The sequence below is a fragment of the Natrix helvetica genome, assembly GCF_964273705.1.
Source record: "Natrix helvetica genome assembly, chromosome: Z".
NCBI lineage: Eukaryota > Metazoa > Chordata > Lepidosauria > Squamata > Natricidae > Natrix > Natrix helvetica.
In genome coordinates this window covers 38034671-38106355 of record NC_138554.1, presented here as the reverse complement: position 1 = coordinate 38106355, position 71685 = coordinate 38034671, and the positions used below count along the sequence as shown (strand labels likewise).

General features: G+C 40.9%; 4 protein-coding genes across 7 annotated transcripts in view; 2 read left to right on the top strand and 2 right to left on the bottom strand.

Moving 5' to 3' along the window:
• PRRG2 (proline rich and Gla domain 2) overlaps positions 1–4929 on the bottom strand; it is a 32734-nt gene extending 27805 nt beyond the window's left edge. The window contains exon 1 of the mRNA XM_081933263.1: positions 4699–4929. The gene's annotated coding sequence lies outside the window, so the exon portion shown is untranslated. The remainder of the gene's footprint in view (positions 1–4698) is intronic.
• A 17720-nt stretch (positions 4930–22649) lies between these two features.
• Positions 22650–37288, top strand: NOSIP (nitric oxide synthase interacting protein). 2 transcript variants are annotated; one of them, XM_081932860.1, is made up of 9 exons: positions 22650–23029; positions 23752–23857; positions 26769–26874; positions 28939–29020; positions 31577–31718; positions 33574–33680; positions 35271–35458; positions 35586–35694; positions 36998–37288. In XM_081932860.1, exons 2-9 carry the CDS (start codon positions 23788–23790, stop codon positions 37067–37069), a joined length of 876 nt encoding a protein of 291 aa, XP_081788986.1. In that variant the 5' UTR covers positions 22650–23029; positions 23752–23787; the 3' UTR covers positions 37070–37288. The 2 variants fall into 2 exon arrangements, with proteins under 2 accessions (XP_081788986.1, XP_081788985.1); XM_081932859.1 differs by having other exon boundaries at positions 23747–23857.
• On the bottom strand, positions 30032–48612 carry LOC309381648 (reticulocalbin-1-like). Of its 3 annotated transcripts, none has more exons than XM_081932858.1 (7): positions 48459–48612; positions 45221–45462; positions 43625–43818; positions 42921–43093; positions 40408–40468; positions 39963–40162; positions 30032–30183 (listed from the first exon to the last, which is right to left on the bottom strand). In XM_081932858.1, the coding sequence occupies exons 1-7, from the start codon at positions 48558–48560 to the stop codon at positions 30088–30090; spliced, it is 1068 nt and encodes a 355-aa protein (XP_081788984.1). In that variant the 5' UTR covers positions 48561–48612; the 3' UTR covers positions 30032–30087. The 3 variants fall into 3 exon arrangements, with proteins under 3 accessions (XP_081788984.1, XP_081788983.1, XP_081788982.1); XM_081932857.1 differs by lacking the exon at positions 30032–30183 and adding an exon at positions 37448–38343; XM_081932856.1 differs by lacking the exon at positions 30032–30183 and adding an exon at positions 37448–37613.
• A 21309-nt stretch (positions 48613–69921) lies between these two features.
• LOC309381905 (paired box protein Pax-6-like) overlaps positions 69922–71685 on the top strand; it is a gene marked incomplete at both ends in the record, with an annotated part of 12433 nt that continues 10669 nt past the window's right edge. The window contains one exon of the mRNA XM_081933227.1: positions 69922–70036. Within this exon, the coding sequence (XP_081789353.1) occupies positions 69922–70036 (115 nt within the window). The remainder of the gene's footprint in view (positions 70037–71685) is intronic.

Below are 71685 nucleotides of genomic sequence, written 5' to 3'. Positions count from 1 at the left end.
CATTTTTCTAGTAGAGTGGTGGGTGCTAACTTCCTTCACCATTACTAGATTTTTGCTAACTAGGATTGAACAATGAGGAGATTTGTTACAGATAAGAGTTGGGATATGGGAAGAAGGGATCATTTGTTCTATTTTAAGAAAAAGTGATAAGTTACTAACATTGCTTCAGGGTGGGTTCTGGCAGTCACTGCTTCTGGTTCGCTTATGGATGTGTCCCATGCACGCTTTGCACATGCATGCTCAGAGCAATAAAAATTGTTCTGTGAATGCGCAGAAGCAAAAAACAAGATGGTGATGTCTGAAGAACTGGTTCAGGGACATGGCAAGCCAGTGTTGCTGCTGATTGCAGCGACCCAGGCCGCCAAACCACTACTTGTAGTGATGAAGGGCTAAGCCCTTCTTTTCCAGTATTTCTTTTCCTTTTAAAACTATGTTCTTATTGTTTCTTTTCTATTCTATTTTTTCTTTTCTACACTTTTTTTTAGTTTGTATTCAGTATCTTTTTAATTGTATTTTTAAATAAACTTACTATAATCTCCTGCTCAGTCTTAAGGAGAAAGTGTGTTTTTTGCACAACCAAAGAGGCTTCGGTATTATATCCCCTAGACTTAGATTTAATTAATCCTAAATTCCTCATGTTCTATTCTTGGAGATTCCTTGTATAAGTTCCTGAAGTTTTCTTGGGAGGTTCTCAGATGGGACTGCCACTGACTCCTTTCTAAGGCCAAAGAAATGTGACTGGCCCAAGATCACTCAGCTAGCTTTGTGCTTAAAACAGAATTAGAACTCATAGTCTCCCAGTTTCTAGCCTTTATGCCTTAATCACTACAATAAGTGGCTCTCTCATGAATTCTTAAATAAGGATAATTAGCAGAACAAATTGCCTTGTTTTGGAGTATATGAAAAAAAGTCCTGTTAATTGAAATTGAACCAGGATGTTCTTTAGCCTCTTGGAATTTACCTCGTTTATTTATAAAGGAAGTTAATAATTTGCCATTTTATCCATGCATGGTTAGATAAATGACCGTTCCAATGAAATTGGAGCCTCTCCTACACTGTCTTCTGATTATCGAGCTCTGCATGATCTGAGTCAACAGAATTATTTGCAATACCATGATGATAATGCAGTAATTTTCAAGCTGCATTTCCTTATGACAGCCATTGGAACTGTAGTGCTGCCCCGATATAATTCTGACCAAATGTGTATAGGATTGCAATCTAAAAAATAATCACAGTGGGATTAAACCTGAAGAACACCTGATATTTTTGCTGCTTACATGATTCCCAAAGAGTTAGCCTCCTCCCATATAAAAAACTAAATATGAGGATACACAGCCTTCCAGATGTTGTTGCATTATAATCTCCAGAATTCCTCATGATGCATTACACTCTCCTAGAGATTTCTTTCTTTTCTTTTTCTTTTTTTTGCTAAAAGAGCTTCAAGTAAAGGTTCCCTGCACATGCGTGCTAATCGTTTCCGGCTCTAGGGAGCAGTGCTCATCTCCGTTTCAAAGCCGAAGAGCCAGCGCTGTCCGAAGACGTTTCCGTCGTCATGTGACCGGCATGACTAAATGCCAAAGGTGCACAGAACACTGTTATCTTCCCACCAAAGGTAGTCCCTATTTTTCTACTTTCATTTTTACATGCTTTCGAACTGCTAGGTTGGCAGAAGTTGGGACAAGTAACGGGAACTCGCTCTGTTATGTGGTGCTAGGGATTCAAACTGTCTGTGCTTCAGATATTGTCATATTGTTTTAGATCTGGAATGTGCTGAGGATTCAACCATTTTTCAGAGCGCAACACATAAAAACTCCTCCAAAAGCATGCCACCGAATGGTAAATTACATATGACAAATGTGAAACCATTAAATGTTATTTATTTAGAAATTTTGTACTTATGTGATCATAATTTCCTTTATTAAGCAAGTCCATTGTTAAGCGAGTTGTATCCAATTTTACAAACTTTTTTGTCCCTGTGGTTAAATGAATTGCTGCATTTGTTTAGTGAATCATGTGGTCATTAAGGAAACCCAATTTCCCCAATTGGCTTTGCTTGCTGAAAGCCAGGTGGGAATGTTGCAAATGGCATTTACATGATCCCATGGGTGCTGCTGTAAATATATGCCAGTTTATTTATGCCCTGCCTTTATCATTTTTATGAATAACTCAAGGTGGCCAACATATCTAATATTCTTTTCTCCTCCCATTTTCCCCAGAACAACAACAACCCTGTGAGGTGAGTTGGGCTGGGAGAGAGTGACTGGGCCAAGGTCACCTAGTTGGCTTTCAGGGCCAATGCCAAGCATCCAAATTTTGATTATGTGATGGTGTTTTTTCACTTTTTTTAATCGTTAACTTTGAATGGTCAATGAATGAATGGTTGTTAAGTTGAGCACTACCTGTAGGCTACCCTGTGCCATAATGGGCTTGTGTGTCCTTCAAGATGTAGCAAAAGAATCACTAACTTCAATTTGAAATACACCATTATTGTTGGTGGCATCATTATTATTCCTGGAAAAGCATAACAGGGACAAACTCAAACCTCAATTATAGAAAGATGTATCACTTAGAACGGCACACATATTGTGATATCATTAATTATCCAAGATCCTTGAGGAAAATTCAATAGTCTAATAGTCAAAACTAGCAAAACCAGTAATAACTATCTGGTGAATTGTATACAAAGAACAATAATAGTAAATTAAATCATTTTTATGTTTTGCCTTGGCCTTCCACCTTTCTGAAATCTGGCAAAGTTGCAAACTGTTGCTCTAAATCTTACAAAACTCCTATCACTTTTGTTTTCACTGTGATAACCAGTGCTATCACTAGATCCAGCAACGCTTCCCTGGTACCTATCAAATTCCATGACCTTTTTCATTTTATTTAACATTCTTCGGTATATTAAATAGGAAATTATAATACTGCAAAGCATTTGTTTTAAGCATCATTTTATCCATATATATATATATATATATGGGTCTTACATAGACTATAGAAAAAGAATTGGAAAATTGAAATGTTAGCTTTGGTTAGAACAGCATCCATCTGCCAGAAAGGAAAGGCAACAATAGGCTTAAGGAGTAAGACAGCATTCTCAGAAGTTAGTGGGGGTGATGTTTCAACATTGGCAACAACTTTTAAATCTGTTTAAAATACAATTGGCTGGGGAATTCTGGGAATTGAAGTCCACATAATATATCTTAAAATTGCCAAGTTTGAAAACAGTGATGTGCAGCAATCTCACTATGCCCACAGTGGCAACAATTGAGTGGGAGTGATTATATCATGTTCTCAAAATTCCCATTCAATGTGGTCACCCAGAGCCCAAAAAGATTGAGGACTCTTCCCATAGGATACGAAAACTATCACTTTCAGATAACTTTGGAACCTTGCAATTAATGCTTTAAAAACTAAGGTATATTGATAGAATTTGGAAAGAAAGTGTGATGTATTTGAAGAAGGAACAGTAGGTAGACTTAAGATAGAGACCATTGGCTCAACAGATACAGTGAAATGGATCTGTTTGCCTACGTGATAAATAAAGTACACATTCAAATAAAGCTGGGCATTTACTGCAATAAAAATAACTCCAACACAACAATGAAATGAAACTGATACAGATTTCCTGCTTCTTGATCATTAATCAGCTTGGATAAAAAACAGAGGGGGAGGGACTGTGACTCTAGAGAAAGACATGGCTACTTTACAATTTCGCACCAGAGATTATTTGGGTTCTCATGTATGTTCTAAATCATATGTTGCCCTTCAAATTCAGTTTTCCACACAGGTCCAACTGCTTTCCATTTTCATGAACTATAAAATAGTTAATGGACTTGAAAACTGTTGCTAATGAATTAGTTACAGTCCAGTGAGTTATTCATTCCTTTGATAAGGTGAAATCTCTCTCTCTCTCTCTCTCTCTCTCTCTCTCTCTCTCTCTCTCTCTCTCTCTCTCTCTCTCTCTCTCTCTCTCTCTCTCTCTCTCTCTCTCTCTCACACACACACACACACACACACACACACACACACACACACACCTCTCTCTCTCTCTCTCTCTCTCTCTCTCTCTCTCTCACACACACACACACACACACACACTTAAACGGCTGCCTAAAAAGCAACAGGACTTACCTATGAAGTCTGGAAGGAGTTCAAAATAAGAATAGATGTGATTACTGTTACTAAAACATTTTAAAATATTAAATTGACTGAATCTTGATACAAATGTTGTTTTGTTGCATAAAACTTCACCAAGTGTTTAGCTGTCTGGTTGGAATTAAATCAGTTGCAGCTAAAAAAGAAAGTATAAAAGAATAAAAATTCTCTCCCTGCTATAAATTCTAGAGCAGAAACTGTTTGATCTAATGAGCCCTTTTTCCTGGTCTAAATGACACTACCCCCTAAAAGAGAAAAAAAGACTGTTATTTTAGACAGGAATCTCAGCAGTGGCAGTCGCAAATAGGATCCTCAACGCACAATTACAAATCGCTCCATTACACCCAGGATATGCCAAAATTACCCTCCTAATAATTGCCCCCAGTTTAAAAACCACTTTTCTGGAGAAAGCCAGATCCAAACAAAGAAGGAAGAAAAAGGAAAGTATACATAGCTTTGGAAAACAAACTGTTAAAAGGAAAAGCTAGAATATTTTTCCCCCCATAGCTGTCCACGTGTTCAAGTGGCTGCCCAACTCACCTGTATGGAACGAATGGAAAACAGTATCTTGGCAGAAGCACTCGGCTCTTCTTGGATTCCACTTGCTTGTCCACGTTAGAAAGTTAGATCTGAACTGTTTGAAGGCAAGCTTTGCTTAAGTGGGTGATAGGGGGATAAATGCATCCTCATCTATGGCAGCAGGCCAGAGAGGAAACGTTGAAATAAGAGCAAGCGTCTTCTGAGTGGAGTCAGACGCTACCAAAAGTTCAGATCTGAAGGTGGGTGTGACTAAAAACATCACATGGAGGAGGAGAGCTAGGTAATGGAGGAAGGGGAACTCTCATTGCAGCCAGCAGCATTCCTGGGTGTGCCTCTTCTATGTAAATGTCCAGCAGTCAATTTCACTGAACATATTGCTTCACTCAGTCCACAGAGAAATCCTGGGTGCTCCGATGCATTTCTTCTTTCTGGTATTACACAAGACTCCTAGGATTTTTGAAACAAGATTTTAGAAATCAAGTGATCTGTCTCAGTGATTCTAATCCATTGATTTTCTGGTGGCCTCAGCTTGATGTCTGCTTTTTCAAGTATAGTTAAATAGGAATCATACATAAGTGATGAATATACATAAATTACTCAGCCTAAGAGGTAGGGCAAGAATACCATGGATCTGGAATTGAGAATTTATAACTTCCAATGTCAGTGTAGAAACGTTTAATAGGGGAGATATTAAGAGATATTGGAAACAACATTGGAACCTGAGAAAACAGATATTTAAAATTCCTTTGTTGGAGTTTGTGGGTGAATCCCCCCCCCCCAAGGATTATGATCTAATATAACTGTAGTTGCTTTGATGGACTGTTCCCTTAATACTCTAGTCTATTTAGACAGTCACAGGGATGCAAAAATAAATTTGATAAATTCTGATTATTGGTATACAGTTCATTTTAAGCCGTTATATGTGTTTTATTCAGTTTTGGCTCAGTGTGTTGTGAGAACTCAGGGACTGCAGTTTATAAATAATGTTTAAGCTTACAGTTAATGGTCATTCTGCTTGGAAAAACCTTCCACATCTGGAGTTGCCAAGTTGGAAAAGATGTATGTATCTTGTTAGATTGGGTAATGAAAGGCACAACAGGCTAAGATAACAACAGCTCTTTATTTGGTCAAGTACAGGCATCCACTGAGTGAGAGGTCTGGCAGCTCTCCTTTTAAAGGGGAGCTGGCCAGCGCTTCAGCCAATCAGGTCTCTCTCTGTTCCCGCCTGAAAAGAGAGGACCTGACTAGAAACTACTATTGTCCTTGCAACAACTAGAGGGAGGAGTATCTAACACCCCTCCCCTCTAGGATGGAACATCCTAATGACAGACGTAGTCACGCAGGTAGGTGGGCCTCTGGATCGACTGCTGGACCTGCGCAGTTCAGACAGTGGGGTTTCTCCGCGCTGGGCGGTCGGACCTGTTGCTTCTCTGGACTCGTGGGGTGGAAACTCCTGGGATCTTTCGGAGGCCTCGGCTGGCACCGTCGGCGGATGATTCGCCCGTGTCCCGTCGGAGTCAGATAAGTCCCTGGGTTCCTCCGTAATGGTCTGTGAGTGGTGCGGCTTGGCCTGTGAAGGTGTTGGTGGCGCTTGCTGGAATGGGGAGTTCTCCACTCGTCCCCGGAGTTGGTCGATGTGCCTCCTCCAATGTCGTCCGTTCTCGAGCCTGATGGAGTAGGATTGCGGGCCCGAAACTCCGACAATGGTTGCGGGTAACCACAGGGTCCCCCCTGTGTAATTGTGGGCATAGATCGGGTCGCCCATGGTAAATGTCCGGATCTTTCCCGTGGAGTCGGGAGGCGTGTCAGAAGAGTAGTTGGGGTGCAGCCGGTCTAAGTGGGACCTAAGTCGGCATCCCATGAGTAGCTCCGCTGGGCTCCTGCCGGTGGTGGCGCTCGGCGTGATGTGTTGGACCAGGAGGTAGTGGTCTATTCACGTTTTCCAGTTGCCCTGGCCCATTCTGCTTAAGGCCTCCTTGGTAGACCTTACCATCTGTTCCGCCATTGGACACTGGGTGGAATGGGGCGACGAGGGCGTGCCAGAGTCCCTGTGCCACTAGGAACTCTTCAAATGATTTAGCCATGAAATGTGGGCCATTATCAGACACGGGGAACCCGTGCGTCGCGAACAGCCTCCGTAGTGCCCTGATGACAGTGTCTGTGGTGGTGGATGTCATCTGGACTACCTCCAACCACTTCGAGAACGCATCCACAACTATGAAGAAGGTTGCCCATGCACTGGCCCTGCGAAGTCTATGTGGACTCTGGACCACGGTGCTTGGGGTCACTCCCATTCTTTCGCGGGTGCCTCTGGGGGAGCCAGCCTGGACTCTTGGCATGGTGTGCATGTGGCCACCCACTCCTGAATGTCTCTGTCCATATTGGGCCACCACACATAGCTCCGTGCCAACGCCTTCATTCTTACTATCCCAGGTTGACCCTTGTGGAGAGCTCCAGCATGGCTACTTGCAGCTGTTTCGGGATGACCACCCTGTCCCTCCACAAGAGACAACCCCGGATGGCGGACAATTGGTCATGTTTCGTGACGAAAGGGTTGAGTTCTGTTTCCACCGGTCGCTTGGGCCACCCCTTCCACACCCAGTTCAAAATCTGCTTGAGGATGGGGCCTTTTTCGGAATGGTGTGCGATGTCTCTGGAGGAGATGGGTCCCGAGTCTAGGCAGTCGATCAGGAGTACCACGGCCTCGGGTGTTGGGTCGGCGAGCAGCTCCGGTAGGGGGCATCGACTCAGTGCGTCTGCGTGCCCCAACGTGGTGCCCAGACAGTGGATGAGCTGGTATGAGTATGCTGCCAGGAAGATTGTCCAACGGGTCATGTGGGGGGAGAGTGACACCGGGGTCGGGCGGTCTCCAGCCAGTAGTCCCAGTAGTGGCTTGTGGTCCGTCACCAGGTCAAAGTCCCTGCCGTACAGGTATTCGTGGAACCGCTTGACCCCCGCCACTGCGGCCAGCGCTTTCTGGTCTAGCTGGCTGTAGTTCCATTCGGCGGCGGACAGCGTCCTTGAATAGAACACGATGGGGGCTTCCGTGCCATTCAGCATCCAGTGGCTTAGGACAGTGCCAACTCTGAAGGGGGATGCATCGCAGGTCAGCACCAGTGGCAGGGTTTGACTGTATTGGACCAGGAAGGAGTCTGTTGATAAAAGTCCCTTCACCACGGCAAACGCCTTGGCTTCGGCTTTCCCCCACATCCACTCTGTGTTCTTTGCTAGCAGGCTGTGTAGTGGTTCAGCAACCGTCGCTTTCTGCTTGAGGAACACGCTATAAAAGTTAAGGAGTCCGAGCAACGCCTGGAGCTCACTCTGATTTTTTGGAGTGGGGGCTTCCCTAATGGCCCTGATTTTCTGGTTCGTCAGGTGAATCCCGGAGCCATCGATCATGTAGGCTAAGAATACCACCCTGGGTACGTTTATTTTGCACTTTTCCTTTTTTAAACAGAGGTCCTTTGATCGGATTCTGTCCAATACAGCACGAACTCTTTTTAAAAGTTGTGCTTCGTTTGCGGCGGATACCAATATGTCGTCAAAATAGGGGATGACTCCTGGTATCCCCTGCAACAGTCATTCCATGATACTTTGGAACAGCCCTGGGGCGATACTAACTCCGAATTGTAGGCGGTTGCACTTGAATGCCCCCCTGTGCGTTACAATGGTCTGGATCTCCGCGGTAGCGCCATCTACTGAGATTTAAGAATTGGTAAAGAAAAGCCAGGAAATAAAAGGGAACATACAGAACAAGGAATAGGAGAAGAGGGAAGCACAAATGAGTTACAGGAAGATAAATTGGAAAAAGAAGAATTGAAAACAAAATGCAGATAGAAGATTTCATTGGGATTTACAGTCACAAAGAAAAAGCAGAGAAAGGAGTTCTTCCAAAAAAGAAACAACAAAATAGTAAGGAAAGGAAGAGAACAGGGAAAACCCTGGGGAAAGTTACTAGAATAATAAAAGTAAAAACTTTGAAGAAAAGATACAATAATCACAAAAAGAAGAAAAAGGAGTTAGGGGAAAGGGGAAGAAGAAGGGAAAGAATTAAAACTGAAATTTTTGAGAGCCCAAGAGAAAACAGTTAAAAGAGGAAGAAAGGGAAAAAGATTAGTAGACTAAAAAGAATAGTAGTAAGATTTTTATTGTGATGTAACTAATTAAGAAATAAAGAAATGACGGTATATTGTTAATTGTAGAAAAATTTTGGAAGAAATGCTCTCTATGAAATTGAATTAGAGAATGTATACTGCTTATAGCAAAATATATCAATGGAGAAAACAAGAAAGGTAAATTTGGTGTGACTTTGAAGATATTGTTTACATATTAAAAAATAATCATAAATATGAAAAATAATGGAAGACAATAATTTGGCAGAAAGTGAAAATGAAACTATGATGTAAAAAGGACTATGTAAATGAGAGGATGTAAAAGAAAAAACCCGCACAACTCTTTGTTCCTATAATATGTATAATTTGTATTAAAAAATAAAAAATATTGAATGAGAAAAAAAGAATTGCTTTCATTGTTGTTATTGTATGTGACATTAAGAACAATATATAAAATAATTTATTTGTCAAATTAATATATGTTACATTAGAAATATTCAAGCAGTATAAAAGAGAAATTGTGGCCAAATGACTGGGGAAAATCACTTTCTTGCCATAACTACCGGTATATATATTTTCTTGCCCTTTGCTCACCAAACTTTCCCAGCCAGCTACATGTCAAGAATCACATTCTTACTAAAAATATCAGATGTATTTCCTCATTTCTGAGTCACTAAAACCACATATTACTCTTTAGTTCCCTGCTAAATAAGGGAAAAGCATTTCTTGCCCTTTGAAACTTTTGTTTTGGTTTGGGTGATGTCCTTCCTACTCCCAATTTACTTCAGTGTCATAACATCACATGACTATAGAGATTTGAAAGTTGACCTATTTAAACTCTTTGCCCTGTTCTACGCTCCACAACTACTTACAATCCAGGGGCGGGTTCCTGCCAGTTCTAACCTCTTCTATAGAAGAGGTTCCACAAATCTATAGTGCCGTTTAGAATAAGGTGACCAGATTTTAACATTGGTAAAGCGGGACACCATTGACCGGGGGGGGGGTTTCTTGATAAAAAATTTAGTCTATATCCTTGCACCCCTAAACCTTTAGGGAAAAAAACCCCAGGGGTCTTCAAACCTGACACCTTTAAGACTTGTGGACTTTAACTCCCAGAATTCCTCCTGCAGTCATGTTGCGGCGACATCATTTGTGTGGATCTGCTCCATCTTCGTTTTTTTTCACCGGGGGCAGGGCTGCTGCTGAAGATGCTGACGAGCCCCAGCCGCCACCAGAATAATTGCTGCCGCCTCCTCCTCCCGCTGGCGCCTCTGTCTATGGCAGCGGCGGTAGCGCCACCCCCTCCGCTCGGAGCACCTTAGCTGGGCCCCATGTTACCCCTGCCGCCTCCTCCTCTGCCGTGCTTTTGAGAAGCCATGAGGCCGTTTTTTCCTGCTCCCCCCCCCGGCCGCCTTCCTACTGGCTCCTGTAGCTTCATGGCCCCTCAAAAGCATGGTAGAGGAGGACGGGGCAGGGGTAATGCGGGGCCCAGCTCAGGTGCTCTGAGTGGAGGGGGAGGCGCCGCTGCCACGGGCAGGGGCACCAGAGGGAGCTTTGGCGGCTTCACCTCAGCCGCAGCGTCGGGCAGCAAATGTGGTGGTGCTGTTGGAGGAGGAGGAGGAGGCGGCAGCAGTTATTCTAGTGGCGGTGGGGGCTTTGGGGGTTCACTTCAGCCGCTTGCGCCTGGCGCTGCGGACTGGCTGCCTACAAAGGACCTCCCCAGGCTTTGCTGAACACGGGGCGACTGACAATAGTTTGAGCGGGTGCGGACAGTGCAAACTACCATCAGTCACCTCACGGTCATCAAAACAAGTCTGGGCAGGTCCTTTGCAGGCGGCCAGTTCTAGCGCCTGCAAAGGACCTCCCCTGCTTCCGGAGCCTATGACAGTAGAAATCACTGCGCTGCAGTTGCAAACTGCTGCGCGGTGTTTTCTTGCCACGTGCGCAGCCACGCACCTTACCAAAAACCGGGACTTTTTAAAAACGCCACGGGACGCGGGACAAATTATTAAAAATTGGAACTGCCTTGCCAAAAGCGGGACGACTGGTCACCTTAGTTTAGAATCGGTTCCAACTCCCCCCCCCCCGCCCATCCGCACATCATCAAGATGAAGAGCGAGAGGAGGAATTCTGGGAGTTGAAGTCCACAAGTCTTAAAGCCGTCAAGTTTGAACATGTGGTGGTTGCCGGGCCCCGTTGCACTGTACCGGTTGCACCGGGATCTGGAACCCACCACTGGTGTGTGTGTGTGTGTGTGTGTGTGTGTGTGTATGTATGTATGTATGTGAAACCTCCCCCTCCTAGAAGAATGAAATATTAATAGGAATATTAAGAAAGACAGAATATTATATTTCCCTAAATGAGAAATGGAGAAACATGATTTTTAGAGGCAGGAAGCAGCCCCCAAATCATTCTTAATAGCCCACAGCAGATGCCTACACTTAAGAGATAAAGAGCTTATTGAAAAAGGAAGACAATAGCTCTGTTCATAAGCAAAGCAAATACTGCAGGAAGAAATCCATTCAAGACAGGATATTTTGAACTCTCTGCAGCAAAGTTGGAACATAGGCAGAATGGTAGGATTAAAAGCAACCCCACATCCAAGATCCAGAGGTTGAAGGCCATTAAGCCACAATAGGAATCGCCCAACACCCTTTCAGAACACAAGCCTCTTCATTGCACCATCGCAGAGCAGTCCAATAAGCCAAAGGTTGACAAAATTAGCTCAAACAACATCTAGGATTTGCATTTCCTCTTTCGCCTATAGAGCCAGCTATGACCCTACATAACCCCTACATGACCCATAGGAATTTGACAACAGCCAATATAATTAAAGGACATGTTCTTGCACAGGAACAGGAAGCTCAAATACAAAGCCCAAAGAGGGTATAAAAACTCCCCACTTTCAACTCCATTTGGTCAGCTACACAAGAATCATAAACACCATTGGTTCTGTTCATCATTAAACTATCTTTCCAATCAGCCTCCATGTTTCCCATGTCTTTCTCCCAGCTTGGAACTGAACCAGATGGATATTTCTTCCAACGTATGTATGTATGTATGTATGTATGTATGTATGTATGTATGTATGTATGTATGCATGCGATGTATGTATGCATGTGATGTATGTAATGTATGTATGCATGTGATGTATGTAATGTATGTATGTATTTCCAGCCTTTATTAATTTTATAAATAATTCAAGGCAGTGAATAAACCTTCCTCTATTTTTCCCCAACAACAACCCTCTGAGGTGGAATGGGTTGAGGGAAAGTGACTGGCCCAAGGTCATCCATCCGGGTTTCATAAACACCATTCAGATATTCCTGCAAAGGGCCAGAGAAATGCAATGTCGAGAAAATGTGAGAAAGATGTTTTATTTTGTTGCAGTAGCATAGCTTGGAGGATTTTTTTTCTTTTCTAGGTGCTGTGGTCTCAGCAGATTTAGCATCAACTGAACAGGGGTTGTTTTTTTTTACACTCCATTGTTCTGTAGCTATTCACAGTGTTTCAGGATTGGCAGCAATGAAGATATCAGAGTTGGCTTCAAACTGTTTTTAAAGCAGAGGGGTAAAAATAGCTGTGGAAATCTTTAGAGTTGGCTAATTTGTGGCTTTTGTATTGGACAAATCCAACAATATGTTTCAATCTGTTTTGCAAATCTAGGCAATTGAGCTAATTCAGTAAACCACTATGTCAACACAGCCCTGGTGTTTCCTGTCTTATTTGGTCCTTTATCACAAGATCAGTACCGTAATGGCATACAGTTCACTTTCCTGAAAGACAGGTTCCTCCATACTTGTAATCTTAATATGCAACCACAGGGAAGTATTGGGTTATTTATTATACAAAATACTAACGGGCAAAAGTGAACTCAAAAGATCTGATATAATCAGTTGCCCTGTATGTGGCAGAACATGCTCTGGAAAATACTATGGTCTGCCAGTCCTCTCCAGTCTGGGAATGTCACGAGCAATAAGAACTACAAGCAACTTAGCACTGAGGAGAAACTTCCTGACAGTTAGAACAATTAATCAGTGGAAGAGCTTGCCTCCAGAAGTTGTGAATGCCCCAACAATGGAAGTCTTTAAGAAGATGTTGGATAGCCATCTGTCTGAAAGGGTATAGGGTTTCCTGCCTAGGCAGGGGTTGGACTAGAAGATCTCCAAGGTCCCTTCCAACTCTGCTATTGTATTGTATTGTACTGTATTGTATTACAACTCCCAGAATTCCAAGCCAGCATAGTGAGAAGCAGTTCCTAGCCTACGCCTACACCACTGTAGTTTGAACTAAGCTACTCATGCATAGGAAATTTACAATTGACACTGGGTTGATTGATTCATTTTGGAAAGCAATTCATGAATATAGAAAGTTTATTTATTTATGGGAAATAAATACGAATATTTTTCACAAATAATTCAAGGCAATGAATATATGCAATACACACACACACCTTACCCAGAACAACAATCCTGTGAGATGATTTGGGCTATGAGAGTTACTGGCCCAGCTGTTTTCATGTCTAAAGTGGGACTTGAATTCATGGTCTGTTGCTTTCTAGCCTGTTGCCTTAACCACTAGACTAAACTGGTTCAAGTTGTAAACAACGCCATCAGATGCTATTGAAGTGATCAGGCTGTGATTTTTTTCCTCTGCAGTCATTTCCTGATTTTCCCTTAACCACAGCTGAACATCTGTTTTCTGCCCTGTCTCCATAATGTCATCTTATAATCATGTTCCCAGCCCCTGAATGAGGCAGGTTGAAAGTTGTATTTCTCTTCTTATTTCAACCATCCAGGGAGAGCAAAAACTGTTAGGGTTTGTATCCAATCACCTTGGTAGGAAAGGAGAAACTACACAGCAGTTAAAGGAGGCAAGAAACAGTTCAGAATTAAACGTAAAATTAAAATTAAAAATTAATTCTTTCTCAAGTGAAGGATAATGTCACATAAGCAATTGGGAGAGAATTTACATGATTATTTTCAGTGTGTCATTCCCCACTTTTCCAAGGCTACAACTTGTTTTTTGAGTCAAGGACTGCCTTGAGTGGATAGGAAATAGATCTCTAAGATAACATCAAAGCCACTTTAGCAATGCCAGCATTATTCTTGTATATGTGTGTCAGTGACGTGCGGTGAGGTTTATGGCTGGTGAGGCTGGTGATCCCATTCCCCGCCTTCCTGAGCGTGCTCCGCTGGCTCGCGCTCTGCAGTCCTCGAAAGCGACTGGGGAACGACGAGAACCTTCCTGCCTCTGCTGGACTTTGCACGCTCCTCGCGACTGCATATTGCAGTCGCGAGGAGCGCGCGAAATCCAGCAGAGGCAGGAAGGTTCTCGTTGTTCCCCAGTCGCTTTTGTGCCTTCGTCATCCGGGAGCGCTGACAACATTTCTGCCTCCGCCCTCCGCAGCTCCCGGGCATGCCCGGACGGAAGTAGCCAGAATGGCGCCGAGGCAGTCCGGCGGGCGAGCGACCGAGGATCAGGCTGCCTTGCTTGCTCTTTTGTCTGCCCGGACCACCTCGGCGTCGCTGTGGCTACATCCGTCCGACCGCGCCCGGACTGCCTCGGCGCCATTGTGGCTACCGGACAGATGTGTATAATATTATAATATTATATATATATATATAGTATATAATATTATATACTATTATTTCATGAAGAGAGGTGAGGCTCTGCCTCCCCTGACCGCACGTCCCTGATGTGTGTGTATCGCAGGTTGACAGTTTTAACCATTTGAAAAATAAAATAAAAATATATAGTGGCTAGAGACCCCATGGATTGGAAGAAGTATTTTGTGAAAGTAAAGGAGAAACAGAAACAGCTGGCTAGATGAACCTCGTTTAACAGGTGCTCTAAATATCCATTACTGTGTCAAAGAGTAAAAGGAGAGTAAACTTAAAGTAGCATTCTTCTCTTTGGACGAAATAGGATAACCAACATAGATATAGTACAAGTAGTCCTCCGCTTACAACAGTTTATTTACTGACTATTCAAACTTACAATGGCACTGAAAAAAAAAAGACTTATGACCATTTTTCATGCTTACTGTATGTCTGTTGTAGCATCCCTATGATCTTGTGATCAGAATTGAGAAACATGGCAACTGACTCATATTTATGATGGTTTCAGTGTCCCAGGGTCATGTGATCATCTTTTGCAACCTTCTGACAAGCAAAGTCAACGGGGAATCCAAATCCACGTAACCTTGTTACTAACTTAACTGTGGCAAGGAAAGTCATAAAATGAGGCAAACTCACTGAACAAATGTTTCACTTAGCAACATAAGTTTTGGGCTCAGTTGTGATCATAACTCAAGGACTACCTGTATTGAACAATAAACTTGGATCATCCAAGTGGTATGTAACAGTCTCACATAACTGAAAAATGTCTGGTTTGGAGATATGAATGATTTGCTAAACTCACCGTTGATTAAATGAAAAATATTGTGCAAATTTGATCTTAAAATTAAAATGATAAGGGGCTAGAGCTCAGGATTTTCTTGGAATTGTGCTCACCCGGTTCAAAAAGAAAAAGCTAAGCTGAACTGGTAGAAACCATCCAGAAATCTAAAAAGGTGAAAGGGGAAATCTTTTTCCAGTTTACATTGAGGTAAGTGCACTTGTCCTATGAGCACCTAAGAGACCTGTGGAGACCAGAAGCATTCTTGTAAATAAAGAGAATCCTAAAAATGGCACTAACATCTGCATCATGCAAGTTTCCTTTTTAATTTTTTATTAAAAGAATAATTATAGTAAGTTCACGTGAGGTCAGAAACCTGATGATTAACCAATGGAAATATCTGCCAGCACATTGATGCCAGGTATCATATCCCATGTGGGTCACCCAACAGAATTTAGAGAGTTAACAAGGTGTATCTTGATTAGATAAGAAAGAGTGGTGATCATTAATAATCCTTTCTCTAGAAAGGAAAATGCATATAAAAACAAAACCAGGATATGCATTTATTTAACTAATATGTATGTAATTAAATACGAATAAAGCAAAATCACATCATCATGCACAAATTCCTCCTTTTAAAGATTCATAGCACCTGCATTTTGTTTGCAAATATTATAAGAACCAGTTCTGGTCAGCTGAGGACTAAGATTCATTATGACAACATGTAAGGTAACTAGATTCTTTTTTTCAGGATACCTTTTTTCAAGACTATTTAGTTGCTATCTGTATCCTCTTATTAACCAAATTTATTCTATGAAGCAAGGGGTTTGAGTTTGATATACTTTTATACTGCAGCAAATAAGTTCTGAAGATATGCACTATTAACACATTTTAGTAACCCAAGAAGATGAAGATAAAACTATGGACTGCAAAATGTTTCCTTTTTATTCCTGATAGACAGAATTTATCAAGGGCAAAATTCCACACTGCATAAATCACAGGTTATAAATACGACAGACAAATAATAGAGAAGATGTATGAGCCTAAATAGAGCCTATGTATGAAAAATAGCCATTGTACCAGAAATTGTAGATCAAATGTTTACTTGTAGCCCTTTATCCTAAAGAGTAGATTCTATCAAGTGGCAGGAATTTGATGGCAGAATGGTGTTCACTGTAACAGATACGCTGACTGTAATGCAACACTTTTTTAATAGTGAGATATCATCTGGCAGGGATCCAGCCACAGCTTTACTATATTAGCAATGCATATAGCTTTGCTGTCACAGTTGTTTGCTTAGAAGCATTAACACTTTTCGGTTTTCATTGCTCAATAGTTTAACAGGTTTTCTAGCCTAAGGGAAGAGAGGGATACAAAAACGAATTCTGCTTATTTGTATTTCAAAACTTAGAAACTTCATAAGATTTAGAGTGTCAAGAGAATTCAAAGATAGGTGGACTTTTCCCCCTTGTTTATTTATTTAGAGCCACATGCCTGCCAAGATTGAGATGATGCACTTAGGACCAATTCATTTATTCATATTTGCCACTTGATCAAGGCCACAACAAGAAGACATTTAATGATGACTTGCAGGAGATGTGTAAACTTCTACTGAACAGACAACTCATTCAGATGTTTAGCTTATCTCTTGGTTCCTCTTCCAGTTCTACTCTATCACAAGAGGCATATGCCTCCAAATATCAATTTAAAAATTGACAAGTTATACATGTTACCTTCAGCGTAGCACTAAAAGGCAAGTCTTGCAGGGACATATAATTTTCATCTTTAATAGAATAAACAAATGGCAAGCTTGATTATTGGTAGTATTCTCACAGTAGCATTCAAGCAACTATTCATTATGCGTTATTAACTGAAGTTAGACTTCAGCCTAATTGGCTGAATTCGTACAGCAAGATCTTGTGCCCATCCACTAATATTAGTGCAGCAAATAAGGCTAATGTAATTCTTGATGCTGTGCTCCTCAGCATCAATACCTGGAAGCAGGTATTTTTCACCACCTACTACCTCCTCCAGTTCAGCACTGACCCTTCCTTTGTTGTGTGCTTGATGATGGGCTCATTGTTTTGGCTGTGTGAAGAATGCAGATAGTAGCAGACACAATCACCAAAAGCTTACAAAGCAGTCTCTATAGAGTGGAAATGCAACTCAGCAGAATCTTGGGATGCTATGTTTTGCATATCTGCATTCTTCTAGCGCCTGAGGAGACGTGCCTGGCTATAGGCAATGGCAATGCACTGTTGGAATTACATTGTAGGGAAATGCAGTATAGTATAGTACTGTACATGTAGGCAGGAAGCAGACATATTAGCAGGAGGTGGAGTTCAGCAATATAGCGTGTATTGTAGCAGGATGCTTCTAAAAGAAATGTTGGCCTAGCAATTAGATGGGATGCAAGTCAATTCAATGTAGGTGAGGTCAATGTATGATGAATTCCATGGGGAGAAAAATATGACATACTAGGTCAGAGGAGAGCACAAGAGAATTGTGAGCAACTCCCACAAGGAAGAAAGGTTTACATGGGACTCTGGGATAGCCAGAAGTTGCCTCTCCTCTATTATATCCACTTGGCCCACCAGGACAGGAAGGCAGGTTATATTCTAGGTTCCATCTATCATGGATGTACATTTGGTGATGGCCATTTCTCTACAGAACATCATTCCACCCACCTCCTTTGGTACAGTTGTTTCTGTTGGAAGGAAAATACACCTGGTTCAGATCCAAGCCAGGAATAAAATGGAGGCTGATTTGAAAGAAAGTTTAATGATGAACAGAACCACAGACAAAGACAACATGCAGTTCTGGGTCAGCTGAACAAGTAGCTAGATGAGTGCCAGGATTTTTATACAGGTCCTGAAATGCTGCAGAGGTGTGAGTGTGTGTGTGTGTGTGTGTGTAGTGTGTTCTTAAAGGGCGTTGGGCAATTCCTAATGGCTTTTGTCCTGTGCTGGATCTTAGGTAAGGGGCGCTGTACTAATCCTGATTTGTCCCATAGGCCTTTTTTGTTAGCTGTCAAATTTTGCTGACAGGATATTTTGAAATATCCTGTCTTGAATGGATTTCTGCCTGCGGTGTTTGCTTTGCCTATGTATAGAGCCATCTACAAAGTTGGGTTCCGCTTTCAATAAGCTCTTTATCTTGTATGGCGCCTGTGCAATGCTCTGCTGAGCAGCTGGAGTGTCGCGGACAGTGGGTACGCATGTGCGTGCTGCGCGTGTGCTGCGCATATGCATATGGTGGGCGCCTGGCACCGTTGCACGGTACCGGATGCAACAGGATCTGGAACCCACCACTGGAAGCAACCTAAAACTAAGGCAGTTGAGGCAGAGAGCTGGGCTGTGGCTACCGCGTGGTAGCCCATGACGGAAGGCAGGCAAACTGGCTGGGCCATGTGGGAGGCAGCTTAGCCGGAACTCGGGCCTTGCTCGCGGGCTCACCCAGGCAGATCAGGGCCACTCAGTGGGGAAAGTGCCGTGTGGGATGCGGCTGTGTGGGAAGGCAGGCAAGCTGGCTGGCCCGCAGAGACTGTGTGGTTGAGGCAAGCCAGGGAGCCAGACAGAGAGCAACAGCGATGCCGAGCGAGATGAGATGGTGCAGGCGGGGTGGAGCTATCCAGTGGTGGGATTTGCGGGTTCTCTGAACTGCGCAAAATCTGAATAACTGGTTCGCCTGAACTGGCTGAATCCCTTCCTGAAGATACTAGACAATCAGTAGTCATTCAACATGCACCAAACATGGAAGAGGCACCCATTTTCTCCTTATGAAATTCTTATCCAGAACGATGCTCAAATACAGTTCTGTTAGGGTCCACCAGCTAGTTTTTTTTCTTTGTCCAATAAAGCCACATATTGGGAGTCCATTGGATATATGAACAAGGAATGTTCAGCAATCCTTGGGAAAGCGCTGGATACAGCAAGAAAATGAAATTGCAGAGAGCCAGATTGTTCTAGTGATTAAGGCACCAAGCTAGAAAGCAGGAATATGGGAGTTCAAATCACAACTTAGTTATACAAGCCACCTGGGTGACTTTAGGCCAGTTACTCTCTCTCAGCCATCTCATCTTACAGGGATATTATTGTAGGGAAAATGGGAGGAGGAAGGTGTGTTGGGTGTAGCTCCTGCCTTGAGTTATTTGTAAAAGTAATAAAGGCAGGATAGAAATAAATTAATAACATTCTAAAGCGTAAAGTACAAGGTGGGTTCATTCAAAAGATCTATAAATAGAAACTATGTCCACAAATGGAAAGGAAAGAAATTGATGCTTGCTGTGTCTAAACAGATTGGAAGGGAAGATACAGGGAAATGTATCAGTTGGGAGACACAATAATCGCTATGCACTCAGATCATCTGGCCAATATTATTGCCAAAACAGAAGAAAGTGATGTAATTCAAACAGCAGTTTGTTATATAAGCTTTATTTCCAGCTGTTTGTGGCATGTGAGATAAGCATCTTAAGACTCCCAGGCAGAAAAGTCTTTCGTTCTCATATATGCACATTTCATGGGAAGTAACATTAAGTTTTTCAAAATTACTTCCATCTTATAATTAAAATTTTCATTTTGGTGGGAAGGCCAACTCCTGGTGTTGACAAAGGTACACAGTGCCCCCTAAAGGATCTGATAAAGTAACCCATGCTGTGAGGTGTGACTAGATGACAATTAGCTTTTGAAAATGGCTTTAGTCTTTAGATTACTTTTGATTTGCTGTTTGCACCTAGAGCATTATTTGGGGGGGGGGGATATATTTCACTCCATGAAGATGCAGTTCCACTGAGCATCTCAACAATATTGTGCATAAGTTATGCGCGCCGCAGTTAGTACATGTATAATTAGTAAAGTGTATCTTTCTTAAACCCCTCTGGTATTATACTGTTGGAAGATCAAAGGTTTCCTGGTTCGTTCCCAGCCGGGAGTCACCGCTGATGCTTAGAAGAAAGTTTCGTGAAGACAGCCACCTGAAAGTTATGAGCTTTATTGAAGGAAAAAAAGGAACGGGAAGGATGAGACGCAGTTCTGTCGTTCCCGGGTCTGCAGCACCATATACAATTTGGTTTCTCCTTATATACAGTTTTTCTTGCCCCTGGCTACGGTGTAAATTTTAATGAGAATAAAAGTTCCTTTATTCTGGATAATCGTTCTGATATTGATTCTCTTGTCTTTTGGGTTTTGTTTGTCTGTGTTGGAAGAAATGTCCTTCTGGGTTCGGCTCCAAGTGGGGAAAAAGACACTGGAGACATGGAGGCTGCTTGGAAAGATGGTTTTAATGGTGGACAGGACCGCATGGCTTGAGTCCTGAACAGAAAAGGTGATCACATGCTTCAATGTTGGTGGAGAAGAAGAGAAGGGAAGAGAAGGGCTGAAGAAGGGCTTGCAGGGATTTTTATAATCTGTTCGGCCCCACCTATCTGTTTCCTGTTCCTGTGTAAGAAATGTATTCTGATTGGTTGCCAGACTCCCAAGGGCCCGTGCAAGGGCAACCCTCTAGGCTGTTTTGAATTCAGGTTTGATTGAGTTCAGATGCCATGTGGTCAGTTGAATGAAGGCTTATATTATCCTGCCTTATCCCATCACTCTGGAGTTGAAGAGGAGAACTCTTTATTATGTAAAGTGGACTAGCTTGGTCTTCTTAATGGCCCATTGACAAAGTGGGGATGGGCTGGAAGCTGTAGGAATTTACTTTGTGTTTAAAATGTGTTTCTCCCTTTTTTCACATCCAGGAAAATATAATATTCTGCCTTTTCAATATTTCCTAGGATATTTCATTTTTCTGGGAGAGGGCTAGGTGATAACTTCCTACATCTGGTATCTTGCCCTTATGTTAATCTTATCATAAAATCTGAAGAGGATGTTTTCCTGTTATTCGGGGCGCTTATCAAAGAGATCTGTTTTATGCAGATGGTCATGGTGTTCGTGTTATCTTGTAATCATTGCTAGATTCGGGGTTTTCCCAACTCCATTATCCTTTTCCTAATCCTATTATCTTATCTCCTTTGTGACCAAGTGTAACCTCTTCCTGTTTACGTGTGCGTGTTTTCCTCTAGCTTTGGTCCCTGATTATGTATTCATTAATTCGTTCCTGTTTGTGCTCTCTGGGTTATTTTTCGTTACCTTACTACAATACCTTGGAGAAAATTTTTAAACAAGATTTGGTCTCCCATCATTTGTTCTAACCATGATTGAATCATTTTCCAATATTTTTAGCCTCATTGCACATCCACCACATATGATCAAAAGTGCCTGATGTTTTTTTACACTTCCAGAAATTTGGGGCCAGATTTTTAAACATTTTGGAGAGCTGTGCTGGGGGCAGATGCCAGGGTATACGATAGCTATGCTCCCCTGCTAGAACCTCCAAACAAGACCCAGAGCATTTTCCTGATTGGGCAAAGCAATAGATATTCTAGAGATTGGCTTTTGTCCCCATTCCCCACCTTTTTGTAAAATCAGTGCTCAGGAGAATCTCCTGTGTAAACAAAAAGGGCCAAGAACATGTTCCTACACAATCAATAGCCCCATTTCCCCCCACCATCCTTTCTACAATAAACATATAAAAGTTGGAACCCAGGAACTTCAATAATAATTAAATACTGTAGTTTATTTTTTGCCGACTGCATTGCTTTTATAATATTCTGTTTAGGTAATCGTTTTCCCTCTTTTCTCTCCCCACACACCGCTAAAATCCTTTTTTATATCCAAATCTCTGCCTTCATGCATTTTATAAGGGAATATTGTACTAAAATATTTCCCATGCTATCCCGTTTCAGAATAGCTACAAGGTTTGCTCAGTTCTGTATTTTAAAGCACTTACAAGACTGAAAATGCAAGAATAGCCTTCCCCACCTGATTTCCTCCAAGTGCAAACTGCAAAACCCAAAGCTTTTAATTAGATTGGGGAAAGTTACTTGGAAATAGCAAGTTTGGGTAAATCACTCTTTTAAGAGATGGAAAGACTTAGAACCTAGTACATTCTGAATAGTTTAGAAAATATTTTTCATCAGTCCCAGCCTCCAAATATTTGTATTACAGAAGTAGCCTATCTGCTTCAAGCATCTTTTGAAATAGAAGTATGAAATATACTATTAAAGCTAAGTAACTCCAACCATCAGAAAATAACAGCTGATCCAAAAAAACAGCAACTGCAAAAATAATCTATAAACTCATAATTTTGGATACATTTTAAGAGAAAAAAGCCCCTTGTCCTCTCGTCGTCCTCCCCTAACAATCTCTCTCCCTACACCTGCAAAGTAATTTTGGGAGGAAAAAGACTTTGAGGGCGTTAAACAACAAAAGGCTACAACGTAGGCACAAAAGGCACAGGTCTGAACGCTTCTTTAACGCCCGGAACCTCGGTTTAGAGGTCCTCAGTTCCTTTTTCGCGGGACGCTTTAATCCGATACACATCCGTTCTTTGGAGCCCTTCCGGACTCATAGATTTCCTGCTTCCGGTGTTGGGGGAGAAATTGTTCAGAAGGGGCAAACCGTCGTCTTCTTGAGCATCTATTAAGCGGAAAGAAGAGCGGCAGAAAAAAAAGTTACGGTATTAAAAGTGCCTGGAGGCCAGGAATGGTTGTTAAGGTGCCAACCTTTCAGCTGGCTCCTTCTGAAGCATTTTGATCTTCAACCCCTGCCAGGTATCTGTCGAAAGTTTCACTTGCTGTTCGCCATTCGGCATAGCAGGTCGCTTTTGACTGCGGAATAGAGCGGATTGCTGTAGCTGTTCCTATCGGTACTTAAAGCCAGAAGGTCCTCACGAAAAACTGTCAGAAAGAAACTACTGGCTTCGGTGGTCAAAGTGTGTGGCTTGTGAGTAGTTTGGCATCATCTGCCTTACTAATTTGTATCTCAGTGTCTTTTATATCTTTAAAGCTTTAAAGATTGGCATTAAAATGGAACATTAAAATATTGAATAACTATTTTAAAACAAACTTGAGCATCTATTAAGCGGAAAGAAGAGCGGCAGAAAAAAAAGTTACGGTATTAAAAGTGCCTGGAGGCCAGGAATGGTTGTTAAGGTGCCAACCTTTCAGCTGGCTCCTTCTGAAGCATTTTGATCTTCAACCCCTGATATACAAACTTGTATATCAATACTAGAATTATATAAGTTTGATTAATGTAATTATTATATACTTTATTCATTAAACATGAAACTCAGTCAACTGAATTATTCTTGTTTTATTGTTATTGTTAGTATTGTTGTTGTTAGTAATGTTGATGTTTGTATCAAAATGAATTATACCCAGAGGCCACACTGTTCATGTATTGATATTGATGTATATTTAAACATAAAAGTCCAATAAAGCTTTTTAAAAAGCTTTAAAGATTTTTAATCTTTAATATAGACTTAGCCTGTATTAACCAATTTAATCATCCTAGAAATATGTTTTATATGTTCTACTCTTTTCTCCTTAATTCTCCACTTCTAGATATGGGATTTGTTTTAATCTGCTTCCTATGTAAAGGTATCCACATCTTTGTATCTGACATTGTATTTCACTAGTTAATTTGATATCTTCTTCTTAGAAGAGAATTGGCTTTGTCCTGGATTGTCCAGCTACGTTTACATGACGCGTCATGGCAAGAACTGTACAGCGGGAGCTGTCTACACCTACCATGAAAAGAAAAAGGACACAGGTGAGGAGGCCACAGATCGAAGTATATATGTTGTGTGCTTCCTTAGTTGAGTGGGGAAATGTTTGCCTCTCATTGCAATAATAGAATTGCATGTGGAAATCCAAAACAATTTTTCTTAGCCTGATTCTGCTATATGTGTTGAACTGCAATTTTCATTGCAGTGGCCAAGCAATTTTCATTGAGCGGCCAAGCGTAGACATTGTGCTGCCCTTATTGCGTCCGCGGATAACCGCCCGGCCGCCCTGTTTCGGGTGACCCGCTCCCTTTTATCACAGGGGACGCGGGAGACACCCTTACAGGGAAGAGCAGAGGAGTTTGGGGAATATCTTCAGGACAAAATCGATCAGATCCGGAGCGGATGGACCTCCGTCAGTGGACCGGACGAGCCGTCAACAGCGAGTCTTGAGAGACCATTCTGGGAGGAGTTTGACTCTGTTGCCCCTGAGGATTTGGACAGGTTGCGTGGACGGCTGCGACCCACCACATGTTCAATGGACCCGTGCCCCTCCTGGCTGGTACTGGCAGCCTGGGAGGTGACACGAGGCTGGCTTCTGGGCCTGGTGAACGCCTCATTGGGTGAGGGATACTTACCAACCGCCTTGAAAGAGGCGGTGGTGAGACCCTTGCTCAAGAGACCTTCGCTCGACCCAATGGAGCTAGCTAATTACCGTCCAGTCTCCAACCTCCCCTTCTTGGCGAAGGTTGTTGAGAATGTGGTGGCGCAGCAGTTCCCACGACACCTGGACGAATCCGACTATCTAGACCCACGCCAGTCCGGCTTCCGACCCGGGCACAGCACTGAGACAGCCTTGGTCGCGTTGGTTGATGATCTCTGGAGGGCCAGAGATAGGGGTTGTTCCTCTATCCTGGTCCTATTAGACCTCTCGGCGGCTTTTGATACCATCGACCATGGTATCCTATTGCGCCGGTTGGAGGGGATGGGAGTCGGAGGCACCGTTTTGCGGTGGTTCGGCTCCTACCTCTCCGACCGGAAGCAATGTGTGTTGACAGGGGGGCAGAGGTCGTCCCTGAGGCCACTCACTTGTGGGGTGCCACAGGGGTCGGTCCTCTCGCCTCTCCTGTTCAACGCATATGTGAAGCCGCTGGGTGAGATCATCCGTGGTCTTGGGGTTGAGTACCACCTGTACGCTGATGACACTCAGCTGTACATTTCAACCCCAAACCACCCCAACGAGGCTGTCGAAGTGATGTCCCGGTGTTTGGAAGCCGTCGGGGTCTGGATGGGGGACAACAGACTCAAACTCAACCCCTCCAAGACCGAGTGGCTGTGGGTACCGGCACCTCGGTTCAGCCAGCTGACACCATCGCTGGCCATAGGGGGCGAACAACTGTCCCCTGTGGAGCGGGCGCGCAATTTGGGAGTCCTCCTTGATGCCCGGCTGTCAATGGAGGACCATGTGGCAGCCGTGGCAAGGGGGGCGTTCCACCAGGTTTGCCTGGTGCGCCAATTGCGCCCCCTACTGGACCGGAGTGCCCTGCGCACGGTCACTCATGCGCTGGTGACGTCTCGCCTGGACTACTGCAATGCCCTCTACATGGGGCTTCCCTTGGGACGCATCCGGAGACTGCAGCTAGTTCAGAACGCAGCTGCGCGGGTTATCATGGGGAGTACACGTTACTCCCACGTAACACCTCTCCTGCGCGAGCTGCACTGGCTACCTGTGGCCTTTCGGGTGCGTTTCAAGGTATTGATTACCATCTTTAAAGCGCTCCATGGCATAGGACCTAGTTATCTGCAGGATCGCATCCTACCACACACGTCCCTGCGACCTATCCGCTCACACAGGGAGGGACTGCTCCTGGTGCCGTCCGCTAGGCAATGCCAGCGGGCGACACCTAGGAGTAGGTCCTTCTCTGTGATGGGCCCAACCCTCTGGAATGACCTCCCCCCCGACATTCGAACTACCACCGACCTCCGTTCCTTCCGTCAAAAGTTAAAGACTCACCTATTTCAATCAGCTGGCCTGGCACTCTCTTAGTTTTACCTCCCGGGGATATATTTTAACTGGGTTTGGGTATTTTAATTGGGGATGTTTTTTAGGGTTTTAGAATATATTTATTTCTTGTACAGCCTATCTCCTCCATCCAAATGTATTTAATTGTTTTATGATTGTATTTTTATCTGCATTGACTGTACACCGCCCCGAGTCCCTTTTTGGGAGAGGGGGCGGTCTAGAAATCCAAGAAATAAATAAATAAATAAAATAAATAAATAAATAAATAAAATAAATAAATTCTGTTCTGCTAGCATATCAATTGGCATGCTGGCTGGGGATGACAGGAAATCCTGTTGAGGAAAAGCAATCCACAGTGCAGGAGATTATGTGAAGAGGATGTCTTAAGTAGGATAGGAGAAATGTATTGGTAAAATAAGAATAATTACAAACATTTTCTTTCCATTTATTCAGTGGAAATAAAAATGTTTCAGGAAGTCCCTACTAGGTCTTGTCGGTTGACATCCTTTGTGTGTAGTTTATATTGCTTTTATAGAAAAAGGTTCAGAGGATTGTCACAAGATTTGGGAGTAATTTCTCCTCACCCCTCAGACATAATATAGTGAAATAATGAAGACCAGAACTGGGAGGCAGTTACCTTTGTGCTGTTTATGACTAGCTGGATATTTGGAAAATTTCTCGATTAGTTCAGAGTTTTGTTCACACTCCTGGAGTGTTATTAATACGCTCTAGTATTTAATCGAAACCCAGACTTAAACTAATTCACACTACAAGTTTTGGAACAAGCTGAGCCTTCTTGGCAAACTCTGCCTTTCTGATTAGAGTGTCATCAGTTGTTACTTTTTAACAGTTCTACCCAGCAATCCAAAGCAGCCATTTGAATAGGTTTTTTCAATATTGCTCTCTTACTGTGACCTTCCCTCTGTTTTTTTCAGCTGCCTCTGGTTATGGGACACAGAACGTCCGTTTGAGCAAAGATGCTGTCAAGGACTTTGATTGCTGCTGTCTCTCCCTGCAGCCCTGCAAGGACCCTGTTGTGACGTAATTATCAGATCCATTTGAAATATTTCAGTCTTATGCTGAAATTCTTCCCTATGTGTCTTTTATTTAACTTTATCAATAATGTAATCTCTAAAAATAATAGAATAATTGACCCTGCCCAGTATCATTAATTTATTTGTTCCTTTGCTGTATGAGCCTATTGGGTTTTTTAAAAACAAATGTAGAAGCCTTTTTAGTGTGTAATTGTACAGATAAAGTGATGTGCACCTTTTGCCACTTGACAGTACTTAGTTATTTGCATGACACATTTGGTGCTGGCCCTAGCCTTGTTTTGGAAGGAAATTTGAAAATTTAAGGATGAAATAAATGCACTTTGCCTTTTAAATCCTCCCAGGTGTTAGAAAAAAGTCTACAATGTTTATTTTTTACAGGGGCAGGGGAGGGGGAAGAACCCACAAGAACTCCCTTTATCTCTTTTGTGCCCTTCCTGCACAATCTTAATTCTGTTGGTACCATCCTCCCTCCTTTGTTTGGAAAATAATTACCTTCTGTTTCATAGAGAAATTGCGGTTAAAAACTAGAACACAAATTCAATATATCTGTGTGCCATTATGCCCCCTCTCTCTGGAAAATTAAGTCCAGCAATGGAACACAGATCAGGTACTTCATATATCCATTGTTGCACATGAAATGTTCTATGAGAATTATTTTAGGCATTATAGCATTGTGATCCTCCACAGATTGCTATTTCTGATTATCATTGGTGCAAGAAAAAGTTTATTTTGGGGGAAGGAGTAGGTGAACAATGGGGCCGAATATAGTTACTGTTACAGAATTGGGAATGATGCGGACAAATTTTAAAGCAACAAAGGTCAGCGAGAAATGGGTCATAGCTCCATTACCAGTCTTGGCTTTTGTCTGCAATTCTGTAAAAAACCTTCTTTCCCATCAAACTGGTATCTGTAGTGGTTGTCCTTTGTTAACTGCCTTGTTCAGTGACTGTTCAAATTTAGGACTGCACTGAAGAAGTAGTTTTACAGCCACCCCTGAGCTTATGACATTAACAGTGTCTCCATGTTCCCAGGATCACAATTTGGCCCCTTGGGAATTGGCATGCATTTATAGTGGTCACAATATCCCACAGTCACATGATTTGCCATTTGTGAGCTAGTTGCAAGATATGATCACGTGACATTGTGCTTAATGATCTAGGATAATTTGCTTAATGAATGCTGTGGGAGTGGCATCATAAGTCTGGGATAATCGTATGATATTTCACTTAAACATGTCACTTAGTAAAGGAGTTGCTGGTCTTACTTGCAGTCTTTAAGTGAGGATATCTATACATGCAGAGATACTAGACTTCTTGAATTCTTTTGATTTCATCTCTATCCTCTCTGACCCTGAAACTTTACCATGTGTTTCCTGAGCCACTTTTTTGAAGCCCATAAAGCAGTGGTGAAATTCAATTTTTTTTACTACCGATTCTATGGGCGTGGCTTGGTGGGCGTGGCAGGGGAAGGATACTGCAAAATCTCCATTCCCTCCCCACTCCTGGGGGGAAGGATATTGCAAAAACTCCATTCCTACCCTACTCTGGGGCAAGCCAGAGGTGGTATTTATCGGTTCTCTGAACTATTCAAAATTTCTGCTACCAATTCTCCAGAACTTACCAAAACCTGCTGAATTTCACCCCTGCTGAATTTCATCCCTGCCACCCCTCTAATTGTAATGGCATGGTTTCTTGACATTTTGTCACACAAGCTAAAGAGTACCTCAAAATAGGCTTACTGTAGTTAAAAAAAAGCAACAACTTCCAACTTCCTGCCCCAAACTCAGAAAAATAAACTCTGTAGCCCTAACCATTTGCTTCTTCTCTGTAACTGTCTTAAAAGGGTTAAGGGTCATTCTGGACATTAAAAACATGCTGCATCTTGCTGTTCAGTTACACATGTTACGACTTTTCAGATGTATCCCAGAATACAAAATATGATTACGCTCTGAAATTATCACTGTAGTCAAAGACGCATGGGGGCTTTAGGACTTGGGTTATGGTGGATTTATAAGTGATATTTATGTTGCTTCCCCCCACCCTCCTTCCAGCCCTGATGGATACCTGTATGAAAAAGAAGCTATCCTGGAATATATCCTACATCAGAAAAAGGAAATTGCCCGGCAAATGAAGGTATGCCAATATAGAGAGCTACAAGGATAGTTGAGTTCGTATCTAATTGTCAATTTTAATAGATATATTGGAAGACTATGCTTAAAACAGCTAGCAAATAAAAGAAGATGCGGAAAAGAATTGAGTCCCAGTGACATAAAATATCTATGCTATATAACAGCGATGGCAAACCTATGGCACGCGTGCCACCTGTGAGCCATTTGTCAGGGCACGTGAGACGCTGCCCTGTCAGCTAGCCAGCATGCTGACCAGCTGAGTTCACCCTTTTTTAAAGTTATTTTTCGCCCTCCCCAGACTCCAGAGGCTTTATAGGAGCCTGGGGAGGGCAAAAAGACCCCCCCCCGAGGCCCTCCAGAGGCTTCGTGAGCTTCCCTGAAGCCTCCGGAGCGCAAAAAACTGGCCCTACGGGCAAACCAGAAGTTTGGGAACGGACTTCCTGTTTGCTCGGAGGGTCGTTTTGACTCCTCCGGAGGTTTCAGGGAAGCCTCTTGAAGGTCCCTGAAGCCTTCGGAGCACTTACAACGACCCTCCGAGCAAACCGGAAGTGACTTCCGGTTTGCTGGGAGGGTCATTTTGACTGCTTCGGAGGCTTCAGGAAAGTCTCGTGAAGGTCCCTGAAGCCTCTGGAGGGGGGGCGGGGGAGGCTGTTTTTGCCCTCCCCATGCTCCTATAAAGCCTCTGGAGCCTGGGGAGAGCAAAAAAAGCATGCAAAAATGGGGGGGTGTCGTGCTTGTAGTGCACGCATGCGCACTGGGGGGGTGTCGCTCATTGCATTATGGGTGCAGCACGCCTGCACATGACCCCCCTGCGCTCCCCCCACTTATGGCACGCGAGCCAAAAAAGGTTCGCCATCGCTGCTATATAACATGAAAATTAACCCAGTAAATGTGACTTAGCTGAAGTGAGTTTAGTATGGTTTCTGTAGTAGGCATTCTACATTTTTATAAGGACTCAGATGATACTTTATCTTCATAACAATTCACAAGAATTATTTTAGTCTTCTTTTCATAAACCTGCTATTCAGTAGCATTTATCCAGATCAAAAGCCTTTATCCTCTGCCAGTGATTCACTGTAGGCTCAGTTTGAGGTAGAAAGATATCCAAAGCTTCTGACAATCATTGCCTAATGGCCCAGAAGAGCTGATACTATCTGACCAACGAGGCTGTAAGGTTTAAGAAACAGTCTGTTCAAGATTTTTAGTGGTTATTCAATTTTGCTCTATAAACTTCTTTGAGAAATTTATTCTAGAATTAATATATAAACATTATAAAACAATACATTTAGGCTTTGACTGAAAACTGCAGATGAACTCCATAGCTGTGGCCAAATTTGGTTACTCTTTCTTTGGTCTAGTGGTTAATGCACCAGGCTAGAAAGTTCAGGTTTCACCTTAGCTGTGGAAACCAGCTCGGTGATTTGGGCCAGTCAGTCTCTCAGTCCATTTCTCCTCAGATGTGGTTGTTGTGGGGAAAAGATGAGGAGGAAAGTGTGCTGGATATGCTTCAGTTATTTATAAAAACAATAAAGGTGAGATACAAATACTGTGTTTTCCCGAAAATAAGACAGGTCTTATTTTCTTTTGACCTCCGAAATAAGCGCTTGGCTTTATTTTCGGGGAGATCTTATTAATTTTGAGGTGCAGGAGGTGGCGAGCGTGGTCACCTCATGGCTGCTGCTGTGTTGCAATATTTTTGGGGAGGGCTTATTTTAGCACATGCGCTCACAAGCCCGATTGGACTTATTATCAGGGGAGGTCTTATTTTCAGGGAAACCGGCTAAAGAAATGAATTATCTGCCTAGAACTGGAAGATACATTTATAGAATAGGGACTGCATTTTTTTAGAAAAAGTTGATATGGACCTTATTGGCCATCGATTCCTGACTTAAAAAGAGATTTAAGTGTTATCATAGGCATCCTGTCTTTTGGCCAGTGTTGGATTATGAGTATCAAAAATAAAAAGAGCACACAATGATTCTTGTATATTTTAGTTCAAATCCCATTCTGGAGGCCATTCATGAGAATGGCTCTTCTTTTTCCCTTTTCAGGTGATAGTTCTACATTAGAGGAATGTAGGAGAAAAAAATCAGCACTTTTTAGAAAGACTACATCTCTCTTAAGCTAGAAGCCAAACTTTGGGTTATGTTTATGTCTCAGTTGCTTGTTTGGGTATTTAGTATCTTAACTCATTGCTGTTGTTATAAGGCTGGGATATTGGGATCCATCAAATCTATTTACTGCTATTTACTCAACTCTATTTATGTAGTGCTGCTGTTGGCTGGGCATTCCACAGCTGCAGCCTAGTTTCTTCATCTACCATAATTGTCAACAAGCTTTTCATTTTTTTGCTCAAACTTTTCTTATTTAAAAGAAATTATGAAGCCAACATCTTTTTAAAAAAACTTTACTTTTGCTTTTAATGAGCAGTTATCCCCACTGCATGTTTGCCCTACATCTCTTATATAGAACAGAAGCAGTTGCTTTACAATTGACATGCTGAAAAGTAGAGCAACAGTGAATGGTTTCTTAGTAATTGCCTCCTTTTTGGCATTTGCAGGCCTATGAAAAACAGAAGAATGAAAAGAAGGCAGAAATGGCAGAGTTGAGCAAGGCTGCCAAAGAGTCCCAGGTGAAGAATTTCCTTGACAAAGAGTTGAGCATTGTGAGCAAACCTCTCAATCCCTTTGATCGTCAGTCAGGTAAATCAGGAAAGCAAGCAACACCTAAACCACTGGTGGTGGAAGGGGGAAATATCTTATTTGCCTTCTGTGTACAAGTATAACAAGAATGGGTTCTTCCTACTGCTGTGCCTGGTCTCGTGTAAATCTTAAAGATGCTGCCAGACTTGATAAGAATTGTTCCCATTTTCCCTGTTCTGGTGCTGCTTGCCTTGCAGAAGCAGAGTGTTCACAAAGCTCCTATTCACTTTTCTCTGCCTTTTGGCAATGTTTGTAATTCATGGTGCAATGCCTTAAGCAACTTTAGAAACCAAGGTTGTGGGGGGAAGGCAGTCTCTTCTTACGTTGAACCAAAAATGAAGCTCCATATGAGCCTCCAGATGAAGTCTCTATGTGTGTGTGTGTGCGTGTGTGTGTGCACAACACTTAATTGCAACAGTCAACAAATGATTAAGGTGAGTTTGAAAGCACAAATAGGATATGTGCAAGTCTGGATCTCACACCTTGTGAGCCACTCAAGAGGAGGTTGTTAAGTTAAAAGAGATAAAGGGTGGAGCTCTTTCATGACAGCTTTAAGAAGCTTATCCATTGTTGGAAGAAGTGTGTTTCAAATGTAAATTATGTGAAGAAGTAAATGCAAGTAATAAAAGGGCTGATTTCAAAGACTATTTTCTGGGTTTTGAAAATTAAAATATCCCTATATAAACTAAACTGGGGAGGTGACTTTTTATTGGTCCTTACACACTGTAAATAGCTCCTTAGCTTAAGTTTCTGTCTTCTCTTAAACTTTTTTCCTACCTTCATTCCATTTTTCAGTTTCACCGTCTACCCACCATCACCTCTTTTCAAATTAGCTCTCCTGCTATCATTCTCTTTGCATTAATGGAAGTGAGTCACCCAGGAGAAATGCGGGCAGTTGAACCCTCTCTTCGAGCGTGGAGTAACAATGCCTGCATTATTCTCATTTTTGTGGAGCTTGGTAGTTCTAAAGTAATGATAGCAATAGCACTTAGAATTACATTCTGCTTCACAGTGCTTTTTACAGCCCTCTCTAAGCGATTTACAGAGTCAGCCTATTGCCCCCAACAATCTGTGTCCTCATTTTACCCACCTCGGAATGTTGGAAGGCTGAGTCAACCTTGAGCCTGGTAAGATTCGATCTACCAAACTGCTGGCAGCCAGCAAGTCATCAGAAGTAGCCTGCGGTACTGCACTGTAACCATTGCGCCACCGTGGCTCTATGTAATGATGAGTGACACATTTTGGGATGCACAAGAAAAATTCTTCCTGGATCCTTTTACATGTTCTTGACTAAGCATGCACGGGGCCACGGTAGCCCAATGTGCAAATTGTACCCTGCTTCCCTGAAAATAAAACCTCCCCAGATAATGAGCCCAATCAGGCTTTTGCGTGTATGCGCTAAAATAAGCCCCACCCTGAAATTAAGCCCTTCCCAAAAATATTGCAACACAGCAGCAGCCATGAGGTGATCACACTCTCCGCCTCCTGCACCTCAAAAATAATAATACCTCCCAAAAATAAGGCCAAGTGCTTATTTTGGTGGTCAAAAAAAATAGGACCCTGTCTTATTTTGGGGGGAACACAGTATGCCAAACAAAAGTACCTCATGCGGGGGGGAATGCCACCAGTTGTAAGGTAAAAATTGTTTTTAACAATGTGTGAATGTGTATGTATGCCTCTATAATATTAAAAAAAATGTTTTTAGCAGTGCATGATTGCATATAAAATTATGCACAGGACATTTAATATTACAACAGCACCCCTGAGCATGTAGATGAATTCCAGTACTGTTAGATGTGCAGTGTTTTCCCATATACAATTAATCTTAATAACTTTGTTCTTCTCTGCATTATAGGAGACCCTCAAGCTGGGCCCAGCAGTGGAGAAAAGGCCAAACAGCTACCAAGTTTTTGGATCCCTTCGCTGACGCCTGAGGCCAAGACCAAAGCAATTCCAAAACCAGTGAGCTATTTGTCATTCCTTTTCAAGATTCACCAAACTGCCTTGCATTTGAGTACATTGCAAACCAGCTTAACTGCCATGGTTTCTATAAAGAGCAACATAAACTCTTAAGGTTGAATTAATATGGTTCTTATTTTGTCATTCTTTTTCAAGATTCTCCTAATGCAGGTGTGTCAAACTCAATTTCATTGAGGGCTGCATCAGGGTTGTGTTTGACCCCGGAGGGGCGGGGATGTGCGTGGCCAGCTCAACGTCACTCATGTTGTGGGCGCCTGTGGTGGCCTAAGCGCTCTGGCAGAGAAAACAGGCTCCCGAGCTCCGTTTTCAGCTGAGACAGCCTCCTGCACTGGCAGAGGCACCGCAGGCCAGTCCTTTGCTGTTTCCAGGGTGGCAGCACAGACACCCCGCGGGCCGGATCTGGCCCCTGGGCTTTGAGTTTGACACCCCTATCCTAATGCTTCTGTTAGCATATGTACATCTTGCAGTTTGTGTATGCTACAAAACGAAACCAGCTTAACTACCATGTCTATAAAAAACTATAAAATCTTTAAATCTTGGATTAATGTGTTGCTGTCTTCACAAAGCTTTTGTGGAACTAAAAAGTGAAGTTTTTTAGTTTAGAGTTCTTAGAAAAAGTCCTAAATTTTACAATGCATTTACTTAATAGCTCTATTGGGTCTAGATTTTTTTCCTCCCCAAATCAGAAGCCCTTCTGTTGGTCTTGTTTTTCTTTGCTCATGGCTGTGGGTTGAAAAGTATCAAAGGTTTATGCTGCCTTTTCCAAACTGGTCCAGTTCAGATCTGTTGAACCATAGATCCCATAACTAGTCATGATGATTGCTTACTTCTTAATGTTTCAAAAATTTCATCCATGTTTAAATGATCTGGATATATGAAGGAACTCTTTTTAAAATATTTGAGTTCCTTATTTGCTGATTAAAGATTAATTGGGGGGGGGGGGAAATGTCAGGTTGCCTGGAAGATACTACTAAAATTTATTTATGATGTATGATGTATATTATTTTTTTTAATGCACTTTCTGATTTTCCAGTCATCAATAGCTTATATTTTCAGGTTATATAGCAATATATTCCACTTCACAGTGCTTTGCAGCCCTCTGTAAGCAGTTTACAGAGTCAGCCTATTGCCCCCAAACAATCTGGGTCCTCATTTTATTGACCTCAGAAAGATGGAAGGCTGAGTCAACCTTGAGCAAGTCAGAATTGAACACCTGGTGTGAGCAGTGCGTTAGCCCTGCAGTACTGCATTCTAACCACTGTGCTGCCACAGTTTAAAGACAGGATTAGAATACATGTTTCCAGATTCATTCTAATCTAACCCATGTGTGTGATGGTGCATGCCTTTGGCTATTGTTGACTCCTGGTGACTGTCTGGAGAAGTCTCTGCAGTTCTCTTGGCAGGATATCAGAAATGGTTTGCCACTGCCTCCTTCTCAAGGATGAGAGCGCAACTAGTCCAATGTCTCCCAGCTGACTTTTGTGCCTAAGATACGACTAGAAGTCACAGCCCCCAGTTTCTAGGGTTATTTTATCTTATACCAGTTTATCTTATTCATGTCATTTCTTCCAGGACAAGTGCGTGTACTGCCCTATGAGTGGGAAACCACTGAAGCTGAAAGATTTGATCCCAGTGCACTTCACCCCTGTAGATGCTAGTGTAGATCGCGTTGGACTAATCAACCGGCAGGACCGCTACGTGTGTGCTGTCACACGAGACATGCTCGGAAACTCTGTCCCTTGTGCTGTGCTCCATCCATCGTGAGTAATGGGAGAGGGTCTTTTCTGAGAGGAAAGGTTACATATGAGATGAAATCTCTAGTTGGATCCAAGCATGGGAATCTGTCTTACATTTAATATGTAAAAGAGATTTTTTTTTCTCCCCAAGAGGCTCAGTTGTGACTCTGGAATGTGTGGAAAAACTTATCAAGAAGGATATGGTTGATCCAATGAATGGAGAGAAGTTGACTGACAAAGACATCATAGTTTTACAACGGGTGAGATTGACTGTTATATATATATGTATGTATTTGTGTTACAACCCCTGGTATGCCCAAATATGGGAGGAAGCTCACTACTCCCTCCTTCTGTCCTTCGGCTCATCACAGAAAACCATCCAGGCAGAAAACCATATTTTTATTTTTAATGTTGCCTTTTTATATTCGTGTTGTATTTGTGCTGATTTATACTAGTCTCCCTTTATTTATTTATCAGCACAAATACAACACACACACACACGCACACACACATAATTTATCTGGGATTATTTGGATTGTGAATGTTACCCCTTGGGCACCTACAGATGTTTATGGTACAATAGTAGAGTTGGAAAGGACCTTGGAAGTCTTCTACTCCAACCCCTTGCCTAGGCAGGAAACCCTATACCGGTTCCAGACAAATGGCTATGCAACATCTTCTTAAAGACTTCCAGTGTTGGGGCATTCACAACTTCTGGAGGCAAGCTGTTCCACTGATTAATTGTTCTAACTGTCAGGAAATTTCTTCTCAGTTCTAAGTTGCTTCTCTCCTTGATTAGTTTCCACCCATTGCTTCTTGTTCTACCCTCAGGTGCCTTGGAGAATAGTTTGACTCCCTCTTCTTTGTGGCAACTGGAGATATTGGAACACTGCTATCATGTCTGCCCTAGTTCTTCTTTTCATTAAACTAGACATACCCAGTTCCTGCAACCGTTCTTCATGTTTTAGTCTCCAGTCCCCTAATCATCTTTGTTGCTCTTCTCTGCACTCTTTCTAGAGTCTCCACATCTTTTCTACATCGTGGCGACCAAAACTGAATGCAGTATTCCAAGTGTGGCCTTACCAAGGCATTATAAAGTGGTATTAACACTTCACGTGATCTTGATTCTATCCCTCTGTTGATGCAGCCTAGAACTGTGTTGGCTTTTTTGGCAGCTTGGCTCATATTTAAATGGTTGTCCACTAGGACTCCAAGATCCCTTTCACAGTTACTAATACTGAGCAAGGTATCACCTATACTGTACCTGTGCATTCCGTTTTTGTTGCCTAAATGTAGAACCTTACTCTTTTCACCATTGAATTTCATTTTATTAGATAGTGCCCAATGTTCAAGTTTGTCAAGATCCTTCTGTATCTTAAGCCTATCTTCTGTGTTGGCTATTCCTCCCAGCTTGGTGCCATCTGCAAATTTGATGAGTTTTAATGTTGCCCAGCCCAAGCACTGAACACAACATAAACTCCGTAACCATCAAGGACAGGATAAGGGTGGGCCTTCCCTTCATCGTGTCATTCCTCTTTCCTTATGACTTTTCTCTTTTTCCAGGGTGGCACAGGATTTGCAGGATCAGGCGTGGAGCTGGAAGCCAAGAAATCTCGGCCTGTGATGCAAGCTTAGAATATTCAGATGGAGAAGAAAGGGATGATTCTCCAACTGATGCTGGCTGCCGTCTGCTAGCTTAAAAGAGCTAATACTGCACATAAAGAAAGACAGTACCCTGCAATTTTGTAAACCAGACTTTCTTAAAAGTTTTGGAAAGAAAGAATTCTTAACTGGGAAAATGTGTAATCGGTAGCTTATTTTTAGGAGTCATAATTTAATTGTCAAGTTTTTCTACCTTGGAAAAGAAAATAGAGGGTGCAGTTCACATAATCAAAGGCTCAGTGTATTTGAAATTGATTACTATTAAAAAAAAGTTACATACTCTTCTGTTGGATCAACCTTTTTTGCCCTAAAAATTTGCTGCTTCTCTTGTCCAATCTATGGCACAATATCTTGACAGGTTGGGAAATGGTTTTATTAGTAATCCAAAATTTTACAAGTTAAGAGGTCACAATTCCTGGCGGCCCCCCAGATAACCAACTGTGTTTTTATACTCTTTGGCGCTTTGAATGCTGTGCTTCATCAACTCTAAGACTTCATCCCGGGAAAGCCTGTTATCCTAGAGAAGAAAGGGGTACAGAGAAAGAACTACAAGCCTAGATAAGCAGTATTATCCAAGGTATTGGCTACCACTAAGATGCTTAAAAATACATTCAGCCTGCATTCAACTTTTTTTTACCTATATAGACAGACATTGGAGGTAATTTTGAACCCAAGTGGTTACTTCATCATTCCCAACAGGTCCCAGACAAGTGTTTGCAAAGAGAACAGCCGTGTTTGTCTTCTTAAAAGAAGGGAAGCATTTGAGGGAGCTAATCTTCGCTTTCCCTTAGATCAAGTGTGGATTGTAAGGGAAGAACTGAAGTGCATTAAGAACATTACAGAAGAGATTAAATGCACTGATGAAAGAAGGTGTATTTAATCTCCTTCTCAAACGTCTCGAACATGGAGATCTTCATAACATGACAAGGGCTCACAGTGCCTTGGGGGAGATGGAAGCTGTGGAAGAACAGGAATGGATCCTAGGGGAAACCACTCAAGTACGCCAGCTACACTACTTTTTGAAGACAGTTTAAGCAGGCCCTTCCAACAATAAATAGACAGCAATTCCTTCTGGAGTGTGTTCCTCCCACTCCCATGTAAGGGAGAACCCACTGTTGTATATTCCCCACCCAGGCCAATTACAGTTCATCGTGCTTCTTTGTCAAATCTTCACCATAGTTGGTAGCCTGGCTTCCCACAAACATATTCCAATTGTCCAAAATCTCTTGCTTGGTTATTTTATCATCCTGCGATTTGGGGGAGGAAGCGAAGCAGTGGGAGGAGAGAAATAGAAAGGCAAGGAGAGAAGGGCACAATTATAACCCAATTACATCCCAATCATTTTTTAACATTTTTATATTGTGTTATTAGTAAATTATATATAAAACTTTAGTTTAAAGCCATTTATGTTAATTTTTCAGAGGGGAAAGAACAGTTTTAAAATATGAATGCTTCCAGACTCTTACAACAGTCCATGCCACAACAGATCATTAGAGGAGGCAGTTAGTTTAAATATTATGCTTTTCTTCATATAGAGGGCTAAAGTTCTTAGTGATACTACAGTGTATTCCTTTTTATTCTGCTATTTCAAAACGTAAAGATAGACAACTGGAGCCAAATAGTGGAAGCTACATATCTTAGGAATTGGCAACGTGTGACACAAAGCCATCATAGGTCACAATTCTGAACAAAATATTTATGAGATCTGGACATTGTACACATACTCCTTGTGGCAGAATTCTTAAAAGAAGTTTGCTTTCTTTTAAGAGATTCAGCAGTAACGAAACATGCTTGGAAACTCAGCTTTCTATTCTCTCTATTCTCGTGGACAGGAGAGGATGTTTTTCAGTAGAGGACAGGCATTAAAAAATTTTCTTAGAGTATGGTTAGTCCTTAGTCTAATGCTCTCATTAATGACTAATATTTTAAAGAAGCTTCCCTGAGGATGAAATTTGGGTCTTGACTGATATTGAGGAGCTGAAAATACAATTGGTGTCCTAGAAGCTGGATGTGTTTATAGCCTTGTGCCACTTAATTGAGATGAGATAGTCAAGGGCAAGCTTTCAAGTATTCATTTGAGATTGTGTTAAAATTGCATTTGTGGATAGATTTCAGATACATTGAGAAGTGCAGCTGGCATTCAGAGTCGCCAGAAACAGAGATATGGGCTGCATATAAATTTAATAAATAAAAAGATAGATAAACAAATGAATAAATAAATATGAACTTTAAGAATTAAATTTTAGGATGACTATGGTAGTACTGGCCAGATCCTGCCTAATGTTAGTAGACAAGCCTATAATGAAAGCCTGGTGAGCTGCTATATGCTTTTGATTCCTTCCCTTTGTAGATTAAATAAAGTAACTTCTGATTTGACCTGATTGCATCAGCTCTTTAAAAGTAGAGTACAAGCACAATTTTTGAATCAGATAAAGTGGGGAAAAAGTAAGGAAAGAATGGACTCTGTTTTAAATTCTATTAGTTTCCCAAAAATAGTTTTCTTTCATAATTAAAAAAAATGACCCATTTCTTCATTTCATAAATTTGCATTGGACTTGGTAATAATCCCCAATTACAAGCAAACTAGGACAGAAGTCTTTAAGGGATGCATTGATACCCAGCATGATTTGAGGGAGGATCAAAACCTGCCTTTTACTTCTACTTCCATGCCCAGGTCAAGAGACCTGGAGCTAAAATTGCCCTAAAGTAAAATCTTCAAGTCAAGTTTAATTCTTGGGGACTCACCCAATTATGGCTGTGTCAAAAAAAAAAAAAAAACCTAGTGGGTCACACACCATCCACATATCTCAACTCCTGCGTTAACCTGACCATTGCAGCTCCTTTCCCATGCCTAGATTATTCTTACCAGATCTTTGTCCGACTGAACAAGGAGATGCTTGGATTCCACTTCAGCATGATCATAGTCTGGGGGCAGGATCCAGTGCCCAATTTCGTCCCGATCCATCTTCCCATCTTTGTTGATATCTCTGTGTTCCAGGAATTGTTGACGTTCATTTGTCACCCAGCTAGGTTCTGGCTCCCCAGTTTCAGGGGAGTATATGTCACCTGATCAATAAGAATAAGTGAGATACCAAAAATCTCCTGTTAACCCCACCTCTCTAGCTACTGGACTAAAGTAGAACCTTTCTTCTAATCAAGGCAAGCCAATGAAGGAATAGACTAATAGAGATACTGAGTCTCAGTACCTCCTTCCTCTGGGCTCAAAAAAATACTTACAGCTCTGCCCCAAACCAGCCTACTTCTTAACAGGGTAATCCATTACCATTCAATAAGAATTCTTATATTCTTACCGAGATATTCATCAACTTCTACGAAGCCATCACCATTCTTATCTATGTCCTCCAGGGTTTCCTGAAAAAATCAGAAGGTTAACTCTTAATGGTATAGTAGATCTTCCCACAGAGAGTTGTGTCAGAAAGATAGCAAAACCTCAAGAAATAATGCCTGCAGTAAAAGGCATTTTCAGTTCCTAGATGCTTGGTAGTGCATTCCTGTTGCAGAACAAGGAAGTCATAGGAAACGTGGGTGAGTCATAATTGCTTTCTAAGTTTGGGCCTTGGTTACTCAAAGGAGGACCTACACTCTAATCCAGAGGTCTCCAACCTTGGCAACTTTGAGACTTGTGGACTGCAACTCCCAGAATTCCTCAGCCAGCAAAGCTCTAATCAACAATGGTTCTACAGGGTCCCAGATGGGATTTTCCACAGATTTTTCTGGACTAAGTATGATCCCTTCTACCTTATGCAAAGCAGCTGCTCTAACACAAAATCACAGCTATATCCATGTGTATTGGAGGAAATCGGAAAGGACTTTTCCAAGATTATAGTCAGCTTTGTATCTGGGAGAAAGGAGATGCTGAATGAAACACTGCATATTAGACTACTCTCCTAAGCATTAAAGAGAAAAGACTCATTTTTCAACTGAAACTCATAAACAGTTTAGACAGCAGACAGAATATTAAGAGGGTTTGGATTTCTTTTGACCCCCTTTTAAAAAAAAGCATATAGGGAGATGATTTTAAATCAACATCTCACTTCAGTTTCTGAATAGCAGTAGCCACACTTCATTCTTGCTTGTCACATTGCAAGCATAAAGCAGATCATTGCTACCTTTTACCATATAAAAATGAGCTCTGGATTTTTCAGGAGGATTATAAAATAGGATGCTAGGACAGTGCTACATCTTAATTTGGTAATTATAAAATCCTTTACAGAGACATGCTTTACATCATTTGAAATATTTTCTAAAGGAAAAAAAATTAACATTTCACAAGAGAGTTAAGGTACAATTAAATGAAAGGGGAGAAAGAGAATACATTTTAAATGGAAACTGAAAGGCAGGAATAGAAGCTTTAATAAAATAAACCTTGAACAGCTGCTGGGGTTTCAGCTCCATTCTTTTATGAGTCACATCACAGTCCAGTGACATATATCTACTAAGTAATAAATTTGTTTTCTACCCATCTAATAATATGTACATCATCCATCACAGAAAACACAGAAGGATTTCTTAATGGCAGTGTCTAAGAGAGGCTGTCACAAATATACATGTCACTAGCTGGGAAGATCAAGACAGTGCTGTTCTGAACCATGCAATCAGATTATTCTGATTCAGATAATTCTTGGTTGTTGATCTTTGTTTCAACTGGATAAACCCCAACCCCCTAAATTTCATAAGTTTATGTGTTATTTAAAAGTCCTAGTCTAATTATCTACCTGATATTTTTGAAAGTTTTGAAGCAAAGCTTTTCTGATCCTTTGCTACTAATCATGTTGGCAAGAATCTAGGGTAGTGTTTCTCAAACATAATAATTTGAAGATTCGTAGATTTCAATTCCCAGAATACTCAAACCAGTTTGCTGACTAGGAAATTCTGGGAACTGAAGTCTACACATCTTCTAGTTCCTATGGTTGAGAAAAAACTCACCTGACTAAGCATTGTTTTTATATGGTATTTGGATTTACATGTTAAATTGAAGATTAACCCATTAATTACCCATTAACCCATCAATACTAGTAGATGGTAGCCACAGAATGTATGTGAAAAAAATAAGATAAAGCAAATCTCACAAGATCTCTGCATGCTCACATTATGGTCATTTTTAATTCTTTAAAGATACATGCATTACTTATATATTAAAATATTTTTGCCCACCTGATACTATATAAAAGCATATGACGATACCCACCAAGTGAAAAAAATGTTGACCTTTCTATTAAAAGCTGTAATTGGTTTTGGTTTTAGCTTAGCTTGTTGGGAGTTGTAGAGTTAAAAATTATCGTTTATGACTGAGACTTCATGTGAATGAGAACACTGGTCAAACTATATTAAAATCAACTATGGCAAAACAGAAAGTGTAAATCCAGATATAAATTCACAAAGCAACCATTTAATGTTAATTCTATTCCATGTATAGGTTCTCTTTTTTCAATAGTTTTTCCAGTTCACTCATTGTTAAGGATAAGTAAGATCTATAACCTAGGAATTTTAGTATTTTCACTTTTATTGATTTTTATAATCATAGTTTTTTTTTTGCAGCCATATAAATACGATAAATAAAATGGAGAAGATTCTATTGAAATTCTAATTCTATGCAAACACAGAGAATGAAACCATGGAATAGTTATGGGAAGCCAATTTAGGTAGTAAGTAGAAATCTCTCTTGACTAGGCAGGGTCCACATAATGTGTTACGACATAGTATCCTGAGCTCTGTTGCTGATTAAGCCATCATGATTAGATTCATACAGCCAGATAAACCAGAGCAATTTTGCACTGTTTAGTATTAGTATTCCCATCCTCACCATCACTATAATGTCCTTCATGTAGTCAAACTCTTCAGGATGAAGGAAAGCTGTGAATTCCTCTTTCGTCACACTCATATCTCCATTTTTGTCAGCAGCTTTGAATCGTCGTTCATCCCTGGCCAACATCTTCCGATAGGAATTCTTGTCCTCAAGGTCACCAAACTCTTCTCCTGAAGAAAGTAGAGACATGAGCATCAGTGAAGCCTCCCTCCCCCCAGTAAACTTGAGCACATAATTTTCCTACAGGATTGGTTGACCATAATCACTCACAGACAAAGGATGATACCCATGAAACAGTTCATCAGAATGAGACTATATCCTGAGTGATAAGCAAACCTCTCTCCGTATTAAGCGCAATGTGAAGTCTTTGTAATGAGGCATGTGGTCATTAGGAAATTAAAGTATGTGTTATAACTGCTGATTTTGGGGTCCTTTCGGGAGCAACTGCTGTAAGAGAGGAAACTAATTTTTTGAACTAATTTGAAATTATTGATGAGATACAGCAAAGTACACATCATGAGAAGGCAATTTTTAATCAATTGCTCTTATTAACCTAACTTCTCAAGATACTGTCTACCTTTTCAATCTGCTTTTTTGCAGGCTAGGTAACTACTGTACCTCCTGCTCTCCGGCTTAATGTTTCTTCTCTCCCCCCCATAAACATATGATCACACACACCCCTTTCTCTCCCACCCTCTTACCATCATAGTGCCCATAAGTGGTCTTTTTGAATTCATTCCAAGTGATTTGGCCATCATTATCCTTGTCATAGTCCTTCCAGTTCTTGTTCACACTCTCATATATGTAGCGGTTCTGAGTATGCTTGATCCAATCCTTCAATTCAGGCTGAGTCACGAAACCATCCCCATCTCGGTCAATTCGGTCCACAATCTTCCTGCAAAAAATAAGCATGAAAACTCAGGAGAGTGGCTTACAGAAACTCCCTGGGCTGCCCAACTGTAGTCTAAGGCTCTATAAAGAATGTCACGAACCACCAGTAACACATTAATGGAACACATTGGGAATAGGAGACTAGGTTTTCTTAGAAGTGAAGTGCTAATGTTTCTGAAGGGGACCACTGGTAGTGGATGATCTACAGCACATTTTTGGGGCCATTATTAAGATCCAATAGACCAAGGGATTTAAAGACCAGTTTAGAGCCCTATCTTAATTATGTGCTTGATTTAACATTGTTAAAAAAAATTGAAACACACAGGCATGTTTCCTGATGATGAAGTTAGATCAGAAGGCCAATTACCTAGAAGTAATAGGAGAATCAGGGTCTTTCTCTCTCACTAGATCTTCAGGCAAGGTCTGGATAGTCACTATGAAATATGCCATATTTTTCAATAGGTCAGGGGTCCCCAAACCCCAGTCTGCGGACCCAGCACCAGTCTGCGGCTTCCAGAAACCAGGCTGGGTAAAAAAATGAAGCCCCATCCACAGGATGCAGGCAGCAGGCGAAACCACAGTCCCTCTGGTCTGTGAAAAAACTTCTCTCCGTAGAAATGGTCTCTCGTGCCCAAAGGGTTGGGGACCCTTGCTCTAGGCTAGGGGTCTTCAACCTTGGCAACTTTCAAGACCTGTGGACTTCACAAGTCTTGTTGAAATCCACAAGTCTTAAAGTTGCCATGGTTGGAGACCCCTGCTCTAGGCAACCGCCATTTTATAAAGGGTGACTTGAGGCAGAAAATAGAAAACTTCGTTCTACACCTTATTCGTTCTTAGTAGTTCCAGGGAAAAAAAGGCTCTTTGCCTTTTCTAATGAGAACTTGATGCCTGTTGAACAATGTTTTTCAACCTTGGAAGCCTGAAGCCTAGAGAATTATGGAAATCGAACCCCGTACATCTTATGAGGACTGAGAAACATCACGTTGGAGAAATGATTCTCAAATGGCTGACTAATGCTATCTTTAAAAGGCTCTGGATTCATAGCACTATTTCTTTGCATTTGACCAAGAGAATAACTGCTTGAAGAAAAAAGGCTACATGAGACTTGTTTATTTAATCACATTATTATTTTGGTTGGGTTTTCTTTGGCTGATGTAGTTGAAATGGGCTGAATGCCATGTCAAGAATGGGCATAAAGCTTAGATGACAGGGAATTCATAAACTCTAGCTGTTTCAAATATGCTTGTAACCAGTTTGACCAAATCTTAACCCAGTTTGCACACAGCATACTAACAATCCCCTCTTAGAAGAACTAGCTTACACCCTACAGGACTAAGGCATTTGATCTTCCTCTCCCAGTTTTGGAATGCAAAATTCTTTGTTCAATTTCACCAATGCAACTTTACCCCAGTCTCTCTTTGCTCTCTTCGGGAGTTAGTTGGTCAAATGTCTTGGCGTCTTCTTTGCCTAAGAAGGCTTCATGATCATAGCGGAAGTCTTGACTGTCATCATGGGTGTGATCACTGAGGTCTTGACCATGGTGGACACGATCCTTCTTGTCAGGGGGTGGCTTGGCCTGGGCCCAGACGAGGCATACTGTCAACAGGTAATAGTAGCAAAGCGTGTTCTGCCAAGCCATTGTAAGCCTCTTGAAAAAATAAAAATGATGAATAAGGAAAACACATAGTATATAATATATACATATCCTGATACATCAGGATTTGAAAATTTTGTTCCTTGCATCCATCCACCTTCACTGTTTTTGAGAACTCCTGCTTTCTAAAAATACGACGTCCATTCTCCTATGCTATCCAGAGTTTGGAGAATACCACCTCTTTAATTTCCTTCAAATCCTTCTTCTGACCACCCTTGCGCCATTTTGTGGATAACACCCCATTGTACTGATATCCAAACTGGCACTCTTTAAATGTTTTAGATATTAATATTTACCATCATCTGAAATTATAGATCTCTAAGACATCAGAGAGCTAATCTGCTATCACTCAGTCCATATCACCATTGCTCCTGCTTACTGCTTTGCCAAACCCTTCTCCTCCCCATCATTCTTTTTTTAAATCACATTTTACATTGTGAGTTGGGCTTGTTCTTTTGTACCTGGTGAAGTTCTACAAATTCTAATGATGCTAATAACATGATAATGCTGCTCTTCTCTTTACCAAGATACCAGAGCCTTGCTCCCATATTTCTATTTGCTTTCTTCCCTCTTTCTAACAATTGTATATTATGTTTATGCTTTACCTACATGGTAGTTCTCTACTCCATTCTAGGGAATCATCAATTTACCTTTCTGTAAAACAGCTGATTTTAAAAAGATTGGCCCAGTTATCAAATGAACTCCATGTCTGAGCAAGAGGTTGGATGCAGAGTCTCCCAGTCTCATATAATCCAGCAACATGTTACTTGTTTTCTGCACTGATTTTAGATTTGAAACTATACCTCCCAGTCATAATCTTGCCATATAGGATCAGATGCCTGAGATAAGTCGCCAATCACCTGGTTTTATCATGAGGCCTCCCTCCATACCAAAGACCATCAAGTCCCCATTCCCAGCTATATTCTCTAGTTAGTCATTCTACTTCTTTTCATCCCAGTCCATTCATCCAGACAGAAAGCTCTATCATTCTCTAAGGCTCTGTTGGAGGTGGGCATTGGTAATAAGGGCTGCACTTTTCAAGGGGGAAAACATCAGCAGATCACAGCAGCAGAAGCAAATTAGGCCAGTTCTCAGTTTGCTGCCCAGAATACAGAATGTTCAATTCCTGAAGTGGCTCAATGAACACTGTTCCTGCTCTGTCCAGAACAAAGCCACTGGAGAACAAAATGACACAGAAAGGGAGCACAGCTTTACATCCGAGGCTGTAGTACAAAAAAAAGGACACTTCCATTGCCAAACTCCTTGGCCTATGGCAGATCCTGGATTGAATGAAACCCAACAGCCTCCTGCCACTGCACAAAGCCATCTTAAGAAGTAATTTCACTACAATAAAAACTGACAAATCAACTAGGTCTTGTGGCATTTTGAAGAGTACCAACAGAAGAGAATATGGATAGCCCAAGGTAGAACTGTGGAGTTCTTGGTGTTCTCTGAGATTATGTTTCAGTGCTCAATTGGGTAACATCATCAGCATGTCTCTCGTTTGGGTTGGGTACTTATACTGATGATGTTACCTATTTGGGTAATGAAATGTCTGCAAGCAAACAACCAAGCACAGAGATTAAGAATTCCACCTCTTAAAGAATAGCAAATCTATTATGGTGAAAACCTTTTTGCTCGCTCATCGCAAGTGGCACAGTTTAATTGATGGATAATTTTAAAAATGGCTAGACAGGGCCACGTTTGATTAACCTGTTTGAACTTTTGATAAAGAAACACCAGAATTTCTAGCCAGAGGCATAGATAGGACCTCAGAGTTTTAAAAAAAAACCATTCTGGAAGAAGCAATGAAAACTCATTTTCATATTGTTGTCTACCCTTCCCCCAAAAATGCAAGTCTTCATTTACTAATTCCTTCAGTAAAAAGCTGAAGAGGCAAAGGGAATAGTAGACAAAGAGGTTGAGAAGAAACAGTGGAGACAGTGATAATGACCTGATTAACACTGGGTATTCACTACCACCCAAGTAATGTTTTGTGAATGGTCAGTGTTATTCAGATAATTGTTGTCTTGCACTTTCTGCATTTCATTTTCCTTTAATCTCTTTCTTTACCATCCCACTCAGAATAATATTGTTACACTGATAGGGCCAGGAAGTATTTGCCATATGTATATTTACTGACTTTATACTGGATTGTGGTGAAACAAACTAATAGATCTACTTGCAAGGGAGGGAATGCATATTTTATCCCCTCTCCCCATAGGATTGCCTTCAAATGCCAAGACAAATTAAGTAGTTCAAACTAGAAGGAACCACAGGAGTCCCTGCTCCAGCAAGACACAATCTGTGGAATTCAGAGCTAAAACACTTTATCTTTTTTATTGCTTTTGGTGGAAAATACATCTTTCATTCAGGAAGCAAATGAAAAAAAAAGTGATATCCCACATCAGAAAATATCTAGCTATAAGCAATAGATAGCGACAAAAAAAAACACCTAACAGATGATACAAATTTTTTAAAAAACGGAGCGGGTAACGAATAAGTAACTTTCTCAGTAAGAGGTGGTTACTGCTACCCATTTCAAAGAGGGTTTCAGCGTCCCCCGGGAGTTTGTCCCTAAAATCCCACACGTGGCCACGTTGCTCCGTTTTCTAGAGTCACCAGACGTCTCCTCCCATTCTAAACCACAAGCACTCTTGCTCCAATAGCCTCCCCAAAGCGCCAGATAGTTCAGCACCCCTTTGCTTCGGATGCTTCGATCTACTCTGTGGCGCCCCACAATCGGATCCTCTCACCTCTCCTATTTTATTCGTAAGTCAAATCAAGAGCATCCCAACTTGGCCCCAATTCCAATGCTGCCGTCCTTAACAAAGGAAAAGGTTGCCTTCCCCGATGAAGTTCTCTACTGTCAGCCGTAGAGACCTCATTTCGTCCACCTCACCTCTGGTCTGCCCATTCATAACCCCTTTCCATTAATTCCCCCTAAGCCAGCATCGATTTTTCCTGCCCGTCTCCCCCACGCCTTTTACCTCTTCCCCAAAGAAGCTGCAGCGCCCACGAAGCCCACTCTCCGAATGCTGCCCCAGTTCATCTCTTCGCTCCGCTGGTTGTCTCCCCCCGGACACGCCCATTATCACTGCAATGTCCAATCCGGGACCTCGGTGGGATGATGGGCGTGGCCGAACGTTCGGGGACTGGTCCGTCTGCGCCACGTTGACACAAAATTCCCTACTTCCCACGTTTTCCCGCAGCGCCTTGAAGGCAAGGCCAGCGGGGCGGCCTTTTTTGGGGGTGGGGGGTCTTCCCTGTTCCCCTCTTCGCCCAACTGCAGAAGGACACCTCTCTCTGGCGCGCATCAATAACCTAGCGCCACCCCTTTTTTGGCACTCAATGCTAGAATGAAATGAAATGCACTCCTAAAATCACGTGGCTTCCCAGGATTGTGAAAAAGGGAAGGGGGGTAGCGGACCCCGATTCTGTGCGAAGTGTTTTATCAGTTTTGATTTGAGATCTTGGACACGGGAAATGCTTTCCATCTTTCCAACTCTAACCCAAAGGTGCTTTTTTTTTTCAAGAGGCAACTGGACTTTCTAGTTTTTCTTTGAAGACGTTTCAAGATGTTTTGAAGACGAGAATCTCCATAGACATTCACTGTTTCTATTTCTCTGAATGTGCTCAAGTAATGTTGCTATTTAACGAAAAAGAGATGGGAACATCCTCCTATCCACATTCAAGTAACTACGGAGCATTTGAAGCTCTTCCATCCTATCCGAGGAACGCTTAAGGGACTCGGGAGAATTCGATTCAGTGACTTTCTCTTTCTTACACTTTTTTCATGTGTTTTAATCGCATCTTACCATATGTAAATATGCTCTGTGTGGTTTTATCATTTTGTGTATTGTGTAACCCCCCCCCCCCCCAAATACGGCTAAGTAATTCATGGCTAAATTATCTACCAATAAACTGGCTTTATCATATCTTTAGTAATCAGGAGGACTTTGATTTCAAGAATTATAACAGTGAAAATAAAATCTATTGTACTGTTTTCTGCTAGTGAGCTGAAATACTTGTTGAATTTTCTCCCTTGTCCACGTTGGGTGGTAAGCTTGATCCAGAGCACCTTGTTTGAAACTTATTGCTCAATTACTGCTCCATCTGAGGCAGCAAAAGGACTTAGGTCAGCTCGTCCTGGTACAACCCAAAATGTGGGAATTAAATTCAGTGCTGAGAGAATGAGCCCTATGCTAGCTTTAAGAAAAGATGACTTAGAAGCTATCCCACAGACCATGTTTCATCATGCCTGAAAATAGAATTTTTCCTCCCAGTCTGCCTTCATTTTGTTCAGCCTATGAGTGAAATAGTGATTTATTTATATGCTACTAAAACCTGTTTAACCTTCAAAAGGACATAATATTTACTTGTTAAGTTTATTTGCCACTTATCTCGGCATGGGGGATATTGCAACAATTTTTCAATCAATGTACAGAGAGTTCTTAACTTATAATCACAATTGAGCCTGTTGCTAAGTGAGTTTTGCTCCATTTTAAGACCTATCTTGCCACAGTTGTTAAGTTAGTAACATGGCTGTTAAGTGAATCTGGCTTATCCATTGGTTTTGCTTGTCAGAACATTGCAAAAGGTGATCACATGAACCTGGGACACTGCAATCGTCATAAACATGAGTCAATTTTCAAGAGACTGTATTTGAATCGCATGACCAATGGGAATGGTGCAATGGACGTAAGTGTGAAAAATGTTAAGTCATTTCTTCAGTGCCGTTGTAACTTCGAACAGTCACTAAATAAAGTATTGTAAGTCAAGGACTACCTGTACCTCAAATAGGCTAACTTATAGAATGTATCCAAAATCCAGAACCCATGACTGCATTATGAGTGTAATTTGGCAAAGTTGTAGGAATTCTGGGAGTAGAGATCGACACATTTTAAAGTTTAAGGTTTGAAAAACACCGATTGTATGATAATGAAATAGGTTGCAAACTTTGATTATAATATAAATATAGACATATGGGAAAAAATATAGGGAACTGGTGTTAAATTGTGTTATTATTTAAGAGATAAGTTTTACAAAATGGTGTATTGGTGGTGGTAATCTAAAATGTGAAAAGGAACATCAAAACATTGGAAGTGTGAAAAGGAAGAAGGGACTTTTAGCATGCATAGTGGATTTGTGAAGAAAAGCAAAAATAATAATTAAATGCAAATTGACACAATGGTGCAAAAGATATTGTGATCCAACACTATGATGAAACCAGACATTCCTTATGGAGAAGGAATTAGAAAAGAAATATAAGAAATTAATATTGTATAAGGTAAAACATTATTGCATGTAGATAAAAAATAGAAAAGAAGAAATCTTTTGTAAACTTGTTCTATAAGATGTATCACCATCCTGCCTTCCCTGTCCTCCCCAGGTCTTCTTTCCATACAGGTAATGTTTTGGAAAACACTGTTCACTCGTGTACTTACTCATTCATGCATTCATTCTATTCTATTAGATAGATGAATATAGTACATAAATTTATAGCATTTATATTTTATAGAATAAAAATATAGAGCCAGTTTGAACTAGTGGTTAAAGCACTAGGCTAGAAACCAAGAAACTGAATTCTAATCCCACTTTAGGCATGAAAGCTGGCTGGGTGACTTTGAACCAGTCATCCTTTATCAACACAACCCACCCTAAAGGGTCCTTGTGAAGAAATAAGGTATAAAAATAATAAAGGTGGGATAAAAAATAATAAATAAATAAATTCTGCCTTCCATTCCAGAATTAAAGGTGGCCTTCCGTAACTCTCACCAATGTTTTGCTATAACAATAACTCCATGAAGAAGGTTGAGGGGAGGTCACTGGTCTAAAGTCAACCAGAGAACTTTCGTGGTTGACAATGTGCTTGAACTTGGTACCACTACAGTATGTGAGAAAAGCAGCCATTTTGTTCTTGCTTTTAACAACTTTTTTGACCCGCCTGCAACTGCCATCAGATATTCCTCTTGTATTAACTGTTCCTTGATTTATAGCTTTATGTACACATTCAGCAGTTCTAGATACATGAAGAGGGCTAGACTCGTAAAGGAGGTGGGAAAAAACATGTTTTCCTTTTCTTAGTATAAGTATATAAGCCACATGGGTTTTTTTTTGAGGGGGGGGAGAGAATTTAAATTAGAAGAATAAGATTAGAGAGAAATTAATCCTAAATTGATATTTTGATAAATTACCCCTAGATGCTTGTTTCTTCAAAACAAGCATCTGCCAATTATTTTGGACTTTTAAAAAAATAGTTGCAACTGTTCAAGATGTACACTAGCTTTATTTGCACGACAGGCATAATTGGGTCAAACATTTAAACCAGGGCTGTCAAACTTGCGGTCCTCGGGCCAGATGCGTCACGCACTAGCCACACCCAGTTTAGTGAAAGGGGAAAAAGTCCCAATTACATCATGTAACACCACCATCACGACAGAAGTTCGACACCCCTGATTTACACTAAATTTTGTTGTTATCTTGGGACATTTCATTGGTTTGGCTTTGTAATATAACATATTATCTGACCCAGATCATATAGTCAGTTTATAACTGTGCAATCTCCAAAAATGTCTTAATTAACTAACTAATGAATATGCCTATGAATATGATCATACTAGGTAAGTATGGATACAACTTCCAGTCCTTTTGTGTCTATGTGTGATATTATGTCAGTGTGGTGTTTTTTGTGATTTTTCTATGTTGTCTACCCGAGTAAGGACATTACTGCTACTGTGTGACGAGCTATAAAGGTATCACGATTAGCTGACTTCCCACAGCCTGCTAGCATACAAATCACAATCGGGATACCGAAAAGTCTGAGGCCTGTGTTTTCATTCTAGGGGTCCCAGAGCACATTTGGTGACATCACTTGGTGTGTGGGGCTAAGATTTTTTTAACGCTAGAGGTTAAAAGGCGCTTAGAAATTTGGAAGGCAATCACAGAGAATTTATGCATGCTTCATGTTTAGTAATAAAATATTGCCCTGTTTACATTTTCAAATATGTCAATACCCTCTTTCCAAAATTAAGGTGCAGATAGGGAGCAAGAGGTTCTAAATGAAATATTCCCTATGGCACAGTGGGGATTTTTTTAAACAATGGGGGGGGGGGATGCATAAGACTGATAAAGGCAGCAAACTTGTTCTCTAAGGTCTTTTGATCTTATTCTTACTCTGATTTTTTTTTTAAAAAAACTGGCCAATGCCTCCTTGAGCCTTCTTAAAAATGGAAGACTTAACTTTGATCCCAAACGCTCAAATAATGGCTATCCTTGAACTTGGTGCTGAAGCAGATTTTATAAATTGCAATGTTTAAATGAAAACGAACAATCAAAACTACAACTTGATTCACCCAGTATGGTGAGCAAAAAAGGTGAGTAGCTTAAGGTTTAGCATATTATTGGAAACCCAAGCATCATACCACATGAATCAATCCATAAGAGTAAGCCATTATACAGTTTACTTTTGGGAGCATAGTATGTTATATAGCATGTAATCCCCATGCAGGGGTGAAATTCAGCAGGTTATGACAGGTTCTGTAGAACCAGTAGAGGAAATTTTGAGTAGTTCGGAGAACCGGCAAATGCCATCTCTGGCTGGCCCCAGAGTGGGATGGGAATTGAGATTTTGCAGTATCCTTCCCCTGCCATGCCCACAGAACCGGTAGTAAAAAAAAAAAAAAGAATTTTATCACTGCTCCCATGTTAACCTAATTATCCTGAGAAAACTCTCTGACTAATTCTCTTTTCCTGTTGATCTCTGTAGTAACACTTTTTTTCCAGAAGAGGTCAGACTAACATCATCTTCTTAAGCCAGTCTGTAGTTCACTCTAGCATTCAGCTAGAATGCACCCCTTGCTTCAGATAGCAATCTTTCTAAATATTTCTCAAAATATCAGAGATTGAATTTGGGACATGACTGAACTCTGAGATCTGACCTGCAAAAATACAGCAGCAAAATGTTGGAATTAATAGATTTTTTTGCTGATCTCAAGAAGCTAAGCAAAAACACTGGAGTTGTAGGGTAAGAGGAGTATTTGGGTGCTGTTGGCATTTTTGCATCTCTTTAAGGTGGATTGTACTTTGGGGGTTAGTTTTCAAAGAAAGAAATTTTTGAAAATGTCAGTAATCAATTGCCACCTTGTGCTAAGCATGAGAAGAGCAAACTGTATTTTCCTTTTCACCCACCCTTCCTTCCTTGGGAAGGGTGGGTGAAAATGCATTTTCAATTCAGAGGAAATTGACTGTTTAATATTACTTCAGTCTTCATAGATAAAAAGAATTTCCTCCAGCAGCCAACATTCAAAAAAGCAGGGATCAAGTCAACATCAGACAGACAAACAATCAAGCAGAAAATAATATTTTAATCAAGAAGCTTCCAAGGAAAAAACCACACCTCCATCAACACTGGCAGGCAACTGAATATAAACAGGCAAGGAACTCCATATTCACTTGCACTGATGATGTTACCTAATAGAGTAATGAAACATCTGGAAGCAGACAACCAAGCTCCAAGAGCACCAAGAACTCCATAGGAGGCTTGTGAAGCTTCACCCAAGCTTAAAGGAAGGAAACCCGACCCATTACCCAGGTTTATTCTGCAGCAATGTGGTCCTTTCAGGAATTTTGGATTTTAGAACTTGTTTTGTCCATTGCATTCCATTTTCCTTTCTCTGATGGTAGTTCTGCCTAAAAACATGATGATGTTCCAAAGCTATCTGAGCAAGATCAGCTAATTCCGCAAGATTTCAAACTCTACAGGTAGTCCTTGATTAACAACCATTTGGTTAGTGACCTTTCAAAGTTACAACAATGTTGAAAAAAGTTACTTACAATCGATCCTCGCACTTAACAGCCATTGTAGCATCCCCATGATCATCTATCTGATCAAAATTTGGGTGCTTGGCAGTCAGCATGTAGTTACAAAGGTTACTGTGTCCCAGGTCATGTGATCGCCATTGGCAATCTTAGCTGATTTCTGAGAAGCAAAATCAATGGGAAAGATGATTTCCTTAATACTTACGTAACTGTAGCAATCTGATTAACAATCTTGGAGGGTGGGGAAGTTGTAAAATTGAGCACAACTCACTTAACAAATAGCTTGCTTTGCAACAGAAATCTGATAGCAATTGTGGTTGTGTATTGAGGACTGTGAAAATATTATTGTACTGTTTGCATCTCAGCCAGAACAGGTGTCCTTCTGATCCCAGCCCTTACTAGTAATCTGACGTCACCTTGGTTATGATGGGTGAAAAGTAGAGCAGCTTCATGTAGCTCTTGACTTTGAGTGGAGGGGAAGCGTCTTGAACAGTGGAACAACTAAGGATGACTTGAGCCAGTGTAACCTGTGAACAAGCTAAAGTTCACTGGGGACAAACAATTTTCCTAAGGTTAGGTGGAAATGGGAAAAGTGCCCAATATATTGGGCAAACCCAGCCAGCCTGCTTAGTATATGGTTCAAAGTGTTCTGCAAATCCAGATGATTGGACTAATTCAATCATTCATAGCTCAGTTAACTATAGGTTAATGTATTGTGTAAAATTAGTGCAAAAATGGAAAACAAAGACATGCTGCCTTGTCAGCCAAATATCCCATATTCCCATTTGTGCTTGCTTATACACCTACTTCAGCTTCCACCTCTCTCCATCTGTAGCACATCACACAGACATGTCTTATCTCCTAACTGGTCTAGTTTCTCATCTTAGTTTAAACATCTTCCCTACTTCTAGTCCTCCCATGGTCAGCCTCCACCTGGCCTTGCAGTCTTATTCCATCCCTGTAAAGGATCAAATATACCATCAGGCAGCTCTTGGCAAGCTTTCCCAACACCCCTTGGCAGTGGCTGTTGAGATCCATCCCAAGCTGGAAAAACAGAGTTTCTGTTCCACTGACATGTGTTTATCTTCAGCTACATTTTCCAGCCTGGCCCAGGCAAGCATGCCTTTTTAGGCAGCAGGGATGCTTTGAAGCCTCTGCAGGATGTGCTTACTAGAAAAGAAAAAAGAAACTAGGCTGTTTGGCATGAACCAAATTTTTGTGGGGAGTGAAATGGTGGGGTGACCATTGAAAAAGCATAGAATGAGAGTTGGTCTATTTAACAACAGAAGAGAGCAGAGTAATTGGGGGCCAATTCCTTGCATGATTTTGACTTACAATCACTGTAAGCAGATAGTCCTTGACTTACAACTGTTGTCCCCAAATTTGGGTCTGAGCCTGGCACCAAAGCCAATGAAGACTACGAGACACAAGGTGCAGGACTGATTTCCTGTTATTGAAGTGCTTCAATAAAAGAGGTCCAGGCCAGCAAAATGCCGGGACCCACAACAAAGGATTCAGCAAGCTTTTATTCAGTTTTTCAAGGTAGGATTACAGAAATATTGTCTAATAAGCACTTTAGGAATTATCTAACAGGCACTCTACTGGCTCAACTTCAATTCCATACCTTATCTTAACCCTACAGGAATTTGAGTTACTATCTAGCAGATATTTTTTTTAAATTAGTTTTTATTAAATATTTCAACTTTTACACCATATTTCCACTCTTAACAGTGTTCCAGTATCAATATCTCTTATATTTAAATCATGGCTATTTCAATTGTAAACATCACTATTCTATATATTGTATAATTATTCATATATGTACATAATACTCTTTAAACATATATATATATGTTGTAATTGTACTGATAAATAAATAAAGGGAGACTAGGATAGATCTATTTCGAGCTAATTAGCTCTCATCAGCTAGCCATACCCTTACTGGGATTAGAACCCGGGCTGTATATATCTTAGGCAGGAGTCTTAACCACTAAGCCACGGGTTCTTTTCCTTATCAGTTGAGCCAGGGAAATAGGTATGTATTTGTGTTACAACCCCTGGTATGACTAAATATGGGAGGAAGGTCACTACTCCCTCTTTCTGTCCTTCGGCTTATCACAGAAGACCATGCAGGCAGAAAACCATATTTTTATTTTTACAGTTGCCTTTTTATATTTGTGTTGTAATTGTACTGATAAATAAATAAAGGGAGACTAGCATATTTCGGGATTTCTTCTAACCATATCTTTATTTTGATCCAATATTTCCTGGCTTTTGGGCACATCCACCACATATGAAAGAATGTCCTTTGTTTATATTTATATCTGCAGCATTCTGCTGATCTGTTCAGAAACATTTTCACCAGTCTTGCTGGAGGTAAATGCCAATATCTAGCAGACATTCTATTGGCTTAGTGAACTCCATACCTTACGTTAACTGTATAAGAATTTGAGCTACTATCTAACAGACCTTCCATTGACCTTCTATCAACTCCATACTTTATCTGTATACCTGATATAGTATACCAGGCATCTGGCTTTTGTTATTAGCCTTTGACCAATTGCATGTACTCATTTTCATTTCCTTTATCTTTGTTAGGCAGGATCTGCATGTACACATCTCTTCCTTCTTCCTGTTTGTGCACATGCCAGAACAATGAAGATCTGACTCATCACAACAATTTGTTTAGCGATTATTCGAAGTTTCAATAGCACTGAAAAAAGTGACTTACAAGTGGTCCTCACACTTACAACTGTCACAGCATCTGCACAGTCTGCCTTGATAAAAATTTGGATGCCTGGCAATAGACAAGCATCCAGCAACTATGATTGTAATATCTCAGGGTAATGTAATCGCCATTTGTGACCTTTCCAGCTAGCTTCCAACAAGCTAAATCAATGGAAGAAACTGGATTCATTTAACAATCATGTGATTCATTTAACAATTGCAGTGATTTACTTAGCAAATGTTATGAAACAGGTTGTAAAATCAGGTGCAACTTACTTAACAACCTTAAGCAACAACCTTGCTTAGTAATAAAAATTCTGGTTATAATTATTGTAAATTGAGAAATACTATGTTGAAATCTGAAGGAGGTTGATCAAGTTATAATGCTATATCTCACCCTGAATCGGACATTGTCCAGATGTGGTAAATTGCAATCCACAACCTCTCCAGGATCTCCAGGATCCAGGAGATCAATAGAAGTTGCAGTCCATCATATTTAGAAGATAATTCATGAGGGGGATAAAATGAAAAAGGTCTCTAACTGTATAAATGTGTAAAGATGACTAGTGGAGCAAAAAATACATTTTTCAAAACTTTTGTTTTGACAACTAAGTATAGATACCAATTTGTATTAGTTTTTATTCAGTGATTCCTTGAAATAGGAAGAGATAGAGAATATTGTTTGTTTGTTTGTTTGTTTAGCTGGTTATCTGGTTAGCTAGTTATTGTTGCTAGATAGACTACACAATAAATGAAAAGCCCACTGAAATCATAATATGGCAACCAGACTAAAATATACTGCAGTTCAACAATTGGGACTCTTCTCATCCAGAGCCAAAAGTTGTGAACAAGCCAATGTAATAAAATGTAGTAGTAAGGAGGTGGATTTCCGGGAGGGAGGGGTTGCATTCCAACTCAATTCAGAGATTATGAGTGAGAGAAAGAGGGCTCCCTAACAGTTCGCAGAGTATATGATAGACAAAGATAGTAGAAGGATCAGTCTGGAAAGATTTTGTGTACAGGTGTGAAATAATAAAGAACCCAATTTGGAAGACTGACCACATGCCATTCTTGGCTTTGGGCCTGACATCAGGTCTTGACTGCCTTTCTAAAGGCCTGCAAGGTTAGTACCAATTGTATATTGGGAAGGCAAATCACTTCAAAAATCAGGGGTTACTACCAAGAAGGCATACCTCAAAGGTCTCATACACTGGCTTTTTTTTCTGGAAGGAGACTTGTTGGAACATGTGGATCTGACAGAGATCCTATGAACAGGTGGTTCTGCAAATAACCTATGCCATGTGCAGGGAGATTGTTTTCTTAGCTATATTTGTTATAATTGTTGTCCCTTCCCTCCCCCTCTCCGTTCAGTCTCCAACACTGCTTTGGTTTTCTTTATGTGTTCACTTCCTGGCTGTCACACCCATCTTGTCTAGTTGTGCTTCTGCTTTACCCAACTATTCCTGGGCCGTGAAATCACTGGCTGCTCTTGAAATTCCATCTTTTTTTGCTGGCCCCGAGGGATGCAGTTGAGAATCTTATGTGCCTTGCCCTACACACTATTTCCTCCCCCTCTATTTCTGACCCAGCTTTGACAAGCATTCACTGAAGAAAGGGTAAAGTCAGGGCTATGAAAGAGAGCACTTTAATGTTTCAATTAACAAAATCATGATTCTGTCAGAAGCAAGAAATAATCTGAAGCGATGGAGCTGCGTTGTTGTGGGGTTAAGAGAGAGAGAGAGAGAGAGAGGAGATGGGGCCAGTGCAAACCAATGAAAGACAAGTATTGAGGTAGGGGATATGCTAGGGCCCCCTTTTTCTGCTTCTGTGTTACAATGGGGGGTATTTTTTACAAGTGTCAGAAGGAGGCTTTACTTCCAATGCATAACTAGATTAGAGAGGGGAATATTGGATTCTCTGAGGATCTTGACATTCTGGGATCTGCAAAGGTTTGCTTTTGCTTTTAAAAAGTGGGACAGGGTCCATTGCTAAACCTCTTTAGTTATGTAGCCCTACAGGCATCACCCGGCTTGTCATGTCACCTTCCTCCCTCTCTACCATGTCTTGCTGGACAGATAGATGAAGCCTGACATTCCCTCGCTCCCCCCAAGCCCCCTTCCACATGAGTCAATCTGCTTTGCATTTTTAATTGATGGCTGTGGCAGCAACAGAAATATGTACTTAGCCTCAGCCACTCTGCCTCTGAAGTCGTGTGGATACCCTTACTCTTCACAAAGACGGACCCAGTTAAGGTACAGACCGCTGCCTCTCCTAGACTTTCTCAGAACTCCTATTTCCCCATCTCTACACCTTTAACATGGCAATTTTTGCCAAAATATCTATCAGTAGACACTTATTAAATAGCAGAATAACAGAGTTGGAAGGGACCTTAGAAGTCTTCTAATCCAACCCTCCCCTCAAGCAGGAGATCCTATCGCATTTCAGACTAATGATTGCCAAGACTTTCCATGGTGGACCTACAACCTATGGATACAGTTTTAATAAAATAATTTTTGTCAAAATGCCTGTCATTAGACACTTAGTTGTGACCAGAGGATTTCTCCATCCTCTTTCCCTTAACTGCCCAGTCCTGCCATGCCTTCCATCAGAATTGTTTGTTTGTTTGTTTTTTGTTTTCATTTAAATCACAGGTAAATCTGTAACCACCCATAATAGATCTCAGATTTGTTTATCCTAGATCCACCAGGATTTCTGATTCACAGCTCTTATAATCATTGCAGCAGCAACAGAGTACAGTAATATCCATTCCTCTTAGAATTTGTAATGTTGTAATAAAGTAAGCTTGGGACACCTGGGAATTTTAGTGGAAAATTGTGAGCTTTATTAAGACCCGGAACAGTAAGTCAATTCTTGCTTTTAGATATTTAATTTTGTATGAACTTGTTTTTTGTTTTTGTTTTTATCTTGACTCCATTTCAGGTTACTAAAAAAAAATACAAAGTTCTGGAAATCTGATTTGAAATCACCCTATGATACTTATATCCACCCCACCCCCCCAACCAAACCAGATTGTCCGTTGGCAATTCTTTAGTGAATCTATTAACCATTTCTTTCACACAAGTTGGTCGATTTTTTCTGTTCCAGTTTTCATGATAAGAACATTGCTTTAGATAGGTGAGATCCAGATTTACACAGTCACAAAAGTTCTTGAGTCAGTCCTCAGCTAACATTTGTAAAATTATTTTACAAAATAATTTTTACATAATTAAATAATTTTAATTGTTAATTTTAAATAATAATTTTACAATAATTATATTGTATACTATATAATAATCTGTATGCCATCTAAAATTATTTGGAAGAAAAATAGTTTCTACATCAAATAAAGGAAGAAAGGAAAAAATAACAGTGTTTTGTTTTCTTCTTTTGCAAATCAATAGCTGATTAGTCATAAATATCCATATTTAGAGAGAATAAAATCAGTTGCAGTGGGAATTTCTGTTGCCTTTAGACTTTAACTACAGTTTTTGCAGAGGTATCTAATCAGTCATTTATTGTCTGTTTGAGCCAAGTTTGATTTGTCTTCCCTTGCTTTCTTTCAATACACTCAACAGTCTACAGCTCCTACCTCCAGAACTGCAAAAATTTAGAGGATCTCTAGATGGCAGCAGATATGCAAATAATTACAGTATCTTTGCTGCTATCTAGTGATCAATTGATTATTATTTTTTTGCAACCCAGATCAAGGAGCCTTATATAGACCTTCCACACAGGACTAATGTCTCCCACGTGAATTTACAAGAACTAAAATGAACTAAATAAGGGCAAATAATAAGATGTTCTATTCACCTATTCAGCAATTTAATAAAAATCTGCACAGAAAGCTCCAGAGGATAAATGCATCATTATTTTGATTTACCACCCAATAACAAGTTCAGTAGATTAGGAGACTCTACTTGCTAGCTGTCCCCCTACTCCTTGCGCAAAAGCATTCCCCATCAGGCTTATTGCTTGTACTCTATTCACAACCTGCTGTATTTCCCTCAGGCTGAGTTGCCCTATATCAAGTAGCTCCATTTTAATTGCTTCTGATCAAGGTCATCTCATTGTTTACCCTAAATCACGTAGGCACCACGGTGCCCAATCTCAGTTTTATGGTGGGAGAATGTGACTTGGAGAATGGAAATCCCAAAGGAGATATAATAAAATATGGTTTCATTTATGACATCTGAAAGGAAGACTGGGCAATTATACATACCAGGCATTGGAAATCAATAATTTGAGTTGCTGTGGTGAGACTCCTGAATTTAGCTGGTCTGAGCAGAATTCAGGACAAAGATTCCTTGGCTTTTTTAGATGATCTTGGAACCTTTGGAGCCCCTTTGATTAAAAGGAGAGAGACTTGATAATGCTTAAGGACAAGAGCTAAGGGCAAAGATGGGAAAGGCTAGAAGAAGATGGGAAGGAAAGAGGGGAAGATGGGAAGGGTTAGAAAAAGCATACTGGTTTCTCTTTCTCTTCTGTCCCTGCAGTCATTTGTACAAGGTACATCTCATGCTTGTCTGTGGCATCTGTCCCATTTCCCCCCTCTCTTTCCTCACCATACCCTCTAGCCCTGACCAGCTCTGACAGGCTCCTTCTCTATGATTTCTGTAAGCAACAACACATGGCTGTATAACTGGGGACATTTCTCCCTGCTCTGCCCCCTCCCACCCTTGATCCATTGGAGGGAATTAAGTTCAAATCTGACACGACAACTTAGCACAAATGTCACAGCAGTATTGCATTCCCCCCCAGCGCATCCCAGACTCCCCCCCCCATCTCAGTTTCCAGAAATGATATTTATTCTTGAACAACGCCCGCCCCAAAGTCATTCATAGCACAGAGCAAGAGTGAATGGGTATGAGCAGTAGGCACACAGGGAGCAACAATTCTATTTTGGGGGGGCCCATTTTGGGTGAGCACCAGAAGACAGTGGGTAAAACGTGAGGAGATGATAAGACCTCCAAAAAGCTTCTGCAAAAAAGGATGTGTGTTTGAATGGGATTGTTGAAAGAAAAGGTAAGATGCTAAAGAGTGAAAGTGTTAATAGTATTGGATTGTGAAGGTAGCATGGGAGCAGGCATCTAAACTGGGCATCCCTGAGCGATTGTGCGAGAGAAACCAGGCACTCCTCAGGGCACAACACGATGGGCATTGCCTAGAGAAAGGGAGGTTGGAAATCAGCTATCCAAAGAACATTGGGAAAAGCACAGCGATTCACAAACTGGGAAAAGGAAAAAAGGAACTCCAAGGTAAGGCACATCAAGAAGTGCCACCAAGGAAGCAAAATTAAAACTGGGCAGCAAGCAAGCTAAACAAAGGTTTGAAAAAGTTATGCGGCACAAGACTACATGACATCGAGTAAACTGGTAGGTACATAACTTGGGACTTAGAAAATCATAAGTGGAGAGATGGGTGTGGAACAATACTGGGATTGGAAATCGATTGTTCTAGAAGTGTATTTTATGCACAAAGTTTTGAATGAATAATTAATTTACAAATCGTATTGGATTTATATATGTTCTTCCCCCTCATTTTCTTTATTGACCCCTCTCCCTTCCTCTCTCCCCCCCCCCCCCCATTTTAGATTTTGGTTAATCTATTTGGACACAATCTTGACATATTTGTATAAATATCATCACTTGCATTTGACACTGGATTCTTTGAGAATATTCTTTTTCTACTTCTCCTCCCTTCCCTGGGTAACATAATGTTTTCAATCATTGCAGATGGATCAAACCTACTTCATACATAACTAATTTACCCAATTACTGGCTTAGCATCACTTTTAGTCAAGTACTGTCCTTCTCTGTTCAGTTGCAAATTTCAGTATCAGAGGATTCCAGGTAATTATGATTATAATAATTCTGCTAATATGTATGATATGTATGATATATGAATCAATGCAAGGAGAAGGAAGACAGCAAAGAAACAGAATGGAGTGAGGGTTTTTTTTTTTTTTTAGTTCTTAAGAGACAAACGCATCATCAGATTTTGTGAAATTTGAGTTTGCCCACATATAGACTACTAGATTATGGAGTGAGATGTGACTTCAATTAAAATAACTGATTGTGGAGAACAGAATTTACCCCAGCCAGAGAAAAGAAAGGGAAAAAAAAAAAAAGAAAATTTCCATTTATGGAAAATTTGTTCTGGGAAATATTACTATCCATATGTCCTTTGGAACAAATACATGTGTGTGGATTTACACGTTATATAACCTCAAATACCACCATTTGTTAAAAAATATTGTTATAGTATGATTTCTAAATCGTTACTTCTGCTCCTTTCCTGCTTTTCTTTTCAACTGATGTTATGATTTCCAAATGCCAAATTTACTCCTCCCAAATGCGAAAGGTTCCTCATTCCTGAGATCCTGGGCAAAAACAGGGAAGGCAGCCATTTTGGGTTGAGTTGTTTATTGGCTTAAGAGTGATGAGGCATCTTCTCTCTCTGGTATTCAGTCTTGTACTTGATTTAGTTTATTGTGTATGTGGGATGGCTGAATTCGAAACGAATTATGGGGCTATCAGGTTGAAGAAAGCATGAAAACATGGAGTTTTATTGTATTCATATAAAGTATGACTGCTGAAATTTGTGGAGGAGGGAAGATTCCTAGTGGTGGCAGATTGAAAGAATAACCTTCAAAAGATTTGTTTTAAACATCGTCATGATTGGAACATGATGTGCAATGAGCCTTTTCACTATGATTTTATCTATTTTCCCTAATTTGATGTCCTCTAAAAGGGTTAAACTACAAAATGCATAATTTCCTGCCTACCTATCAACACCAACTGTACCTCTGAAAAAAGCCCTGTTAGGTGGTTTATACATTCTTATAGGAAAAGATGCATGATACACATCCAAAAGTGTGGCGTAGTTTATACACTGCATTGACACGTTTCAGGGTAATGTTGATTGGGTGTGTAAATAATAATATTCTACATTTATCATAAAGAGAGAGATGCAGTGGTGGCACATGTACATTGCGCTTGTAAGTAATGGTATTGTACATTTATGAGAGGAGTGAGTGAGTTGTTCCATATACCAAGCTGGCAGGAATAGCCAACACTCCAGAAGATAGGCTTAAGATACAGAAGGATCTTGACAAACTTGAACATTGGGCACTATCTAATAAAATGAAATTCAATGGTGAAAAGAGTAAGGTTCTACATTTAGGCAACAAAAACGGAATGCACAGGTACAGTATAGGTGATACCTTACTCAGTAGTAGTAACTGTGAAAGGGATCTTGGAGTCCTAGTGGACAACCATTTAAATATGAGCCAGCAGTGTGCAGCAGCTGCCAAAAAAGCCAACACAGTTCTAGGCTGCATCAACAGAGGGATAGAATCAAGATCACGTGAAGTGTTAATACCACTTTATAATGCCTTGGTAAGGCCACACTTGGAATACTGCATTCAGTTCTGGTCGCCACGATGTAAAAAAGATGTGGAGACTCTAGAAAGAGTGCAGAGAAGAGCAACAAAGATGATTAGGGGACTGGAGACTAAAACATATGAAGAACGGTTGCAGGAACTGGGTATGTTTAGCTTAAGAGAAAGAAGGACTAGGGGAGACATGATAGCATTATTCCAATATCTCAGAGGTTGCCACAAAGAAGAGGGAGTCAAACTATTCTCCAAAGCACCTGAGGGTAGAACAAGAAGCAATGGGTGGAAACTAATCAAGGAGAGAAGCAACTTAGAACTGAGGAGAAATTTCCTGACAGTGAGAACAATTAATCAGTGGAACAGCTTGCCTCCAGAAGTTGTGAATGCCCCAACACTGGAAGTCTTTAAGAAGATGATGGATAGCTATTTGTCTGAAACGGTATAGGGTTTCCTGCCTAGGCAGGGGGTTGGACTAGAAGACCTCCAAGGTCCCTTCCAACTCTACTATTGTATTGTATTGTATTGTATATATGTTTATATAACATCTGGTACTGTTTTTTATATTTTATATAAAAAAATTATATAAAATTTATATTTGTGATGGGTGCTATGCAGATAAACATAAATATTTTAGTATCCATTATATTGCATTATATAATATGTAGTATAAAAGACAATATTTCTGAATGCAGTTTTTTAAATCTATCAGTCAAGTGGTTTATCCATTCTAATGAGTTCATTCAGAAATACGTTTGATTCAGACTCTCTTTGAAAGTGCTTCAGCATCACGATATACTCAGACTTTTTAATGCCTCAATGAGAGCTTTGCTTGCACGCAAGGTCCTCAAATATGTAAAAATAATTAGTTTTGTGTCCTTTTTGTGCCTTGAAAGGGGGCCAAGGAAAGGTCAGGAGGCTTTCTATGCACATCAAGTCTGCTCATATATATACCCTTCTTTTAAGTACATGGACAATGGACAGAGGAGATAGGAAAAAGGTAATTTCAAAATTTGTCTGTATGATAGAAATCTATTTTTAAATTTAAACAGGTTGGCCTATTTGGGTAGGTAACTGGCTGAGAAGCCCGTCTCTTCTGGAAATGCTTGGATACTGGGCCTGGCATGGATTTAAAGCTGAATAGGCCCTGGCCTCAGGTGTCAAAGTTTAGAAGACATCAATTATTTCCCTCCTTCCAAATCATCCTAAAAGTGCATATCTTTGCTTCAAACAATGTGGCCTAGGGTACTACAAATCTTGGAAACATAGCAAATTAAAACAAATATGGTGACAATAAGTATTTCTGGAGGGATATTTGTTTTTCCTTTCCCTCCTGTCCATCCCATGTACAAATACTACACAAAACAGCAGAACTACAAAACTTATGAATACTATATATTGTACTGTAAGTCTGTTGGGTATTCATGTTTTCTCTCTGCTGTTTCTTTTCCCAACCTGTGCCCCTCAGGTACATTGCTTTTGTGTTAAATTTTTCCCCAGCTAAAATTATTTGGTTATAAAATTTATTTGTGTATTTATTTATATTTATTATTATTTTTAAATAACACAGGTAGCCAACATACACAATATTCCTTTCTCTTATTTCCCCTACAATAACTACCCTGTGAGACAGTTTGGGCTAAGAGTGAGTGGCTGGCCCAAAATCACCCAGCCAGTTTTCATGCCTAAAGTGAGATTAGAACTCACAGACTCACTGGTTTCTAGTTTGGTGCTTTAATTCAAGCCCAGGTAGAGTGTCCTGATTTTGAAAGATTAATTGATTAGACTTTGTAATATGTGCTTATGGGTGAAGCAATGAGTGGTGTCCTTTCTTGTGCAGATGTGATACATATCTTCATGGAATATTCTCATCCTCCCGTTATTGGAGGCAGCAGCAAATTTTGTTGAAGAAATTAAGTAATCTTGTTAGGGTACAGTCAGACAGCCAGTTTAACATGCTACCTTACAGTCCTTGAAACAGAATTAAAAGAATGCTGGTACAATTTGCTCTGCCCCAACAATACATCTCTATTCTCATTTAAGTCTGGTGAGGGTGCTGTCTTTACAGTTTCAATGCAAGGGAGAACATCTTCAAGGATGCTGTGAGGAATACTGTTAGATACTTGCTCTAACTAGAGTAGTTTCCACCAAGGTCCTCTGTTCCAGCAGGAACAGAGGTTTAATCCTATTGGTCGAAGGGTCTGACAGCTCCCTATAGAAGGGCTGCTGTCAGACTCAACCTTCGCTGGATTGTTCTCATTTGTTGTACTGAATAAAGAGCTGTTTTTACTGTTAAAGCCTGTGTGTGCCTATCCCTTACCCAATCTAACAAATACCTTCCTCTTGAAATTAACTCTAATTGGGAAAGTCCAGTTGACTGACTTAGTCACAATCTTGTCTTGTCTTTAGGTAGGAAGTTTTATTCCTTTAAAACCTGAGGAAATGGGCAGGTCATTGGGCTACCTGTCTTTTAGGTTCATGTCCCTCTTGGCTAGTTAAATCTTCCTAGGAAATGACATATAGATAGTCCTTGACTTAAGATCTATAGTCTTAAGACATATAGACAGTCCTTCATTTAATGACCATTCAAATTTTCAATGCACCGGAAAAAGTGACATGACCGTTTTCACACAACTGTTGCAGCATCCTCATGGTCACATGATCAAAAATAGGAAGTTTGGCAACTGGCATGCATTTATGACAGTTGCAGTGTCCTGGGGTCATGTGATCACCTTTTGCAACCTGCTGACAAGCAAAGTCAATGGGGAAGCCAGATTCACTTAAACAACCATATAACTAACTTAACAACTGCAGCAATTCATCTAACAATTCTGGCAAGAAAGGTAATAAAATGGGGAACATTCACTTAATAACTGTCTTGCTTAGCAATGGAATTTTTGGACTCAATTGTAAGTCAAGGACTACCTATAGGGCTGAGTTCATATTGGTGGAGAATTTATCTTTCAGAATTGAGTTGGTTTTGCTTCCCTTGCAGGAGGCAATGGTGAATTCCCTTCTGAAGAATTCCCTTCACTGCCACAGCTAGCAATCCTGAACAATTTCTGCCCAGTATTCAATCTTTCTTGTTAATAAAGATTGTTGTAAAGGTGGTGATGTTGCAATTTCTGTGGGCACTGGAGGAAATGAAGTAGGTGGATCTTTTTAATTGGGTTTCAGTCTGCAACATAATATGGAGGTGAACAGATTACACTTGTTGATGACCTCTGATGGAATGGGGAAGGGAAGGTACAGCCATTCTGGTTCCCCTTGACCTTTCAGTAGTTTTTGATACCATCAGCCATGATATCATCTTGACTGACTGTGGGAATTGGAAATGAGAGGCATGGTGTTTCAGTGGTTTCCTCATTTTTTCTGTGGCCAGTGCCCATTGATGTTGGCAGGAGACAAGTTGTTTTATAAGTCACTGCATGGATTGACATTCTCACCCCTCCTGTTTAACAACTACATGAAGTAATTGGGTGAGATTGTTGGCACACTCATGTATCATCAGTAGAGGTCAAGTGATGCTGGCAGATTCACTCCAAGTATCCAGAAGTTTCCCTTCTGGAAAGGTATGTAAAAGTGGCCTGGTCAAATGTAGCATTGCCTTAGGACACCGATTTGTTGTTCTGTTGTCACATTAGGTCAAACTAGTTTCTCATCTGCTTGTGATTTAAGACTATAAATTAAGAAATAATTTTAAATATGTTATCAACCTGGGAGTATTAAGTTTTTAAAAATCATAACAGAGTGCTGCAGTACAGTGGAGTTTTTAAGGTTGTTACAGATATTATTATTCAATGTCTAAGTAGGTAAACTTGCATGCCCAGGAGAAATTAATAGGATCTCAGAATATCTATGTGAAGAGGTGGGTTCCTGCCAGTTCAGACCAGTTCTGCTGAGAAGGCAGTAACACGGCCAGCTATGCCCCCGAACTGGTTCTATCGGCAGCACCATAGGTGGTGCCATCTTGTTTTTTGTTTCTGCGCATGCGCGCGTAGCGCCCATCAAGCACAATGTGTGTCCCTGAGCGAACCGGCAGTTGGAACCCACCCCTGCCATGCAATATGCCTCCTGAATTCATGATTAACAAAAGTTTCATTCATATGCAGTTTTGTTCCATTTGCTCTTTCTTATCCACCAATTTTATCCAGCCATGCATGCTTGGACCATCAGTTTCCTTTCTTTCTGAAGTTTCTCTCCCCACACTCTAAATGTGCAGAGAGCTTGGGATACTGGGAAGGGAGAACTGACTGTTAACTCTGTGTGTGTGTGTGTGTGTGCGTGCGTGCGTGCGCCTGTGCCTGTGTGCGCTTTGACTAACACTCAGAATTGCCAAAGACAAGAATATTGGCCCATTCACAGCATAGCGTAGGGTGGGGTGGGAGTTGCCAGGATGAAGGAACAAGCATCAATGCTCCCCACTCATGTACCTAACTACCACTGTTACCTGGGCTTCAAGATTTCCCCAAATAGGTCTTCATGGGTTGAGGGAACTATGGGCCCCTGGGGAGCTGCATAATTTTGTTTGTGGGAGGCCACAAACATACCAACTAGACATCCTAAGGATTCTTTTCCAAAAAGCAACTTGGACTTTATTTTTCCTTGAAGACCTTTCCCTTCTCATTCATGACATTTCTTCAGTTCTGACTGAAGGATGAGACGGGAAAGGTCTTCAAGGAAAAATGAAGTCCAACTGTCTTTTGAAAAAGCACCTTTGGAACAACCATGACCTGGGATGACTGAGAATCTCGACAGACATACCAATTAGAATAAATAGTAGCCATGTATAAAGAGGGAGTATAGGGAAATGAATAGTAAAGATATAATTTGCAGATAATAATTCAATATTTTTTTCTAATTCTTCTGATTGTTGACAAAAGAGAATTTATATCCTACTGTTTTACTCTATGACCTTTAGACTGAAATCCAGAAAGGGTATCCATTATTTTTAAGAAACTGCAGAAGCTGTTTAAATAAACTGAATCTATCAGTTCATATTGGTCTGATTTTTCTGCAAAAAGTTGTGAACAGCCCACATGTTTCTCCTGTTAGAAGTCATGTAATTTACACAATACTGTAAGGTGTTATTAAACTGAGATAGTCTAATTTACCAGTGCAGGACCTTTATACTTAAATGGTGCTTTGAGTCTTCAGAGGACTCCTCACTTGCTCACAGAGTTACAGGTGAACATGAAGGAGGACTATAAAAATAGTAATAGTGACCAAATATGCATTGTGTGATAAAAACATGGCTCCTCTGGAGTTTGAAAATATGACCCAGAAACTGTTGCTCCTCCTTCCTTCCTTCCTTCCTTCCTTCCTTCCTTCCTTCCTTCCTTCCTTCCTTCCTTCCTTCCTTCCTTCCTTCCTTCCTTCCTTCCTTCCTTCCTTCCTTCTTACAGGTTTATCCAAGGCAGGCTGGGCAACTGCAGCTTGCAACCCTCCAGGTGGGGGGCTTCTATTGACTCCACCAGCCTTTTTCCTGCCCCTCTGATCTTCAGCCCCATTCCATGGGGGTGGATGGCATGTATGAGAAGAGCAGAATGCTGAATATACAAAACAGCACATGGAGTAGTCGTCAGGAGTGGTACCAAGACAGTTTGGTGACAGGACAACTCAACCCTGGTATGAAATCCTCCTGTATATATGTTTATATGTGCAAAGGCAAACATATTCAGGATATGTTTTGCCTTTTCCCTTGAGTTTTTTAGAAGTCAGATAGTTCAATGTGTCCAGCTCTGAGACTGGGAAAGCAGGGAAGAAGGAAAGCAGAAGGGATTTTTTTTCTATTGTCCCAACCTGATTTTTCGGGGTTATGTCTTCTTTTAGCTTCCAAATAGACAATTCTGTGCTTCATTAAAGGTAGGAGATATTAAATATAGCCTATACAGCCTGGACGTTTTCTAGTCTTCTAGAATTTTCTGCAAATTTCTTCATTAATCACTCTCTACAGCAAAGATCAAGAGTGGGCATGATCAGCTCACAGCCTTCTACAACTAAATCAAGTTACTTGTTTCAAACCCAGCACCACTACTTGGTGTTCTTTCGTATTCACCAGGGCACAAAAACGCCTTGGTACGGACCATTGCTAACTTATGACTCAGGCCAGCAGGAGTCTATTTTGAGTCCCAATTTCAATTGCCCACAATGCCCTAATGCAGGGGTGTCCAAACTTGGGAACTTTAAGACTTGTGGACTTCAACTCCCAGAATTCCCCAGCCAGCTGGCTGGGGAATTCTGGGAGTTGAAGTCCACAAGTCTTAAAGTTCCCAAGTTTGGACACCCCTGCCCTAATGGAAAGTCAATTAAAGGCATTGTAGAAATGACCCCCCCTTTTTTAAATGACCCTGTGATCCCTTGCATCGGAATGGAGCTGAGTGTTTACTGGCCAGATGCCCTTCCTGTCTCCAGTGCGGAGTTTGCAGCAGATATTATCTCTTTGTGCCCAAAGAGAGAAATATCTCCACTACCTAGGATCTAACTCACAACCTCCTGATTGTGAGGCGAGAGCTCCACCTCTGGGCCATCACACAACTCCTATTGTAGAAATGTAAATGGTAGCTTGCATTGCCATCTGATGCTCTGATGCTGCTACCAACTTCCTCTTGATCAAGTAAGCATCTAAGGAGAATTTGTCCTGACCACCAAATCATCTCAAATATCAGTGCTGGAAATTCCCTTGGTTTTCTCCCCCCCCCCCCCAAAAAAAAATCTGGGATTCCCAGAACCCTCTCTTTGCCAGGTAAATCTTTTTTCCACTCAGTATCACAGACACATCTGTCAATTGACTGTTCCATCAACAAAGGAAAGAACCTGTGAGAAAATTTGGCTCACATTTTGGGCAAACTCCCTAAAACAGTGGTTCTCAACCTGCGGGTCGGGGCCCCTTTGGGGGTTGAATGACCCTTTCACGGGGTTCGCCTAAGACCATCGGAAAACACATATTTTCGATGGTCTTAGGATCCGAGGCACCAATTTTATGGTTGGGGGTCACCACAACATGAGGAACTGTATTAAAGGGTCGCGGCCTGGGAAGGTTGAGAACCACTGCCCTAAAAGGAGTGTTTGATGGAGCAAATGAGATAAGAAGTACTTTGAATTCCCAACCATGTGATTTGCAGAGTCTGTCCTTGGATGCCTTGGAGGCTCTGAAAATGGGGCTGGAGATGGCTGTAGTAGTATTAGGACATATGTGGCTTCCCACTGTTCTGAACGAAGCTTACTGGGAGGGGGGGTACTTTATGCCCTGCTTGACTGACATGTGAAATAACCAC

Bases quoted from the DNA above. Each gene is read 5' to 3' on its own strand.
- NOSIP (XM_081932860.1), top strand. From the start codon at position 23,788: ATGACGCGTCATGGCAAGAACTGTACAGCGGGAGCTGTCTACACCTAC. The intron at 26,875-28,938 runs GTAATTATCAGA...CCCTCCTTCCAG, and splicing joins TGCAAGGACCCTGTTGTGAC to CCCTGATGGATACCTGTATG. The intron at 29,021-31,576 runs GTATGCCAATAT...TGGCATTTGCAG, and splicing joins AAATTGCCCGGCAAATGAAG to GCCTATGAAAAACAGAAGAA.
- LOC309381648 (XM_081932856.1), bottom strand. From the start codon at position 48,560: ATGGGCGTGTCCGGGGGGAGACAACCAGCGGAGCGAAGAGATGAACTG. The intron at 40,469-42,920 runs GTGAGGATGGGA...TGATTTTTTCAG, and splicing joins TGAAGGACATTATAGTGATG to GAAACCCTGGAGGACATAGA. The intron at 40,163-40,407 runs GTAAGAATATAA...CTTATTGATCAG, and splicing joins AGAAGTTGATGAATATCTCG to GTGACATATACTCCCCTGAA.